This window comes from Nymphaea colorata, chromosome 3 (genome assembly GCF_008831285.2).
Source record: "Nymphaea colorata isolate Beijing-Zhang1983 chromosome 3, ASM883128v2, whole genome shotgun sequence".
Taxonomy (NCBI): Eukaryota; Viridiplantae; Streptophyta; class Magnoliopsida; order Nymphaeales; family Nymphaeaceae; genus Nymphaea; species Nymphaea colorata.
This window is the reverse complement of record NC_045140.1, coordinates 10952537-11024625: the sequence shown is the minus strand read 5'-3', so window position 1 is coordinate 11024625 and position 72089 is coordinate 10952537. Positions and strand designations below refer to the sequence as shown.

The window sequence follows — 72089 nt, the reverse complement described above, 5'->3', positions numbered from 1 at the left end:
AAGATGGCAGCGACATTGTCATCAGAAGTTGGCAGCGAAGATGGTCGTGTAGTCCTGACTAAGACCAGCGAGGAGTTTAAAAATTTTATCTCCTCAAGACGCTGCTTTTGAACTTTTAAATCAATAGAGGGAGGCCTATACATAAGCAATTAATCAAACATCGTCTAAGTGTTCCAACGTACAAATTGAAGGACTTGCCATCACGGGTGAGCCTAGCAATTTCACTTTGAAGTTCATAAATTCTAGCTGTATTACTTTGCTCTCCATAAACTTTTTTTGATTGCATTCCAAAGTTCCTTGGCTGTTTCCATGAACATGAACCTTTTTTTTCAATTTGGGAATCCAAGGAGTTTAATAACCATGATATGACCATATCATTCGAAAGTGTTCCTTGGCATTTCACGCAGGACTTTCTTCCTTTACTCGTTCATGCAAGGAACGCAATATCGCCCTTTCCTTGTCTAAAGGAGTGGTGAGGTTGCAACATGTTTAAGAGCCAGTGGACTTACGGTGCATATGCTTGTAGATAAAAAAAAATACCATATAAAAAAGCAACCCTTTTAGCGTGAGCCAACTTACCACTCGGTTGCCTTATGCCACTTGAAGCAACCCCTCAGCTTTTAGCAGAACTTCATTGTTGGATAATTGTCCACATCAGCCTACAAAATTTGATTTATTTATACATTAACACTTCATTCTTACTTTTTTTTTAACATAAAGACTGCCCCTTGAAGTTTGAAATTTAACTAATAATGCTTTCTAGGAAAAACATTTGTAGCTCTGGCACGACATCGGAGCTAGAGGCACCCCCCATTACACAACGATATCATCTTCTTCTTCTTTGAAGAGTGAGATGCTCAAACGATGAACTTGTTCATACTGTACATATATACACTTAAGTTGGAATCTGATGGCATGTGTCGATCGATTTGCATGGTATCGGCACGTTGCCAAGGTCATCTGAGGGCTGATACAGCCTTTGGAAGGCACGCTTATTATCAGCCGATACAGCCTTGCATCTTCTGATATACTAATGAAAGCTCATGCAAAATTCTCTTTAATTTTTTAGTTCTTTTTTGAAAGCCAATACAGGCTGATAAGCAAGGTTCACACTTTGTATGTTGCACCTCAAAATTTTACTATTATTATTTTTAATGCACAATATATTTAATTATATAACTATGTTCAATCCATTAATCAAGAGTTATACCAATAACGACAAATTTTTATTAAAAATTAAAACGTCATTAATAACGACAAATTCTTGTTGAAAATCAGAACATCATCATAGATATGTTCAAACTGTTATTGAAGATGGGGAACAAATAAATGTTTTCGACTTCTTTCCCGTGAAATTGAATGGAGAAAAACTATGCTAGGGGAAAATTTACTAAAACTGTCTTTTCCCATCATTAAAATTTTGCTTTGTTAAATTTGTTTTCCTAATACTTCGTTTGCGTGCAAGAAGTTGCTCCCTTTTTCTCAAATCCAAGGATTCCTCTACCAAAACTTGGGGCTGCCAAAAAGTCGTTGATACCAATGTCTAATCTATATTATTTGTTTGCTGAACCACTAAGTGAATTCAATACCAATTTGGGTCGAACTAACCTATCTTCTATTCAATCTAAAGTTAATTGCAAATAATTGACAACAACAAAAAATAAAAAACGCTAACCGAAAATGAAACAATGAGAAAATTAGTAACAACTTTAACCTATAACAGGAGATATTTTGCAAAGGCCGAAGCCTCTCTTTTTATATATAGGGCTGCTTTGAGACTTGGGTGGAAAACAAGACACCTTGCCAACTAAAACAACTAAAAGGGTTGTGCATTCGCAGCTTACTGTCAAAAGGAATAGTGCTCACAGTACTGTCAAAATGAGTAGTGCTCACAGGAATCAAATTGACAACCAAACTTTTCTTAATCTGCTAATTCAACCAGCTATGCTATACTCCTCCAAAATTATCACTCCAAAATTATCACTTGGTGTAGAACTGTTGTATGAAACTGAAACAAGACAATTAACAATCAAATACGATGTTTTCTTTCAGTGCATCAAACATTGTTAACTTCATGGTGCAAAATAGAGTCATTATCTAGCTAGTTTTCAAAATTAAAACATTAAACTTTTTAGGAGATATACATCTCCGCAACAGGCAATTATTCAAGTAATTAAGCTGGTAAGTTTCAGCTGGTAACTAATGGAAAACATTCTGTCTGCACCACAAATTGGGACGTTCCATTAATTCAATCCTCACGTCATGGGTGGCAAGTCCCTCGAGGCATCAGATCCAGACTCCAGTGGTGAACTTTTCCAAGAAGGACAAGGTATGACAAGTTGGTCATAGCAGGGTTCATTTTGAATGACTACTTCCTGCAGATTTTCCAGCAATGGTACTTCAGATCCATTGAGGAACTGCACCACCTGCCGCATTCTTGGCCGAGCTTCCGGTGACATCTGAGAGCACAGGACTCCAAGGTTCAGTACCAGCTCTGCTTCTGCCTTGTCAAACTCCATTCCCAGCCACTCGTCCATGACGCACAATAAGTTTTCCTTCTTCCGGCAAATGTTCACCCAAGTCAAGAAAACAGCTTCATCACTTGGCCTCGTGGGTTCAACCGGCCTCCTTCCATAGGCCATCTCTAGGAGGAACACTTCGAAGCTGAAGACGTCGGAACTAGTCGTTGCCCTGCCGGTGATCGGAAGCTCCGGCGCCATGTAGCCCAGTGTGCCCACGACATTTGTTGTTTGTGGATTAGTCCCATGATCATAGAGCCTAGCGAGCCCAAAGTCCCCTAATTTTCCATTCAGTTGAGCATCTAGCAACACATTGCTGGCCTTCACATCTCTGTAAACAACAACCTCCTCCCACCCTTCATGCAGATACAGAAGGCCTGAAGCGATTCCCTTTATGATCCTGAACCTTTCTTCCCAGTTGAGGTTCCTCTTCTTCGTTCCGAACAGGAAAGTGTCGAGGCTTCCATTGGGCATGAAATCATACACGAGGAGCAGGTCGCCCTTTCTTCTGCACCAACCCTGCAACTGAACCAAGTTCCTGTGCCTCAACCTCCCCAGACTGGACACTTCTGAGACAAACTCTCTTAGTCCCTGACCTCTGTCATGGGAGACTTTCTTGACTGCAACTTCCGTCCCATTGCTCGGCAGCACACCCTTGTAAACGCTGCCGAATCCTCCCCTGCCTAAAATTTCCTTCTCGTTGAACCCCTTTGTGGCCTTGAAAATCTCTCTGTAAGACAGCCTATGTGGGTCGTCCCGTTCCCAATCTTCAACTCTCTCAGAGGTCAGCTTCTTCTTCCTATATACACTAGAAATGAAATGCTTCCAATCATCATAAGAAACAACAGCGTAAAGGCGATGGAATAAACTGAAATCCTAGTAGATGTTGTCGTCTTCTTCCTGATCCGTGGGAGATTGGAGAGATCCAGTTCCTGTGCTTTACCATTGATGGCGAAGCTCCAAGCTAAGATATAGTGCTCGCTGACGAATCTTGATGTGCCGAAAGTGAAACCAACGTACATCAGATCAAGAAGAATAGGAAATAAATCAACGGAATATGATATGAGAGGCCTAACTGGCTTGGAGGAATAGGGCACAGGAGCGATGGTTACGTTGATAAGCTTTTCACTTCCATCGTAGTCGATCCATGCCTTGATGAGGCTCCCTGACTTCAGATCAATTGATTCGTTCTTGGCACCGTCTGTGGAGTAAGCAGCAGTTTGGGAAGTATTGGAGATGACGCCATTGATGTCAACACCAACATGGTTGCCATTGATGTCCTTTAACCATGTCCCCAAAGATGTGTCGAATTCTACTGCAAATACATGGTTGGAGAAGTCGCCATTGGTGGAGTTCTTCACGAGGCCCAGGTAGTCGCCACCGGTGGTGTTGGAGAGCATGGAAGGTGTGACAGCAAACGCTAAGCCATTGCCACCATAGAATTTGATTTCGGAGACGATGGCAAAGACAAATTGAGTGTTAAAAGATGAAGTTGTGTTGGCAGAAGTTGGGGGATGCTTGAATTGCAGAGGAACATGGTAAAATGCATGGCCCATACCCCACAATGCGGGGTGACCATCAGTGAGGCGCAGAGCACCAGACGAAGTGATAGTGGCTTCATCCGTTAGGGTCAGATTGACTTCATCAAAGCCATCTTCATAGATGAAGCTGCTGGTAGTTGAAGATGTAGAGTTGGAGAGGGGAACAAGAAGAAGAAGAAAAAGACAGAAAACATGAAAGGTTTTCTATGGTAGCAGAGCCATTTCTGAGCATGACATGGAGAGGGTCTAACCTAGATCTTATAACTTCAACTGAATTAGACTTTATAGTGCTTATGCTTGTAGAAGAGCTCTTCTTCCGTTGAAAGATATGTCTTCAAATATCACTTGGGTAGGAGATCGTTTGCAGGGAAGAGGTATATATGGACTGGCCAGGATTGGGATCATTAATGGTAACTTGTAGAAGTAACGGGCTAAGACGATGTGGCTCAAGAGTTTCCCACTGGAGCCATGACAGTTAGACTCTCGAGTCAACGTGGGTGTCTCTGTGGACATGGTTACTTAGAAAGTAACGCCAGTATCCTGTGTCCAAGAGTAACAATCCATGACTTGTTGATAGCTTTTAGTCACAGGCTTTTGAGGCCAGACAATGTGAATTGAGTTCAAACTGACGGACCTTCCTTGTGAAGAAGGTTGCTCTTTTAAATTAAAGATAGGTTATTTTCTATCGAGTATACATGTGTATAAAGAGACCTTGGTCCTCCATACTCATGAAAATCAAAGAGACCTTGGTCCTCGATACTCATGAAAAGCAAAAACCGACTAACTTGCCGGCATCTACATTATCGTGAACCTTCTTACCTACTTTGACTTTATTTAACAAAATGTCAGAAATGTAGGAAAGGTAGTTAGCTACAAAACGGAAAAATACGTTTAATAGAATATGTAAAGGAGAGAAAATCCTCTGCCTATATAGATGCTCTGGCATAGACAATGCATTGAGCTGTATAGCTGAGAGGTCGGTGCATCCATATGGCTGGAAAAATTCATGTCCTAAAGTATATATTACACAGTAGTTTTCTATCAAAATGACACAGTAAAGTGCTGCCGAGATATATAGGGTGCAGCCCTTGTCTTTGTTTAGGATAATGACACACTTTTCCAAGAGTTAATTTGTTGGTCGCATGCTCATGCTGTTTAGACAAATGATCATTCATTTTCAGGGCAGTTGGTACGAGTTCGATCGTCCATGAAAGAAACTGTTACCTTGGGAAGGTGGAATCGTTAAAACATGTGATATCTTGAAAGAAATTGGAAAAAGTTTGAGTTCCAAGTCAAAAAGAAAATATTTCCTTTGACTCTTCTTCAATAGATAGTAAAGGTGCACCCTTTACATAGAGTACTCGTCGACAGGGGCATGAGCGATGATTTTTAGTGTAGCATTGGTTTACGGTGATTTTTAGCAATGATGTATGGTGGTTTTAAAGCTTCAAATTATTTGTTCATTATTTTCTACAAGCAGGATCATACATGTCTCACCTCATTTGCCAACTCTATATGTGGTTGGTACTCCTTTATAAAGAAAAGAGAGAGAAGAAGAAAGAGAACAAAATTTACGTGGTTTGGTTCAGGAGAACCTACGTTTACACAGGAAAAGATTCTTGCAGTTTTTCTTATTCTTGTCCCATGTCCATCCATACAATATATAAGGCAGTATGACACTGCAGAAATCATCGTGTAACTGATAAGAGATTTTGGGATATAATGATTTGATCAGTTTCTCCCTTTTTCTTTTCAATTTTAGAAACGTAGGCCAGATCAGGATCATTGTGAACTTTCTTTTTCTCTCCTCTTCCTAACGTTTCATTTTGAGAAACGTAGGCCAGATTATGATATTTCTTTTTCTCTTCTCCTCCTAGCATTTCAGTTTGAGAAATGTGGGCCATATCAGGATCATTATGAATGACGCTTGATAGCTGATTGTTGGAATTTGGTTTGCACATTCCATTTGTTGAAGCCATAACTGAATGACATTGCATAGGAGAATCCGTTTGGAGCTGAGTGTGATGTTGCACTTTCAATTTGCTGTTTTCATTTAATGAGACGCTGCACTTTCCTTGCAGCTGTTGATGCCACTCACTTGAATTGAGCGTTGCAGCATTTCAATGAAACTTTCCATTTTGGCTGGATCTGTCATGATTGTCGTTGGCCAGTTTAGAATGATTGGAATGATTTGCCTTAATACTCCCCCTCAAACGTAACCAGCTGATGATGTTGAGTTTGTCTCGTAAGCCAAAAAGTCGATCTTTCCCCAAGGATTTAGTCAATATGTCGGCAATTTGGCCATAAGAATTGACGTATCTAGTGGTCTGTCGTCCTGAAGTGGTCATTTCCCGCACATAGTGAAAATCAATTTGAATATGTTTTGACCGATTGTGGAAAAAAAAATTTTTTGCTAGATAAAGTGCCTTGATATTATCACAATGAAGGATAGGCACTTTTGCAATTTTAATGCCAATATCTCATAGGATTTGAAGGAGCCAAGTTAATTCTATAGTTGTAGATGCCATAGAGCGGTATTCAGCCTCGGTGCTGGATCGAGCAATGGTGGATTGCTTCTTTGCACTCTATAAAATACAGTTAGCTCCTAAAAAAGTATAGTACCTTGTCATGGATCTTCAGGTGAGATGGCATCCAGCCCAATCTACATCGGAGAAGGCATATAGATCCACGGTGCTTTGAGAGAGGATATGAATGCCATTGTCTGTAGTTCCTTTGATATATCGGTGAATACACTTGGCAATTTGAAAATGAGCTTGAGTTGGATTTTGTATAAATTGGTTGATAAAATTCACTTCAAAAGTTATCTCAGGTCAAGTGATTGTCAAGTATTGTAATGCCCCAACTATAGCACGATAAAGAGTTGGATATGAAAAAGGTGAAGTATCTAGAAGATCTAGCTTGGCTGCCATAAGGGTGTTCATAGGTTTACAATCAAGTGTTTGAGCTCTCTTCAAAATGTCCTGAGCATATTTTGTTTGAGTGAGAAAGAGACCATCGCGGGTATGCAAGACTTCGATCCCAAGAAAATAACTTAGTTACCCCATATCTTTTACCGGAAATTCGACTTCAAGCTTGGAGATAAAATGCTGATTAAGCTAGAATGAGCTGCCTGTAAGAACCATATCATCAACGTAAATTAAAAGAATAAGACAATGATCATTTTCATGAAATGTGAACATGGATGGGTCTGAATAGCAGCTCCAAAAACCATAAGTGAAAAGAAAATCACTTAGCCAATGAAACCAAGCTCTAGACTTTTGCTTTAGTCCATATAGTGTTTTTCGATGACAACAAACATGATGCGGTAGAAGAGGATCTTCAAACCCTGGTCGTTGAGACATATAGACTGCTTCATGAAGCGATCCGTGTAGGAAGGCATTTTTGATATCTAATTGTTTGATGTTCCAATTGAAAATGGTAGCAATGGAAAGTACAAGTCGTATAGTAGTTGGTCAAATGACGGGAGAGAAAGCCTCTTGGTAATCGACCCCTTCTACTTGAGTGAAACCCCAGGCAACCAGGCGTTAACCGATCAAGACTTCCATCTGCTTTGAGTTTAGATACGATGTTCATGTAAGGTTCTCTTGGAACTAAATCCCATGTATTATTAGATCTCAACGCAGTCATTTCTTCTTCCATGGTCGCTCTCCACCCATCATGCTTTAGAGCTTATTGTACTCCTTTGGGCTCTTTGGGAATACTGGAATAAATGGTATGAATGTTGGCATACTTAGGATTAGGTCTGTGAATGCCCGCCATAGCTCTAGTTATCATCGTTCGGTTTCCCAGAGACGTTGATCTAGCCATAGCTCTTGTTACTATGGTTTGTGTTCCCATAGAGGTTGATGGAAGATTGGTGACACTTGTAGTTTCTGAACAATGTAAGCTTGGTGGAGAGTTTGGCGTTGGATCAGGTGGATCGGCTGGATCAATATCGAGAGATCTAACATGTGGCATGCTTTGTTGGAGATCATCATAGAGATTTAGACGTGGATCTAGTGTAGGGCTGAAACGATGTTTGAGGTGATCGGAAGTTGGCATGGTTCCATCACTTGAAGTCTCGATATCAACAAAAGATATAAAATCACTATCCATGACGTCGTCCTTGTAGAGAGGATACAGATTTTTGGAAGGAAACGAGTTTTCATAAAAAACAACATGCCTGGATATGTATAGACATCTAGAATTTGGTTCGAAGCATTTGTAACTTTTATGGAATGTGCTATATCCAATAAATACACATGGAACATATTTAGGGTCAAATTTGTTCCAAGCATATCCTCTCAAATAAGGGAACCACCTGCTGCCAAAGAAGATGTGGATGCTGGAATAATCAGGAATCCTTTTAAACAATATAGAGAAAGGTGACTGCAAAGACAATGTTGAGGTCGGAAGTCCGTTCAAGAGAAAAACAGCTGCTGACAAAGTGTTAGTCCAAAAACTCTTAGGTGCATTTGAGTGAAAGAGCAACCTTAGACCCAATTTAGTGATAGAGCGATGCTTGCGCTTTGCTTTGCCATTTTTGCTGGGTGTCTTGGGGCATGAATGTTGCTCTTTAATTCCAAGATTGTTGAGACATGATATGAAGCGAGAGCTTGTATATTCGCCACCTTCATCACTTTGGACAATTTTTATTTTCCTATCAAATTGGCACTCAACCATTTTATGAAACTGAACAAAGGTATCAAAAAAATCAGATTTGTGACTTAGTTGGTAAAACCATGTGAAACGGCTATTCTCATCGACAAGTATAGCATTAAATCGATATTGTTCTCGAGATAAAATGGGTGCTGGTCCCCATAGGTCACTGTAAATTTTTCCAGTGGCAAGGAAGCAATATCATCTTTCTCGATAAAAAGTAGTTTGCAAGATTTTTCCATTTGACAACTATCACAAACTGAGAGAGAACCATTGGTAAAATATCAATATATTTCTGGTTTTTTAGAAAAGAGAGAACACTAGATTGAGGATGTCCTAAACGTGCATGCCAAAACTCTTCTGTCACCCACTGGAAACATGATGAAAAGAAAGCCTTATGATCTCTGCCATTGTTCACTATATAGAGCCTGCCTTGTTTAGTCCCTATTGCCATGATTCTGCCCATCCTCCTACCCTTTAGAATGCATCGACCAGAGGTGAATTCAAAATTATATGGAAAATCGTTAGTCAATTTGCTAACAGAAATGAGATCTTTAGTGAGGCATGGAACATAGAGGACATCCTTAAGAGAAAGATTTGGAGAAATATCGGCTTGTCCAATGTGCATGATTGGAATACGTTGCCTGTTCCCAACAACAACTGTATCAGAGCCAAAATAAGGAGTAATGTTCTTAAGTTTACCTGTGTCTCCTGTCATATGTGTTCTAGCTCTAGTATTGACCAGCCAGCTAGAATCTTGAGAATCATTAATAGTGAGAGTTGCAAGGGCTTGAGTGGCATCTTCCGATTGGAATGAATGATTAAACTGATTGTAATACTTCATCGCAAGAGTGATTCTTTTTGTTGCAAATTTGACATATGATACCTTTGGAAGAATTGGAAGAGTTGGCTGCGCCATCAAATTTTGGCGGTTGAGGAGGATTTGCGTTGTATCCTGTTTGAGAAGGATTTGAATTGTAACCTCCTCTATGAGGGGGATTAAAGTTGTATCCCCCTCCACGTCCCCCTCTATTATATTGTCCTCTCCCTCACGAGATGTGGTAAGTGCCCCGAGATCTGTTTTACCCTTCACGTTGAGCATAGAAGGCAACTTGAGGCGAGATATAGGAATTGAGAAATTTGTTTCTCACTTCTAAACTTTGCAACAGAGAGGCCAATTCTTTATAAGAGGGTAATGGTGGCTTGAGCATAACCATAACGAAGGGCTCGTGGCCTTTCCCTAATCCTTGGAGGAGCCAAAAGGCTTTTTCTTTGTCTCCAACGTATTTTCCTATAGCAGCCAAGTCATCATATAGGGCTTTGAACTTAGTGACATAGACTTCAAGGGCGTCGTTACCCTTTTTACATGTTGTAAGCATGTGAGTGAGATGAAATCCCCGCTCTTGGGATTCCTGGGCAAAAGCATCAACAAGAGTGGACCAAATCTCTTGAGAAGAGTTAAGTCCAACAACTAAACCAAGGACGTTTTCAGACAACGTACCAATAATCCATCCTTTTATGAGACGATCAGATCCATGCCATGATTCAAACTTGGGATTGAAAATCAGCTGTTGCGGATCAGCGGGTCGATAATATGGTTTGGTGGAGCAGGGGTCCAACCAGTTAGAAAGCCCTCCATGTCTTGACTTTCAATGAAGGATAAAATTTGTCTTTTCCATAATAAAAAATTGTTGGGTGTCAGCTTCAGAGAAACAAAATTGGACACGTTCAGATTCAGTGGATAAGGATAGAACGAGCTGATAGATGAGGCTGCTGAAGAAGAAGGGGCCAGATACCATAAAGAAAAGAGAGAGAAGAAGAAAGAGAACAAAATTTATGTGGTTTGGTTCAAAAGAACCTACATCCACACAGGAAAAGATTCTTACCGTTTTTCTTATTCTTGTCCCATGTCCATCCATACAGTATATAAGGCAGTATATGAAACTACCGAAATCATGGTGTAACTGATGAGAGATTTTGGGATATAATGATTTGATCAGCTTCTCCCTTTTCCTTAACGTTTCAATTTTAGAAACGTAGGCCAGATCAGGATCATTGCGAACTTTCTTTTTCTCTCTTCCTAACGTTTCATTTTGAAAAACGTAGGCCAGATTATGATATTTCTTTTTCTCTTCCCCTCCTAGCGTTTTAGTTTGAGAAATGTGGGCCACATCAGGATCATTACGAATATGGCGTGATAGCTGATCGTTAGAATTTGATTTGCACTTTCCATTTGTTGAAGCCATAACTGAATGATGTTGCATAGAAGAATTCGTTTGGAGCTGAGTGTGACGTTGCACTTTCCATTTGCTGTTTTCATTCGAATGAGACGTTGCACTTTCCTTGCAGCTGTTGATGCCATAACTGATTTCACTTGAATTGGGCATTGCAGCATTTTAATGAAACTTTCCGTTTTGGCTGTCATGATTGTCGTTGTCCAGTTTAGAATGATTGGAATAATTTTCCTTAATACTTTATTCTATATTATTTTCGTTGTACACACTACCCAACTGCATTAACGTCTGCCTGATTGAATAGAAGGACTGCTCTTCTTAACGAGTCCAACCATTTGGGACCCTAAAAAAGATATGAACAAAAAGACAAACAATTACAATTCCAAGTGCACAGTGACAAATTGAAGCACAAGCGAAGAGATAAATGACTGGACGACTACATATGATGCTTATTAGCTTAAAGCTACACATGTCTTCCCTCAAACATATCCTGAAAAAGGAAAGAGAAGAAGGCTGCAGTCTAAGCTGCTTCCATATTTATCAGGTGCAGATTTGGTCGTTCTAGACTGGAGATTGACTTTGTGTTACTGTAGCACTTCCGAGAGGTATCAGTACTTTTCTCTGTCTGTGAACTGGAACAGAACCTAGAAATATGTCTGTCTGAAGATGAATATGCTACAGCTAGCTGGTCATGGTCAATGTCATCTTCAATTATCAGCTTCTCTAACCCTCCCTTTCCCTCCAACCAAACAGGGCGTAAAGGAACTTCATGCAGTGGCACGTCTCCATTAAGTAGCTGCACCACCTGCCGCATGTTCGGCCGATCTTCTGGTTTCAGCTGTGAGCACAAAACTCCCAGCTTCAGCACAAGCTCTGCCTCTGCCTTCACATACCTCATTTCCAGCCTCTAATCCATCACACTGACCAAGTCCCCCCATTTCCAGCACATGAACACCCAACTCATTAGAAGAAATTCATCACTTGGCAACTGGCCTCCTTCCACAGGCCACCTCAAGAAGGAAAGCCCCAAAGCTGAACACATCTGAGCTTGTCGTCGCCTTTCCAGTGATCAACAGCTCCGGCGCCATGTAGCCCAATGCGCCCACTATGTGGGTCGTTTCTGGATCAGTCCCATGCTCATACAGCCTAGCTAGCCCAAAATCTCCTAACTTTCTATTCAATTGAGCATCTAGCAGGACATTGCTTGCTTTCACATCTCTGTGAACAACAACCTGCTCCCATCCTTCATGCAGATGCAGAAGGCCTGAAGCAATTCCTTTAAGTATCTTGAACCTTTCTTCCCAGCTGAGGTTCCTTTCCTTTTTGCCAAACAGGAAAGTATCAAGACTGCCGTTTGGCATGAATTCATACACAAGCAGAAGCTCTTCCTTCCTTCTGACCAACCCTGCAACTGAACCAAGTTCCTGTGTCTCAACCTCCCCATGCTGGACACCTCTGAAACAAACTCCTGCAGTCCCTGTTTGCCATTGTGTGATACTCTCTTGGCAGCAACTTGCATTCTGCTGCTGGGTAGTACTCCATTGTAAACACTACCAAAACCTCCTCTGCCCAATACTTCCTTCTCAGAGAATCCGTTGGTTGCCTTGAAGATCTCCCTGTAAGGCAGCCTGTGTGGGTAATCCTGCTCCCACACTTCAATTGTATCAGGAATCTTTCTCGTCCAGAAGACCAGGTATGAAATGATACCAAGCATTGTTAAAATAAGAGGAATAGGAACGATGGTGAGGAGCAAGAAATGGTATTTCTCATTGTCTTTCTATGAATCATTTACAAGGTATATATAGAGGCAATTGGATAAGAATTAAGAAACGATCATATCCCTGATTTCTGCTCGTACAAGATCATCATTCCTAATTCGTTGTGATTTCTCAATCTTCAACGTCTAACAACTCATCCTCTTGATTTGGGCGATCTCTGATTCCTTGATTTTGGGCAATCTCTGATTCCTTGATTTTGGGCGATCTTCTTCGACTGTTACAGGAAGTAACGTTCAACACTCCCCCTCAAGTTGGTGCTCCAGGATCGATGAGACCCAACTTGCATCTGAATTTTACAAACGAGTCTTTTCCCAATGCCTTAGTAAAAATGTCTGCAGTTTGATTTTCAGTGTCAATTTGCTTAGTACAAATCTCCTTTCTTTGGATCTTCTCTCGAATGACATGGCAGTCGATTTCAATATGTTTCGTTCTTTCGTGAAACACCGGATTTGCAGATATGTGTATTGCTGCTTGATTGTCACAATGTAATTCCATTGGTTGATGAAGAATAATTCCAAAATCATTAAGAATGTACTTTATCCAAGTAATCTCACAAGAAGTCAAAGCCATTGCTCTATATTCGGCTTCTGCTGAAGACCTTGAAACAGTTGTTTGTTTCTTAACTTTCCAAGATATTGGACTTTCTCCAATGAAAATGCAAAAACCTGAAGTGGATCTCCTTGTCATTGGGCAAGATGCCCAATCTGAATCACAAAAGGCTTTGACTATCATGTCACTATGGGATGATAAGAAGACCCCATAACTTGCTGTAGATTTGATGTAGCGAAGGATCCTGAAAGCTGCCTCTAAGTGTGTTGTTCTTGGTTGCGACATGAACTGACTCAACATGTGAAAACTGTGCATAATATCAGGTCGTGTAATGGTTAGATAGACCAAACGACCAATTATTTTCCTGAAAAAGGTGGGATATTGTAATAGTTGTCCTTTTTCATCATCCAACTTTAAATGTTGCTCCATGGGTGTTTCACTAGGTTTGGCACCACTATATCCTGCTTCATGTAAGATATCCAGTGTGTACTTCTTTTGGGATAAAAAAATCCCTTTCTTGGATCGGGCTACTTCAATACCCAAGAAATATTTTAAATCTCCCAAATTCTTCAATTGAAATTTGTTATTGAGGATGACTTTCAGTTTCTCAATGGCATCACGATTGTCTCCCGCAATTATTATATCATCAACATACACAATGATGAAAATACTGCCTTGTTTATTGATATTGAAGAACATGGAATAATCAGCCTTAGATTGAGAGAAGCCAAGGTGTTTGAGAGTCTCTGATAGTTTAAAAAACCAGTTGCGAGATGACTGTTTGAGACCATATAAAGATTTGTTTAGCCGACACACCTTGTTCTCCCCCTGTCGAGTAAACCCGGGAGGTAGTGTGATATAGACTTCTTCATGTAGATCACCATGGAGGAAGGCATTGTTAACATCAATTTGAGAAAGACTCCAACCTTTGATGGCTGCAACTGATAAAAGACATCGAATAGTGGTGATTTTAGCAACCGGAGAAAATGTCTCTGTGTAATCAATGCCTTCGGTTTGAGTATACCCTTTAGCAACGAGTCGAGCCTTATAACGTTCAATAGTACCATTGGCATGATACTTGATTTTATAGACCCATCGGCAGCCAATAGGGTGTTTGCCTGGTGGGAGAGAAACAATATCCCAAGTTGAGTTGGCTTCTAGTGCCCGAATTTCAGCTGCCATAGCGTCTCTCCATTCTTGATGTTGCATTGCCTCTTGGAAAGTGGACGGCTCATGGTGATTGAGAATAGATGTAAGGAAAGCTTGATAAGTAGGAGAAAACTTGTCTAAATGAAGGTAGTGACACAGGGGGTACCTCATTCCTTTAGGTTGCATATGTGCCGACGTCGATGCAGAAGATGTGGGCTGGGTGATGGAATGACATTGATATTCCTTAAAGTGTGAAGGTGGAACACGCCGTCTAGTTGATCGCCGCAATTGAGTGTCAGAGGAATCAATGTGGGGGGTAACAGTATCAACGATGTTAGGTTGATGGTGGTCTGATGGTGGTGCTGGTGGTGAGGGTGTAGGTGATTGAGGTGGAGGAGGTTGTGGTGGGCTGGTTGGGGAAGGTTGGGGTACATATTCAAGTGATTCTTGAGATGGTAGAGGTATAACAACTTCACTATCTTGGACTTGGTGGTTTTGAAAAGGAAATGTATTTTCTATAAACTTAACATCTCGACTAGTGAAAATTTCATTGGTGTCAAGATCATAGAGTTTATAGGCTTGTTGACCATAAGGGTATCCAACAAAGACACACTTACGTGATCATGAATCAAATTTATAAGTTTTGCCAATGTTATATGCATAACACAGGCAACCAAAAACACGAATGTGATTATATTTGGGAGTTTGTCCATAAAGAACTTCATAAGGGGTTTTTTTTTGTAAAGGATGAGTAGGCAAATGATTGAGTAAATAAGCAGCAGTTAAAACACATTCCCCTCAAAATTTTATAGGCAAGCATGCTTGAAAACGAAGGGCACGAGCAATATTTAAAATATCTTTGTGTTTGCGTTCAACCACTCCATTTTGTTGAGGAGTGGCGACACAAGAATGTTGACGCTCGATGCCTTTATGATGTAAAAAATTTTTCATATTTGCAGAAAAAAATTCAGCTCCATTATCACTTCGGATTTTTTTAATGGAGGTAAGAAATTGATTTTCTACTAAATTGATAAATTTTTGAATATAAAAGAATGCCTTAGATTTATACCGCATGAGAAAAACCCATGTGCAACGTGAGAAATCATCCACAACAGTGAGGAAATAATGAGCGCCAGATAGTGAAGGTGTGTTGTAACCTCCCCAAATATCACAATGAATCAATTGAAATATGCTAGTGGTGGATATTGAACTATTAGGAAAAGGTAAACGAGTTTGTTTGGCAAGATAACATATGGAGCAATGCTCATTAACATGAGAGGAATCAATGAAACTAAACAAGGACTTTAAGCGAGCAAATGAAGGGTGACCGAGTCTAACATGCCATAGAACAGATTGGTTTGGTGAGGCAGCGGCGGCGCGCGGTTCTTCATCCTTAAGGATATATAAGCCATTCTGCATTCTACCCTTCCCAATCGTCTTCATCGAGCGTCGGTCCTGAATGGTACAAGAATGAGTATCAAAGATAACTTGACAATTGTTTTGAGCAACCAACTGGGACACCGATAAAAGGTTACAAGAAAAGATGGGAACATATAAGACATGATGTAACTTAATAGAAGAATTTAAATACAACTGACCAACATGGGTAACTGGAGTGGTAGAACCATTAGGGAGCTTAACGGGATTAGATTGAGCTAAAGAAGGGGAAATGAGGTTAGACAAGCAATTAGTAATATGGTGTGTAGCTCCGGTATCAATTATCCATACTTGAGAGGAAGCTAAGCAAACAATGGGTGACTCTAACATACCTGCCAGGTTGACCTTGGGTGTTTTGGAATTTATGAATTCCATAAACTGATGGTATAGTTCTGGTGTGAGGGGAGGCGACTGCTCTTGAGACTTTGTGGATGGAGGAATTGACAATGCATCATTGGTAGAATGAAGGTTTGCTTGAGGCTGCTGTCGTTGGCCATTAGAAGTGCTCTTCTTGAGAAAACTGTGAAGGAGGTAGCAGCGAGCCTTAATATGCCCAAGTCGTCCACAGTGTTCACATTGAGGTCTGGTTCGACTCTTAAAGCGGTTGTTGTCATGATTCTGTTTCTTCACAATAGCTGCTGAAATGTTGTCAGATTGTAGGGGAACGTGAAGATCACGTTGGCATTCCTCTTGAACCAGTAGGGCGTAAGCTTTGGACGTGTTGGGGACAGGATCCATGAGTAAGATCTGGCTACGAATCGCTCCATAGCTCTCATTCAGCCCCATCAAGAACTGAATTAATCTGTCATGTTCTTGAATGTCATGTGCTTTCCTCATGGCTCCACATTCACAGGTGGGAAGAGTGACAAGCGAATCATACTCATCCCAACGGCCCTTGATTTGAGTGTAATACGCACTAATGAAAGATTGTCCCTGCTTACAGTTAATAATCTGTTGTTGGTTTTGATAAAGACGTGGAGCATTTGACCGGAAGAATCTAGCCTTTAATTCATGCCAAACATCTGCAGCGTTTGTGGCATAAACGACTGTTGAAGTTAGGGACTTGTGAAGAGAATTCAGCAGCCAAGAAAGTACCATGTTGTTGGATCTCTCCCAAGAAACAATGAGAGAGTGGGAACCTGTGGGTTTCGGAATAGAACCATCAACAAAACCCATCTTATTTTTGGCTAAAAGGGCCATGGTCATGGCTCTTCTCCACGTTTCATAATTATCTCCAGTGAGCTGTTGAGATACAAGACACGTACCAGGGTTGTCCGAATGATGAAGAAAGAATGGACTATCTTCTTGAGTGGTTGATGACATGGAATTACTTGACGTTCCATGAAGATCTGCCATAATGTGGCACAAATTAATTAACTGGATGCTTGTACGACCCCTTCACAAGTCTCTAGTGAGAGGACACCGCAGGGAGTAGACGCCCCAAATTTCACAAGGATTGGAGCTTTCCTTGTAAATTGCGCCCTGATTTTGTCAAGTTTGCTCAGGCGAGATTAGGGGTGCAGGGTCGGTGCACACCCACCACCGGAAGAATAAGGTTTAAAGAAAGACAAAAGCGAAGAGGGCGCTTGTGCCGTTTGTTCGCGAGAGTAGGGGCGATGCAGGAGAGAGCGCTGGAGCCGGCGATGCAGGAGCAGACGCTCGAGCGAGTGCTTGAGCAGGCGATGCAGGGACCGGCGTTCGAGCGGGCGATGCAGAATGCGGTGATCGAGCGGTAAGAGGGCTCAGGAGCGCTCGGGCGTACGAGCGGGCGATGCAGAAGAGGCGTCCGAGCGGCAGAGGGATCTAGCGAACGCTCGATAGAGATGCTCGGACATTCTGCTCGGGCGATGCAGAGAAGCAGAGACGCTCGAGCGGCAGAAGGCTCGGGCGATGCAGAGAAGCAAGGGCCCCAGAAACCCTCAAACTTCTGGATGCAACAACACCGTTTCCTATAGACGGTTAGTGACTGTCGGCCTTTCCCTTCCCCCGCGCAGGACTTGCAGCACAGCAATGCAGATGCAGAAACACTCGAACGGGTGATTTCTCTACAGTAGGTGATTTCGATGCAGAGAAGCAGACGTTCGAGCGGACGGTATGTTTTGGGTTCTATCGGCCGATGCAATAACACTCGAACAGAGAAGACGCTCGAGTGAGGACAAGGGCTGCCCTTAGAAAAAGGGGAAGACGACCAGCATCCAAAATCACAGAACCTGGCTCTGATACCATGTTAAAATAAGAGGAATAGGAACGATGGTGAGGAGCAAGAAATGGTATTTCTCATTGTCTTTCTATGAATCATTTACAAGGTATATATAGAGGCAATTAGATAAGAATTAAGAAACGATCATATCCCTGATTTCTGCTCGTACAAGATCATCATTCCTAATTCGTTGTGATTTCTCAATCTTCAACGTCTAACAACTCATCCTCTTGATTTGGGCGATCTCTGATTCCTTGATTTTGGGCAATCTCTGATTCCTTGATTTTGGGCGATCTTCTTCGACTGTTACAGGAAGTAACGTTCAACAAGCATAATGAAAAACAGTGCTGTGAAGGCAGTAGTATAAGGCAGGAAACTAGCAGACTTCCATATTGGTACTTCTTTCTTGGAGATCTTGGGGAGGTTTGAGAGGTCCAGATCCTGGGATTTTCCATTGATTGTGAAGCTCCATGCCAAAATGTAGTGACCGCTCGCAGAGTTCGAGGTGCCGGAAGTGAAACCAACGTACATGACGTCAAGAAGAACAGGGTATAGATCAACAAAGTATGATATAAGAGGCCTGATTGGCTTGGAGGCAAATGGGATCGGAGCTAGGGTTAAGTTAAGCAACTTTTCATTTGCATTGTAGTCTACCCATGCTTGGATCATCTTCCCCGACTTCAGATCAATCGTTTCATTCTCACCATCGTCTGTCAAATAAGCAGCAGTTTGGGAGGTGTCGGATATTACTCCATTGATGTCGACGCCCACATGGTTGTCGCTAATGTCCCTCGACCATGTCCCCAAAACCGTGTCGAATTCCACTGCAAATACATGATTTGAGAAGTTGCCATTGCTGGAGTTTCTCACAAGGCCTACATAGTCTCCACCAGTTGTGTTGGGCAGCATTGAAGGGGCGACAGCAAACGTGAAACCACTGCCTCTAAGCGTTTCAATTCCAGAGACGATGGCGAAGATGAATTGAGTGCTAAAAGATGCAGTGGTGTTCGAAGCATCTGAAGGATCCTTGAATTGCAGAGGATCGTGGTAGAACGCATGGCCCATGCTCCATAGACCGCGACGATTGGTCAATTGCAGAGCGCCAGACGAAGTGATCACAGATTCACCTGTTAAGGTCAGATTGACTGGACGAAAGCCATTGTCGTAGATGAAACTGTTGGTAGTCAAAGCATGAAACTTGGAGAGATGAAGCAGAAGAACAACCAAAAGAAGAGGAAGAGGAAGAGAAGCACACAGAAGGGCGTTTGGTGGTGACAGAGCCATGTCTGAGCTTGGCATGAGAGAAGATCCCACTGGAAAAGGCAATGTGGTTCAATGTCTTCGACATGAGAAGAGTGACGTCAATGGACGTCGAGCCCGTTGCCTACTCACACCAGGCGAGTTGAATGGCTGATTCTGATTTCAGAAGGAAGCAGTAGGTAGGTTTCTTCTTCTTCAACTTACCCGGGTAATACTTAAAGAACGAATAACTACCATTTTTAAGATGATAATCAGCTATTTTCAGTCAAAAGTTCTAAGCTGTCCCCATGCCATGAATCATAATGTCTTCATCTATATGCATGAAGTTATGTCCACCCAATGAAAAACCATTTTTTCTAAAACCAGTGTTCGACACCTATTCAGCTGAGTCAGTTGTAAATCTGCCATAATGTCATAGAATATTTTTAGAACAAACACATTTATTTACAAAAATAATAAAAATAAGAAATGTTGAACATATATTAAAAAAAAAGAAATTCAAGGCTGTGGAGTGGCACTGTTGAACTGGCTTCAGAAGCAAATTCAGTTGCCATCAATTCCATTCGAATCGCGTGATTCAGGCCGATTCTGATAGTACCGTTTAAAGCCCCTCTTATATTTTTATAAATTTAGACATTTTATGCCTTATTTTTTATTCGTGATTAGAGATGCGTATGTCCAAAGATTTTACCCAACAACTTATAGAATGTACTTGCTCCATTAGACGGAAAAAAACTTATATAATGTTATATATCAAATGGAAAGGACATCATAAATTTGAATCGTAAATATATGTATAGAAACCTTTGAGAAACGAGGTCTGAGTTTCATGAAGAGATTTGTCATTAGTTGGATATCTATTACTATAATGATCAACGAAAACCAACTGTGTAGAGATGCAAAGCCCATAGGTCACGGTTGACCTGTTTTTGGCCACCTACTCTTATATTTGACATTATTAAAGCCTTAAAGTTGGCCAACCACATGAATTACTTTAATCATATGCAATATCAATCATTAAAAACCCGACCACTTGAGTAAGAGACAAAAAACAGACATTAAAATTAATTATAAAAATGTTCTTTTTGTAATCTAACCATGTAGATATGATCTTAAGAGTGTTTTTGTCAGAAACATGTATTAAGTTGGTTGTTTTTGTCAGAAACATGTATTAAGTTGGTTGTTTTCTTTCTTAAATAATGTTTTTTAAATAATAAAAAATGAATGTCTATTATAGTATCAAAATATTGATAGTACAAAGATCAATTTATTTTACAAAAAATGACTTAAAACAAAACATGATTTTACATTAAATTAGTGTTTGCAAATGCATTCGAAGGTTCACATTTTGTTTAAAACACCTTTTAACATTAATTTAAGAGGTTTGGTTTTTATCCCTTACTTAAGTGGTCTGGCAGTGTCCAATCCCTCTCTCTCTCTCTCCCTATATATATCGATAGAGAGAAAGAGTTTGGTCACTACCAGACCACTTTAGTAAGGAATAAAAACCAAACCAATTAAAACTAAACATTGAAGTGTTTTTTGTTTTTGTTTTTTTTTCGCAATCTAACCTTATAGATGTGAGCTTAAAAGGATTTGATGTTGATTTGAGAGGAAACATGTATTAAGTTATCATTTTTTTTTCTTTAATAATATTATTTTAATAATAAAAAATAAATGGCTCATATGACACCGAAACTTTGATAGTAGAAAAATGAAATGTTTTACAAAAATAACTTGAGCTAAAACATAATTTAAAATAAATTAGTGTTTTTAGAAACATATTAAGATCACATTTTGTTTAAAATATTATTTATCATAAATTTATGAGGTTTGGTTTTTATTTCTTACCTAAGAGGTCTGGTATTTACCAATTACTTATATATACATATGATGGTCTGTTATTTACCAATTACTTACTTATATGTACATCTGGAAATTGGTAGAAACCAGGCCATTATGTAAAAGACAAAAATTAGACTGTGTAAATGTGATGTTTAAAGATTTTTTTTTTTCGCAATTAACCTTGTTGCTATGATCTTAAAAATAAATTGAAGGGCTGATGTTCATTGTCAACATTTACTTAAATCAATTAAATGGATAATATGTAATCATACTAAAATCAAATTTACAGATTCACATAAGATCTCACGTGTATATGTAATCAGGTTTAATCTTTATCAATATCAGTCGGCTATTGGATTTGGACTCAGACTCTGTTACGAAATGCATAACAAACTAAATTTGATTACAGGCATTTCATGGTTGAATTTTGATTCTAAAATTGAAATTGTAGAAACAAAATTACACTTCAAACTAGTAATTGGAATGAAAATTTAAGTTCTAATTTCCCTTTGTATTTGACTGTTTGGAATTTTTATTCCAGAATGAAAAATGATTAAATAAGAATTAAAATTAATTTTAGAATGAATGAATTAAGACTATCATGACATGTACTCTGAAGAAAAATAAAAAGATTCTAAAATTCTTGAATCATAATTCCACCCCTTATGGTAGAATTACAATTCCATATTTTTTATTCAAGGATGAGCCTATAATTCTTGAATCAATTTCTTTGTTTGATAGCATAATTCCTATTTCACCAAAACCAGAATTTTAGTTCTAGAATCCCACAATTCTGGCCTCATCAAAGACCCCCTTAATATTAGCTAAATGGATTCAAGATCATGAGGGTGATCACATAGATCCAACCAGTCAGCTAATTGATATGGCCACATATATCCACATAGAACATTTAAATGTCGCTTACCGCTTGGATGTCCTTTTTGCCGTTGATAAACGGATACCAAAATATGCTCAACCACAAGTTGTTGCAAAATATAAACAGAAAATATAGCGGCATGGGAAAATAAAGCTTCTAGTTTGATTTTCATGGCATAAAGGATGAAAAGGCAACTCGTGTGCATATATATATATATGAGAGAGAGAGAGAGACCTTTGTGGTGACTAAATAAACCGCGGTTGGTTGACAAGTTTTCCAAAATATTTTTAATTTGTGCTGCCCGAGCTTGTTCGTCCTTCATTCTTGAATTATTCATGAACATGACCTTTAAAAAAATTATGGGGACGTGTTTTTTCAAGATTAGGTGATCCATCTATGATTTTTAAATACATGGTTATTGGGAAACTTAACTGCTCATATGGCGCAGCTACTCTGGCAGTTAGCACCAAATCTTCTTTTGATTTATTTAATAACAAAGTTGATTGAATTATTCTTGGAGTGATGTGAAATCAGGAAGATAATTTTGGAACAAAAAAAATCTAAGAACCTGGCTATAAACGTTAAAAGAAAGAAAAGGTGCATACCCCAAGGGGCATAGTATAGTTTGTTAGGCATGGGGGGCCGACTGAGAGCTCTGTCATTAGATTAATTCCATGGGCATTGTTTATTGAGGTCAATGGAAAGAAGAATGACACCAAATTGAAGACACACTGCCTCTGCTAAGTCGAAGTTGGTTATATAAGTCGTCTCCATGTATGAAATTTCATGCACCATTTTAATAGTGACAGAAAATACCCATGATGAATACAAAAAGAAGCTTTTTGTAGGGACAAAAAAAGGAAACTACAAAAAGGAGATTTGAGGATTCGATAAAGGTAAAATTTTCAGTTCGTACATGCATCATTATCACCAATATACCCCTTTAAGCAATAAAAAAGTGTCTTCGTTTTTTTATCTCACTAATAGCGCTACCTCATTATCTCATACTATGCCTTTACTATTTTTTAATGGCTATGCCCACACCAGTCACAATGTGGCTATGCCATTGCCTAAGGCACACTACATGCAGTCATCTGCATCATGATGCCCTCCCCAAGAAAATGCTTAGGTGTCCATTATATGGAAATAAAGAACTTAAAATTAAAAAAATGAGCAATGACTTAAGTAATGAATGAGTTCATGCATTGGGAAACATGATGGAAAACCCATAAAAGGGCTCACGTTGTTTTTGTTAGGTTAATGCCCCACATAATTGACATAGCAAGTGGGCAAAGATGCAGTTCTTCTAGTGGTAAATCAGGTCATCGTTGCAGGGAAGCCTCCATTAGTTGGACGGATGCAGTTAGCAGTAGAACAAGCAAACTTCCTGACATGCAAGTGTTGCCCATTATGAGAGAGTGAGTTCTATGCACTACCCTGTGCAAACAACGAGCATACATAGGGGGTGGGCCCTACTATCTATATATGAAGTTCAGTTCTGACCTTTGTGACAGAGAATGTACAATGTGTATGTTTACTTCAATGCCCTAATATTGCACGAACAGAAAATGCATTCATAACATGTATTGCTTCTCGCAATGAAGGAGGATCTGTAAGAGAAAAGAAGGAGAGAGAGGTCCCTATTGAAGAGAGGTTGCAGGTGAAGAAAGCTTGGTCTTGAAGCAAAAATGCTTGGAATGTCATTAGAAAGAAAAGATAGTGAATTCATAATAATGTCATTGTGCTTTCTTGTTCGTTGGCGTTAAATGACAAAGGCAATGGCTTCTTGCAAGAATTTTTTTTATGAATGAACCTTCAATGAAATCGAACAAGCACTTGCAGAGGATCTAAAGGTGAAGAAAGTGCAAAAAAGAAAATATGTTGATGCAGAAAAGAAGAAAATGTTGATGCTTGTGTTTTGTGTCATATACTATGGCCTTCACGGTGCTTCATACAACCGATATTATGACATACAATATGGCCTTCACAGTGCACCTTATTGTTCATTAGTACATTGTCTTACATATAAGATATGATTGCATGAAGAGACAACTTGTGTGAGATCATCCACATGAGATAATGATTGTGCCTTAATCAATGTGTAAGATACGTATATGATGTAACATGTGCGAGATTGTGCAAGGTGATGACTGCTAGATTTTCGGCTGCAACCAAACTCAGCACCAATCGAATCGTAGTCAATTTAACAAATAGAGATAATATTTCAGTGTAATCAATACATCCTTTTTGCTAAAAACACTTCACCACTACCATTGTCTTGTACCTCTTGCTACCATCAGTTTCTTCTTTTATTCGATAGACTAATTTATTATGCGTAGCCCTTTCTCCAAATTGATTCCTCAGTTAGCACTCATGTTTGGTTCATGTGCAAGGAGTTCATTTCCTCATTCATTGTTGACTCCTAATTGACAAAATTTTTTTCCTGCATTGCTTCATACAAACATTTTGGTTCCTAGCATCAGTCAACAATAAATAATGCAAGGTAGGAGAATACCTTTGAGTTGGTTTTGGTGTCCTACTTGATCTCGTCAACTGTGCTTGAGGCGTTCTAGGATTTTGTTTCAATTGGTTGTTCTCAACATTTTTGAAGTTATTTCTGACTATATTCTCTTCAAAAACCTCTTCCAATTCAACATACTCTTTACTTGCTTCTTGATTTTTTTGTCCTTTCCAGAGCAAGATTGTCCCTATCTTTGTAAGTGTTGTTTCGTTGAAAATTACATTTTTTTGTCTGATGATTTTCCTTTTTTTCATCATCCTAGAAGCGATAATAAAATTCATCATTGCCATAAACAATGAAATAACATTTCTTCAACTTTACATCTAACTTATCTCTATCATTAGAGTCAACATGCACATAAGAAACACAAACAAAACTTCTTAAGTGTGAAACATTTACCTCATTTCCTATCTAGGCTTCTTTAGGTATTCTGTAATTCAAGGGAACAGAGGGTCATTGATTGATCAGATAGGGCAGAGTACTAATGGTGTCAGTCTAGAAGCACTTGGGCAGACCAAAATGCAATCTCTTGCACCTGACCCTTTTTGCATTCAAGGTTATATTCATGTGTTCAACAACCCATTTTGTTATGTTTTTTTTTTAATTGTTTTCACCATCTGAATTCCATTGTTTGCAAAAATGTCCTTGAACTCATTGTCATCATATTGACATCCATTTTTTGATCGTAGACATTTCATTTTCTTGTCAATTTGATCTTCAACTTCAGCTTTCCATCTTTTAAAAGTATCGAAGACATCAGATTTAGTTTTTTCAAAAAATAAATCCATACCTTTTGGGTGTAGTCATCAGTGAATGTGACATAATAGAGAGATTCTCCAAGAGAACATCAATGAATGTAACATAATAGAGTGATCCTCTAAGTAAACAAACAGGGGCTGGTGCCCAAACATCTGTGTACACTAACTTCAACTTCTCCTCCTTCAGTGGTCACCCGACTTTGGAGGAACTAACCCTTTTTTGCTTCCCAAAGGTACAGTATTCACAAAGCCCAACTTCTACAAATTTTAAATCAGACAATTTGTTCTTTGCTGCCATAATTTTCATCCTTTTTTATATTCATATGTACAAGTATGTAATGTTATAGCAATGAGTTGTCATTGCATTTTGTTACAACCATTGTGTCTTTAATATCTACAATCATATATAGAGTATCTAGTTTGTTGCATCATGCTAGAACCATTGTACTTTTGATTATCTTCCAACATCCTACAATAAACATAGTGACATACTCCTCATCGTCAAGCTGACTTATAGAAATTAGATTTCTCCTTAGACCCAAAACATGTCTAACTTTCAGTTTTAACGCATGCTCATTCTGTATTTGTATATGGACATCACCCTTCCCTACAATATCTAGTGGTTCTTCATTTGCAAGATAGACATTTCTAAAATTGCTTGCAAAAGTAATTTTGCATACTTTCCTTACATGAAGTAGAGTGAAAAGATAAACCAAAATCTAAAATCCAAGATTCAATAGAGCTATGCAGACTCAAGACTAGGGCATCATGTATGTCCTCTGTGGCAACATTTGCACATTCCTCTTCTTGCTTTTGGTTTTTTTTTTCAGTAATCTGAAATCATTTTTCGGTGACCCGGATGTCCACAGTTCCAGCATCCTTCTTCTCGAGGTTTGAATGGACTCGTTCCTTTCGATTTAGGTCTGCCTTTTCTTGATTGTGTTGGTTCGTCATTCCCCTACCTTGAATATTCAGGGCAACAGAAAAAGTCTCTCATGCTTCTCTTATATGAATATTTTTGCTCAAAGTCAGGTCTAGAATATCGATAAATTTTAACATGTTAGACCCACTAGAACTACCCACTACAGTTATAGTCGCATCCCAATTTCAAGGCAGCGATGACAAAAGAATGAAGGCTTGAACTTCATCATTAAATTTATTGTCCATAGAACTCAATTGAGACATGATCACATTAAACTCATTTATATAATCAGCAACTGAAGCACCTTCAGTCATCTTCAAATGAAATAAACGATGCATAAGATAAACCTTATTATAAGCAGAGGGTTTTTCATACATATCTTATAGCGCCTTCATCAAGCCGCGGTGGTCTTCTCATCGACGACATTGAAAGTGACAGTTCTTGGCCAGTGTCAAGTGAATGACTCCAAGCGCCTGTCTATTTATCAACTGCCAATCATTCTGCAACATCGTCGCCAGCTTCACTAAGATGAGTCACAACTACAATACATGCTATTGGCAATGGCTCTTATCGTAGCCAATAGCCTTAATGCCATTGCCAATGAGATTATTGGGAAAGACTCTTGCCCTAGCAGATAACTAAAGGCTGCCCTTGCCCTTTTCAGCATAGGGAAAAGTCTTATGTTAGGATAAGGGTTGTTCCCAATAATATCATTGGCAATAGTTTCTTTGGTTATTGGCAATGATGGACGCGGTTGCAAAAGGAAGTTCTTTTAGTAGTGATTTCTTCACCGCTATATATATATATGTGCTGCTTATATAGCAGGTAAACCTGATTTTTTTCATTTGAAACTATGATGATTTCAAATAGATAATCTAGATTGGTTCAAACAAAACAAACCAAAAACATTGATTATTGAAACCAATACTAATGTATGTAATGCAACTTGGTAGAGGTTAGGTAAGTCGTCATATTTAAAAAAAAGTCAAATACAATTTACAAGACTAAGAAAGTGGTATCTGGAAAAAACGTGGAAAGCCTAAGATTGGGAATATGAGTACATCCACAATGTTATTCTGCTCCATTAACAAGCACAATTTACAAGACTAAGAAAGTGTATTTTGTTCTCTTCTCAATTAACAAGCACACTAGTTGTCGAAGCTAAACTCGGATGTCCAACCTGTTGGTTCCAAAATTTTGATCAACAAGACACTGAAATGCAGCCTGGCTCTGCTTTTAGGATTTCTGTTTACAAGTTGCAGTCGACTTATTTGTCGGCTTGTCTACTACTATTGTTGCTCGGGGCTGAGGTTTCTGTTCACAAGTTGCAGTCAGCATACTTAACAGTTTGTCTAGTGTGTCCATCCATTTGAAATGTTCTCTCACTTCCTTCGCACTCACCTAAACAAAGACAAAAACTAATTTCAGCATGAAGTTGAAAAGCAGATATACAGCACAGGTCCTACAGAAGTCTTTAATGGTATATAATCATCTTCCCACTTGCAAGCTTACCCATAGTCTTTCATAGAGGTGCTTCTCTGGCCAAGTATCATGCAATTTGCTCACTTCTAGAGGGGCGGTTACATCTCCATGACTTCTAAAGCTGAGTTTGACATTGAGTTACTGGTATCCAAAAGGAGAATAAGCGAAAAGCCATATATCACAATAAACCATGGAACCAAAGAAACATCACTTAAGAAAATCAATTATAAAATCAGATTTTACTGTTTTTTTTTTGTTAGACGTGGGTGTATCTTTCCCTCTATGGGTCACTGTTAACATGGGTTTATCGGAGGAGGAGGTGTTGGGCGAAGGCGACAGAGAAAGAAGGCCGTGGAGAGTCCGCTGTAGCCGGCAGAGGTTGGTGGTGGGAAGTGGATGGCGGCGGCTGGCTTCCATTGTCCAGTTCCATATTGACTCTTTTCGATATTGGGGTTAGGGTTAAGAAGGTTAGGGTATTCAAAAACTTAAAAAAAGGGAAAAAATGAAGAAAAGGAAAGCTCGGCCCAACCCACCCAAAAGCCCGGTCCAGCCCGCCCGGCGCTTTAATAATCGGGCCGGGCCGGGCCTCGGCCTTTGATTTATGCCCGAGGCCCGATAATGCATGGGCCCGGCCCGGCCCGTTTCTAAATGGGCCGGGCCTCGGGCTGGCCCGTTTCCTATACCGGGCTTTGGTTTTCACATTTTTACCAGGCCGGCCCGACCCGATGCCCAGCCTAAAGGGCAAGATAAATTTGCTCGTTGTACATCTCCTTCAAAGTATCTCATACATCTTTTGTTGTTTCCTTGTATAGAAATAAGCTAGAGATGTGAGGTTCTATCGAATTTATAAGCCAAGCCATTACCATGTCATTCTCAAATTCTCAATCTTCATGATGAGGATCATCCTTTGCTGGAGGCATGATTTTTCCACTGATATATATCCCACTTTAGATCGCCCACTCAGCAAAAGATGGGCAGCTTTAGCCCAATTGAGATCATTGGTGTCGTTGAGAAGAATAGAGATGATCTTAAGTATCCCATGACTTTGATCGTTTCCTCCTTTCAAACTGCTAGAGCTGCTGCTGCTTGATTGTTGAGGGTATCGGCCATGATCAAAAAAATTGAATGCCCGCTACTTCCGAGAATGAGAAAAACAGTTCTATATCAAAGAAGGAGAAGCGGTGGTGGAGGAGAGCAGGGGAAGCAGTTGGCCAGCGATCTTCGACACAGCTACTTCACACTTCGGGTGCAGTTTCTAAGCTCCAATAGAACAAGACAGAAGTTAGAACAAGACAGAAGTTACTGCTGGACACCAGAATAATTGCAGAGAGTTCCTAGGTTAAGAAGTGTCACCAGATTGACAATTGAACCACAGGAGATGATAGATTTTGGGGGTGACGATCACTGGTAAGCGCCGGCGGATGCGTTCACTTTCAGCAGCAGCACCTGTTCACAGCGCCTGGGAATGTTCGACCACAGGTTCTGTAGCTGGAAATTCAGCTCAAAAGCCACACCAAATCCGAATCCAGTTAAGGAGATATTCAGTATGAGTCTGTAGTTAGAATTCGTCATCGGATTGATAGACTTAACCCAATCTGTGGAAGAATTGGGGATGCAATCGAGGCTCCGCCTCGCCGGTGAACACATTCAGCTCTCGAAGGAGGCAATACTTTTGAATTTGGGCATTCTTTCCTGGAAGCTCAAATTGATCTGAATCTTCGTTAGTAACTCCTCCAAGAACTCAGGTTTCAGGCCGAAACCTGCTCGATAGTCAATTCCACTGGTTTGAAGGACGTCAACTCATTTCTCTGCCGCCTTTTGCCCTCGACATAATTGTTGTTTTTCCCAATTGAATACAGAATTGATCAATACGAAACACAGGAAACTAAATAACAAAGGAATTTGAGGGAACAAGTCACCAGATTGCAGAAAATCCCAATTCCGGTTGGAGATTGGGGGCGCAGTCGCCGTGATGGCAAAATTTTCACCGGTAACTCTCTATTTTCTGGCAGCAGCTCAATCATCCTCTATTCTCGCACAAATCAGCTCTAGTGCTCATGTAAGCCTTTCTCTGATACCATGTTAAAAAACGTATATGACAAAAATAAGGGATACAAAGAAGAAACAAAGTATAACAATGATTTATGTGGTTCCGCTTATTAGCCTACATCCACGAGAGAGAAAAAGGGGTTTTCTTTTTCTTCATTTTATGTGTTTTTTTACAGCAAGGATACAACTCCTTATATAGATTTGAATACACTAGATTAAGATGGAAACAGTTTTATGAGAGATTTTAAGAGAATCCTCTAGCAGATATCGATAGGCTTGATTGATTCCAATAATCTTGGTGAGGAAAATTCATCAGATCTGTATCTATCTTCTCCCAAAGATAACGGATTCTTCATTATCTTTTTATGGAAGTTGAGAGATCACCTCCTTATCTCTATGCCACGAACATCCTTTTCTCATTTTTGGACTCACATACTATTCGACCATTTCAAATATCTTCCAGCGATCCACTGGAAGAGGATCGAGTCATTCCACCACAACGCGAGATGACCTGAGAGCTGAATCTACATCACAACCTTCTCCTCCTCCTTAATCTTCATCTTCTGACCAGGGCTCCACCAGCACCTAGGACCCCAGCATCCACTCTCTTTTCTGCAAGACGACTCTCAGAGCCTTTTCAGAGTCGACAAAAATCATGAACTGCCCATTGCCAATCACAAAGAACCTAGGGTTCCTTATTTGCCTCTCATTTCTTCAAGCACGTACTAGTCAAGCCCTGGCCATGAGCTTCCACCCAGCATACCAGTAATAGCCGAGAAGCAGAAAGGACATACCAGCAAACAACAAGCTTCTAGGTGGAGCGTTACAACTAGCCCTTCCTCCCTAACCTGCACAGTCGCTTCTGGCAGGTCTGCCAGGTTCGGTTTCTCCTGCATGGAGACGATGTCCACCCACGAAGCATCGGTTCCCAAAATCATCATCGTCCTCTGCTCCTTTTCCTCTGTTTCAATATGCTTTGAAGCTTCTATAGGTTTCAGATGCTCCCACAGGTCCTCCTCAGGGCATGCCCTGGGGATCACCAGGGGACTCCCTAGAAGACATCGTGTGAATCCTAAACCCCTACGGTTTATCTCAGGCTCTCTTACCAAGCATTCATTAGAAGCCAGGTACATGTGTCACCAACGATTCATTTCATCAAAAACCCTGTTTTTGAATGCTAAGGGCATCCAGCTAGCCTTGGGCAAAACGGGGCAGTCTTCAAGGGACAATGTCAACACGAACCAACCACAAAAGCCTGAAGCTCAAAACTCGCACAACCATTGTCCCAATGAACGTGCTTTATTTCAAAAAAAAAAAAACGACAAAAATATTAAAAATAAGTCAGCCATAATAAACGGGAAAATGACATGCTTTTTGCAAAATGTCAAAATAAAAAAAACACGCATTATTGGCGTTTTATTCATCCGTATTGCCTTTTTTCATAGTTTTTTATGGTTTTTTCCTTTTTTTGCATTGTTCACTTTTTTATATTTTTAATTACCAGAATTTTATTTCCATATTTTTTAGATTTTATTTTTAATTATTTTCGCTTTTTAAAAGTTTGCCGAAATTTTTTTGAAAAAAATAATTTTTTGTCTTGGTATATTTGAGCACGCCGTTTTGCACCCGAAAACAATATTTTTGACACCGTATACAATAAGACGTAAGAATAAGTGCCTAACAAACTCACATGGAAACGTTGCAGGATAAATCAATTGATGTGATGCTGCAAGCTCATGGCTAAGTGATCGATCCCTTGAATATCCAATAACCTGTGAACCGACCATTTTTCACTCATAGTTGGGCATTCGGCGTTAAAAAAAAAAAAAAGCAATCAACAAATAAATAGGAAAATAGAGCTTTTTCCATAATAAAACTATATTTCATTAAACAAAAATAATGGTTTTAGATAATGTATTATCCGAACATGTATTGCAAAAACACAATATTCTTCTTATTGGCACCTAAATAAATGGGAACATCCTAAAAGCGAACTTTCCGTTTCTTTTACTGCATTTACTAGTCTTAGGTCATCGTTTAGCCTTAAATAAAAAATATGGAGACTTGTGTGGCTGATCAAATCAAGCCAAGTTGGGCACAGTTATGGCCCAGTCCTTGTAAGTTTTGACTGCAAAAGAGTTTTGCTAGTAGGCTGACCGGGTGCTGGTCTGAATCAAACCGAGTCAATGGATTGATTTGCATAGCTTTAAAACACCATGAAGAACTAGTGTAGACTAGCTTGGTCAATATCATCGAATGATATGTAACATGACTTTATAAAGGTTGGGTGGATTTTCTAAATCGACTTTCTCCGTTGAGTTGTGTATATCCATTGTCATAGATCTAACGCAATGAGAGAGAGAGAGCCGATAAAATGAAAAATATATAACAAAATTTAGGGACAAGACGTCTCCTAGATACAAAAGCAATCTGCAAAAACAAAAGCAAAAGACGAAATATACAATACAATGCACAGTGAGAAGAAAGGTGTGAATAGAGAAGAAAGAAGGAGCGGCACCGTCACCTAGCCGCAGACGGACCGCGGTGCCTTAACCGACTGGCAAACTGGACATCCTTCTGCATAAGACGAGCCACACAAACTGACGAAGAGAAGGTGTCCTTGAAGACCCTGTTGTTGCGCTCCTCCCAAATGCGCCACCAAGCTGAAATGAGCAACGACCTCCAAACACGACCCCAGGAAGCAGACAGGTGAGGGGAAGGACAAAAGAGAAACATAAGACGAATGGATGGTGGGTTTGGAAGACTACTAACAAGAGAGAGCCAGGTAAAAGTTAGGACACTAAAGAAGAAAGGGCAAGAGGTAAAAAGGTGAACCCGAGACTCAGCAGAGGGAACACTGGTTAGCCAAACTGATGCCGAGGCGCTGTAAGTGGTCAAAAGTGTTGATGTGGCCAGTAAGAAAAAGCCAGACGAAAGCAATGGCACGAGAAGAGAGGGTAGGAGACCAAAGGGATCGGGGTGGGAGTGACGCTACTGAAGGACCAAAGGAGGTCAGGTAGCAAAAAGAAAAAGTGAACTCGCGGGTAGGTGAGAGAGGCCAGGAAGGGGATGTGGACGAAGAGAGGTCAGCAAGGCGGAGGAAAAGAAGAAGGGCAGAAAACATGTCTTTTCAAAAGTGAGAGGGAGATGGGTGAGAGATGGAACAATTCCAAACGCTAGGGGAAGGCATGTCGAATTTGGAACAAATGAATTGGGTGATGAGAGAATGCTCAGTTGCCAGACGCCACCACCAAGAACACAGAGAAGACTCACATGCCCGACTAAGGTTGGTAACCCCAGCCCCCCCAAGAAGACGCGGAAAGACAACCACATCCCAATGCGCAAGGCGATCCGAAGGTCGATCCCCATTCCAGATAAACTTACGAATAATCTTATCAAACCTACTAAGGACAGCCACAGGAGGCCGATAGACGGCCAGATATATATATATATATATATATATATATATATATATATTAACAACTATTAAATAATCATGAGATTAAAATAGTTGTTAAACTCTCTCACTCCCACTCTCTCCCTATCAAATGCGACCGATGATTGAGAACAATCCATTTTCCAAGGGGGTACGTATCGGTAAGAAAAACAATGTTTTCTTAGAATACATGCTCTTATAATGTTCTGTTTCAACAACACCGGGATATGATTTCATAATCATAATAATTATGTTTGTTAGATCTAGGAACAACATCCATAATTAAACTATATCTCATGAAACCAAAAATACTTGTTTTAGCTCACGTATTTTAGGAATATGTATTGCAAAAACACAATATCCTTCCTTCTTTTAGTGCATCTACTAGTCTTAGGTCATCGTTTAGCCTTAAATAAAATTTATGGAGTCTGGTGTGGCTGATTACTAAACATGGAAGTTTTGAGTTTACATGGATTTACCTCCAAGAAGCAATCCACATCAAGTGGTTTGGATTTGAAGTGATCTTCACCATGTGGACAGCGAAGAAAAATCTCCTGCAAACTTAGCGGTCTGTATTGACGAATTGGTCACCAAATCTGATTGCGGACCCACATCTAATGTATTTTACAGTCACATATTTAATCCATTTGCATATGAATACTTATAGATTTCAAAATCAGAAAAAGTCGAAGACAATTTATTATTTGAACCTGTCAAAATGAGTTGATAGCTTCCGATTTCTTCAAAGCAGGTACGACCCTTCGTCATGAAATTTCCAAGTCAAGTCAGATGATAGTTACCCATGATCTGAGAGAGTAAATACATATCCTGTTGACGCCCCGCCCTGTTCACATTAATGATTCAAAGAAAGCAACGAAGGCCTCTGGTCCACTAGAAAAGGAAAATGCGTCAAGAATACCAAAATCAGACGTCTCTTCTGATCTCGCTATCGGTGAAAAGAACAAAAGAGATCAGTTGAGATGCATACCTTATACACTTGAACATTTCAAAAGCAATCCCACCATGATCCTCTTTTCTGTTCCTAGGGCTGCAATGACAAATATTGTTGCCAATGTTATGGAAATATCATCACTTTATCAGAACAAAGGCTGGTTCAGATATATGTTGTGCGTGTGAATCTCTTTTATAGAAAAGAGAGAGAGGGAGAGAGAGAGAGAGAGAGAGGTGTTGGTAATTCATGCTTAAACTGGTGGAAAACATGGATTGAACTCAATCTATTCGCCGAACAGTTGCCACTTCGAATGAAGTGAGATGGCAAGGCGGGGAGATTTGCACATGCCATAGTTCGTGATTAAGAGAAAAACATTTCACTTACGTTGTCCTTCAAATTATGGCAAGTTTCTTTTTATTTGTTTGCTTGTTTATTTTCTAATCCACTCGCCACTTCTGCAACTTTAGGCCAAGAAAATATTTGTGAAATCCTTGGACCCTTCCACCTTCTGACGACTTCGAGGCCAAACATGTGTTTGAAAAATCAGACTCTCTGATGTGACTCCACTTGAAAGAGGGACCTGCCCTTTCTGAACTCATGTCAAGAACAGGATAAATTAAGCACTATTTTTTGTGAAGTGAAACCAGCCTTTTCGCATTTGCGCTTGTCATATCCACGATTCATTTTGGAAAGAAGTCCTGCCATGCTTGTCTGGAAGCTCAATTTGGGATATAAAATCCCTACCCTTGGCGAACATGTCTAAGACCATGACTCTCCCTCTTTTTCTGCAGAAATTGGAAAAGGGGAAAGGCAAACGAAGGAAAAGGAACATTTGGATATCTTGTCTGCTAACATATAAAAATTGGCCTTACTGGATTTCTTGTATGCGAGTCCACGATCAACATGTTTTAGTCTTGCCAACAGTTTTGTTTGGATAATAATATCGGAATGCTAAATGTTGCTGCTAGTTCACGATCACTATATGAGAATGCGCCTTATGTACTCTGAAGTACACTAATGAGGACATTTCATTCAATGAATGACGCATGTTTTGTGAAGTATATACAGACACCATGAAGCAAACTCAGCTCCACGTTCATTCTGCAGATTATATACCAACTCAATGAAGCAAACGCGGCCCCTCTCAGGGCCATAAGTTGGAATTATACATATTCAACGGGGAAACTATTAAAACTGCACAATGTTTCTGTTGTTTAAAGTAAGTAAGCAATCAAGGCAACAAAGTCACATACTGCTCTGCAAAAAGCGGCTACGGCTCAAATTTTGTTAACTTGTTAGCTCGAACAGTGAAGAAATGATTGTCAGTTCGATCAAAGCGAGCTCAGCGACAACCTGTCAGAAGAAGGGTATGCGAGGACTACCTGTTCAAAGCTCCTACAATCAGACTCCATGACTAGATTTTCAACTACAAAGTCCTCCATGGATGCATCCCGTTTGAGAAACTGAACCACCTGCATCATGCTAGGCCTAGCCTCAGGTGCAGCCTGAGAGCAGAGGATGCCAAGCTTGAGTACCAATTCTGCCTCTTCCCTTACATAATTCATACCAAGCCGCTCATCCACTGCATGAAGTATCCTTCCCCTCCTCCAGCACATGAGCACCCAGTCTACCACCATGACTTCTTCCTCAGATTTCTTATAGTCCATGGGCCGCCTTCCACACGCCACCTCAAGAAGCAATGCGCCAAAGGAGAAGACGTCGGCACTCGTCGTGGCCTTGCCCGTCTGCGAGAGCTCAGGTGCCATGTAACCCAGTGTGCCTACAACACGAGTCGTTTGGGGGTTGCTTCCATGGTCATAGAACTTTGCGAGGCCAAAATCACTGAGCTTGCCATTCATGTCAGCGTCCAATAATACATTGCTTGCCTTTATGTCTCTGTGCACAACCACCTGCTCCCACCCTTCATGCAGATACAGCAGGCCAGAAGCAATTCCCTTGAGAATCTTGAACCTTTCTTTCCAGGAAAGGAGTACCTTTTGCTGGTTGAAAAGAAAGGTATCTAGGCTTCCATTAACCATGAAATCATACACCAGCAGCAGGTCCTCTCCACGCCTGCACCAACCCTGCAGCTGGACTAAGTTCCTATGTCTCATCCTCCCCAAGCTTGATATCTCTGCTACAAACTCTCTCATCCCCTGTGTGGCACCATTTGTCACCTTCTTGACTGCAACCTCCAAGCCGCTGCTGGGCAGAACTCCTTTGTAAACACTGCCAAAACCTCCCCTGCCCAACAGCTCCTTCTCCCTAAAACCTTTGGTTGCTCTATAAAGTTCCTTGTAGGGAAATCTGTGAGGGTAATCCAGTTCCCATTCTTCAACCGACTCTGAATAAAGCCTCCACCTTCTGTACAGTAGATAGGAAGCAATGGCTATGGTGGTGACAAGGAAGAGTGCTAAGGTTGAAGTATATGGCAGGAGTCTAGAGGTTTTCCCAGTCGGTTTAATCTTTGGATACCGGGGAAGTTTTGACAAGTCCAGAGGTGGAGCTTCTCCATTGATTGCAAAGCTCCATGCTAGGATATAGTGTTCACTGATTAGCAACTTGGTGCTGGAAGAGAATCCTACGTACATGAATTCTTGCAGAAGAGGAGATAAATTTAGAGGGTAAGATATCAGGGGGCGGTGAGGCCTTAGAGGGTGGGACAGAGGAGCTATGGTTATGTTGATCAAGCCTGAAACGCCATCGTAGTCGATCCATGCCTGCAAGCTTTCACCACTTTGCAGATTAATCGTTTGATTCGTCGACTCATCCGTGTAGTAAGCCGCAGGCTCAGTGAAGTTGGAGGTCACACTGTTGATGTCGACGCCCACGTGGTTACCGTCGGGATCGTTCGCTGACGATCCCGACAGAGTGTCGAATTCAACTGCAAATATGTGATTGGAGGGTTTGCCGTCGGTGGATTTGTTGACGAGGCCCATGAAGTTGCCAGCTACAGCTGTGGGCAGATCGGAGGAGGGCGCCACAGTGAACGCAAAGCCGCAACATCCGGAATTCTGCATCTCCGAAACAATGGCAAAGATGAACCGACTACTGAAGGAGAAAGTTCTGTTAACAAGTGACGGGTCCCTGAAACGCAGAGGCATAGGGTAGAAAGCATGGCCGGTGTAGCCACTAGACAGGATGTTCGAGTTGTTGGTTAGGCGCAGAGCACCAGGGCCTGTGACTATAGCAGACCCCGTTAAGGTCAGGTTGGAACCACGGAAGTCATTAAAGACAAAGGGGCTTCCACCCGAAGTTGCAGAGACGAAAAGGTGAGACAGAAGGAGATGAAGGATAATAAAAATGGTGCTAGGAAATGGAGATCTGCCTGTCTCTGCCATGAGTTCAGAGATTTTAAGTAGCAGAAGACGGTTGTTTGGTTATTGATCGTACGAGGACCACTGGTGCTACTCTCCACTTTTATGGTCGAGGTGAGCGAAACTGTCCACGAAAAATTGTGCGTTGAGGTGTCAGTGACAAAAATACCCCTTATTTGAACTGTGAAAGGGTTAAAAAGTATAAAATATACACTATTTTATAACAAATTGCAGCTGAAAGTGAGATCGCAACACACCTAAATCCGATACCGCTTTAACTCGAGATAAAGCAAAGAAATGAGAAGAAATGAATGGACCTTAAGTCTTCTCGGATGCAAAGAAGGACTGCAGGTTACTGAAGTATGAGGACTGCAGGTCCCTGCAGTAAAGTAAAACTACATCAGCCTTCTGGGCCACAAGGTGTGATTTCACCAGCTTTTGACTCCTTCTACGCTGTCTTATTAAGAGAGGGAAGGTCTAGTGTCCTTGCCCTAAAATGCGGTTATGTGGAGTGTTCCTCTGTGTCTGGGAGTCTATATGCTTTGTTTTGCATTGTGCTTCCTTTACTTATGTTGAGTCATTTGCTTATGCATGTTTACTTGTAAGGGAGTACCCTCCCACCGGTTTAAGTGTCAAGTATTGGGATTTCTTGTTTTGAGTGGTCAACATGGGAATCCTGTAAGAGGCCTCGACCGTCCTACATAAGTAAAGTCGAGATCATTCTCCTTATTTATCTTTCTCGTGATGTACTAATTTTCCAAGCGAATACATTGCGAGATTTCTTTATTCACAAGCATTCTTTATACACTTGTTTTCTCAAACTACTTTTGCGCCCCGTTCGGTGGTTTGAAGGCATGGGCAATCAGGTTCTTGCCGCGCCGCACGTGCCGAAGTTGTCAGCTCGTGACAACTGGTATCAGAGCCATGTTCGGCAATCTGGGAAAGCGGTTGGATAGTCGGTGTACAACTACACGCCGACGATCGTTGATCGAAAGAGACCTCCAACGATCGCTGATCGAAGAGGAAAAGCCCTGACGACTCAATATAATCTGCGAAGTGCCAAGAGCAAGGGGGTAGCCCATTCTGACGAGATGGGTACATCCCAGGGTCAGGAAGACCTGACCGAGATGGTGAACAAGCTGGTTACCGATGTAACTACTCATGAAGAAGCGTTGGGTAATGCAGCTGAGTCCTTCGGGGAAATGAAGGACGAGATGAAGATACTACGGGGACAAATGGCCGACCTAGTGGCCATGAATCGGGCACTGACTGGCACATTGACTGCGTTACAGGCTGAAGTCAAGAAACTTCAGGTAAAGAACCGCACACTACAGCGACAAATCTCTGTAGGTGGAGGTGACGATCGGCCAGCGAGGGTCGACGTTCAGAGACCAGCTAAATACAATGGAACTCGGGATAGTCGAGTGATCGACAACTTTTTATTCAAAGTGGAGTATTACCTGGACTTGCAAGGCGTTATGGGGGACGACCTTCAAGTCAAGACTGCGGCTATATTGCTAGAAGGCGACGCTGTGGCATGGTGGAGAAGGAAAAGGCTCGACATTCAAAAGGGGATCTGCACAATAGACACTTTCGATGATTTTCAGCGAGAGTTGAGAACTTACTTCATGCCCCCGAATGCGACACGCCATGCCTATCGGATGGTTGGTGAATTGAAACATACCGGATCCTTACGAGATTATGTGAGGGTCTATCAAAGGCTGATGTTAGATGTGCCAGATATGCAAGAACAAGATAAATTGAACTGGTTTATTTTGGGACTTCAGTCGTGGGCACAATCCGAAGTGGAAAGGAGTAATCCGGAGACCTTGGAGGATGCTTATGTGGTAGCAGAACGTTTGGCTGATACTCAGCGCAAGAGCTACACTAACGCCTTCAAGCCGTCGAGGAAGCCTGACCATGGAGGAAAGAAAGATGATCGAAGGGAACAAAAAGATGAACCATCAACCCAGCGCCAAGTCGAAAGAAGAACTTTCTTTCACAGAAACGACAACTCTCAGAATAGAGTGTTGAAATGTTGGTTTTGTGATGGCAATCACTTAAGAAGGCAATGTCCAAAACGTGGAAACAGGGACACTCAAGCAAGCTCTTCAAGGCAATCTGCTAATGCGGTACAAGGTGAAGAAGGGGAATGACCAAAGATGGGTGTACTTCAACTTCTGAACACCATAAAAAGGGAGGAAAAAGTGAAGGTGACAGCAACACCTTCTAACGATCTCATGTACTTGGAAATCCTGGTAAATGGAAGGTCTACCCTGGCTATGGTAGACACGGGAGTCACACATAACTTTGTCTCAGTTGAGGAGGTGAGGAGACTAGGCCTAACCCTTGAGAGGGGAGAGTTACGCATGAAGGCGGTGAACTCAGAGGCCAAACCCATCGACGGAGTGGCCCGAGATGCGGTTGTGAAGATTGAGAGTTGGTCAGGAAGGGCCAACTTCTCGGTGGTCCCGATGGATGATTTCCGGATGATCCTAGGCATGGAGCTCCTCAGTACTGCGAAAATTGTCCCAATGCCGCACCTACGCAGTATCAGTATCATGGATGAGAAGTCCCCTTATATGGTTCCAGTAACATCGATAAAGAGGGATAAGGGTAAAGCCGCAATGATATCTGCCCTTCAGTTGAAGAAAGGCCTCAAGCACGGTAAAGAGACGTACTTGGTGGCAATCAGGGAAGTGACTAATGACTCCCCTAGTTTGGTCCCAGAGGCGCTTGCGCCTGTCTTAGCGGAATTCGCAGGAACAATGCCTGCGGAGCTCCCTAGATGGCTGCCACCTCGACGTGAGGTGGATCATGCCATCGAACTCCTTCCTGGTGCCAAACCCCCAGCAATGGCACCATATCGAATGACCCCTGCAGAATTAAGAGAACTTCGGCGACAGTTGGACGAGATGCTAGCTGGATCAGACCCTCCAAAGCTCCTTTTGGTGCACCAGTGTTATTCCAAGCGAAGCATGACGGCTCCAAAAGGCTATGTGTGGATTATCGAGCGTTGAACAAGGTAACGGTGAATAACAAGTACCCCTTACCTTTGATTGCAGACCTGTTTGATCAACTAGGCAAAGCTCAAGTGTTTTCTAAGTTAGACCTCAGATCAGGATATTGACAAGTTCGGATTGTTGATGGCGACGAGCCAAAGACCACTTGCGTCACTCGTTACGGTGCCTTTGAATTCTTGGTAATGCCGTTCGGGTTGACGAATGCCCCAGCCACTTTTTCGACTCTAATGAATAAGATATTCTATCCGTACTTAGATAAGTTCGTGGTAGTCTATCTTGATGACATTGTAGTGTACAGCAGCTCCATGAGGGACCATGTGGAACACTTGCGAACAGTGTTCAAGGTATTGGAGGAAAACGAACTCTATGTGAAGCGCGAGAAGTGACTATTCGGCCAATCGAAAATCAGTTTTCTCGGTCACATTGTGGGAAAAGGTCAGCTGCGAATGGACGCAGAAAAGGTGAGGGCAATTCGAGATTGGAAACCGCCAACCAATGTACCGGAACTACGCTCTTTTCTTGGTTTGGCGAATTACTATCGACGATTCATTGAGGTGTATTCTTTGATAACTGCGCCTCTCACTGATTTGTTGAAGAAAAACCGAACTTGGGCTGGGGAAGAGCTCGAAGAAGATGCATTCGACAAGTTGAAGAGGGCCCTGACGCAGGAGCCTGTGCTCAGGTTGCCCGACCACACAAGGAAATTTGAAGTCCACACGGATGCATCAGATTTTGCCATTGGTGGAGTTTTGATGCAGGAAGGTCATCCAGTTGCCTAAGAGAGTCGGAAGCTGAAAGACGCGGAGCGACGGTACTCCGTGCATGAAAGGGAAATGACGGCCATTATTCATTGTCTTCGCACATGGAGGCATTACTTATTGGGGTCCCAATTCGTGGTAAAGACTGATAATGTAGCTACATGCTACTTCCAGACTCAAAAGAAGTTGGGTCTGAAGCAAGCTCGATGGCAGGAATTCCTTGCAGAATTCGATTTTGCCTTGGAATACAAGGCAGAGAAGACAAACGTCGTAGCCGATGCACTGAGTCGGAAGGCAGAGTTGGCAGCTACTCGGACAACATCATCCGAAGCGCAACTCGATGGTGCTCTTTTCGGGCGGATTCGAGAAGGCATGAAGCAGGACCCAGTGGCCAAGCACTTGGTCAAAACAACGGAGGCGAGAAAGACGCGACGATTTTGGCTACAAGATGGACTTTTGATGGCAAATGGCGGACGAGTGTTCGTGCCTAGATGGGGCAATCTCCGACGAGAGTTGCTGAAGGAGTGTCATGACTCGTTATGGGCTGGCCATCCTGGCCAGGAGCGGACACTGACACTGCTCGAACGTGGCTACTACTGGCCACAGATGCGCGACGACGTTGAAGCATATGTGAAAACATGCTTGTCAGCAGGACAAGGGAACAAACCAGAAGCCTGCCGGTCTCCTGGAGCCTCTTCCTATTCCAGAACGTCCATGGGAATGTCTCTCCATGGACTTCATCGTCAGCTTACCCAAAGTTCACGGCTTCAGCTCCATCCTTGTGGTTGTGGATAGATTTTCAAAGTATGCCACCTTCATCCCAACCTATAAAGAATGTCCCGCGGAAAAGACGGCTGAGTTGTTCGTGAAGCATATTGTCAAGCATTGGGGCGTGCCGAAAAGCATTGTCAGTGATCGGGACGCTCGCTTCATAGGGAAATTTTGGCGCGAAGTATTTCGTTTGTTGGGTTTGGAATTATTATTCTCAACAAGTTTCCACCCTCAAACGGACGGCCAAACTGAACGAATCAACGGATTGTTGAAACAATACCTTCGACACTATGTTAGTGCGAATCAAAAGGATTGGGTGAAATGGTTGGATGTAGCTCAATTTTGTTACAATTTGCAGAAGAGCGAGTCTTCTGGACATAGTCCATTCGAAATAACCACTGGACAACAACCGTTGATGCCGCATACCATTGCAGCCCAAGAAAAGGGAAGACCCACTTTTGCCTACCAGTTCGTTCGCGATTGGCAGGACCATACGGAAATAGCTAAGGCGTTCTTACACAAGGCCGCCAAAAAGATGAAAAAGTTTACAGATCGGAATCGAAGGCCAATGGAATTCCGAGTGAGTGATCAAGTCCTCGTAAAGCTCTATCCTAATCGCACGGGCATTTTTCGTGGTCGACACAGGTCATTGATCCGCAAGTATGAGGGACCCTTCACAGTGCTGAAGAGAATCGGAAAGCTAGCCTACAAGCTAGACTTGCCGCCAGACTTTAAGGTGCATTCAGTGTTCCATGTTTGTAACCTGAAGCCCTTCTATGTCGATGAGGAAGACTCCGAGTGAAGCGTTCCCGAACGAGACCCGATCCTGCAGCGAGCCCCGCCGACCAAGCGAGCGGCGGACCGTCGGATGGAAGAGATTCTTCGGCACAAGACAAACTATTTGGGGGAGCCGAAGAAGTACCAAGTGAAGTGGATAGGCGAACACAACCCCACCTGGGAGTATGCATTCCGCATGAAGCAGCGCTACCCGCTGGAAGTCAAGGCCTATCATGAAACTGCTGGCGCCGAGGACGGCGCATAACTTGAAGGGGGGAGCCTGTTCCCCTGTGTCTGGGAGTCTGTACAGTCCTTTGCTTTGTTTTGCATTGTGCTTCCTTTGCTTATGTTGAGTCATTTGCTTATGCATGTTTACTTGTAAGGGAGTACCCTCCCACCGGTCTAAGTGTCAAGTATTGGGATTTCTTGTTTTGGGTGGTCGACATGGGAATCCTGTAAAAGGCCTCGGCCATCCTACATAAGTAAAGTCGAGATCATTCTCCTTACTTATCTTTCTCGTGATGTACTAATTTTCCAAGCGAATACATTGCGAGATTTCTTTATTCACAAGCATTCTTTATACACTTGTTTTCTCAAACTACTTTTGCGCCCCGTTCGGTGGTTTGAAGGCTTGCGGCAATAAGGTTCTTGCCGCGCCGCACGGGCCGAAGTTGTCAGCCCGTGACATGGAGGGTCCCCAACAATAAATGGTGAAATCAGGTCCCACTGTCCTTAGAGTAAAGTAGAAACAACTTCTTAAAAATTCGATTTTGAACCTATAGTGTTGCTTCAAAGAGCATACCATAACTTGTTGGGATAGAGATTTCTAAAGAGGTAGGTCTCTAGTTTTTTTTTGGGTGCTATATCTCTTTGTGTTAAGTAGTGGAGCACAATATATAAGTTAAAGGATACACTATCGCCATCATTGACAATAATGCAACCCATGACCCGAAAGTTATGGGACCCTTTAATTTTATGCGGTGGATTATTAACCTCTGGCTTACCCGAAATCTAATCTAGATTTAATTTGGTGAATCAAACGATTCATATATTTAATTGGTAAAGGTTTGTGCTCATATTTGTTTCATTAAAAAGTGCATCTATATATATATATATGCATGTTAAAAATAAAAAACTCTTCTAATATTTGAAGATAGTGAAAAAGGCACTCCTTATAAGCTAGTGAACTGAATCCGCTGATTCATGCCAAAAAGGATGGACAAAGGGTTGTTTAGAGTTTGCTCATCTGAGATCGAGCTTGTTCCATAAAATGTAGCGGAAGCCGAATCATAAGCTAACTCATATTTCTCCTTGCGTTCCAACTGGCTCATTTCTTGTAGGTGGTGCGATCTTCATAGACTTTTGCACCCCTTTCCCCCTCTTTATTCGCCTGGCTGCAAAGCGATTTCATCTCAACCTCCAACAATGTGCCAAGTTTTTTCTTAATGTTAAAAATGATCACGTTAGCATATTATATCCTATTGTGGCGTGTTCACTGTCCTCGGGACATGTCACGGATTGATAAAGGAACCACTCTCATGGCCGGCTTCCAAAAATGTGTCTTTACCAGTTAGTTCTAGGTTGACCAACATTAATGGATCCTTTCCTTTGATTTCAGAAGTCAAAAACCAGTTGAATGCTGCACGGTACTTCTTCATTCCTCCTTGAAAAGACTTGTTTATTTCGATTCTTATAATATTGGCCAAATAGGTCCTTCACTCCCTTGAAACTTGGCATAGTTGGTCGGCCCAGTGGCTCATGTGAGCCTAGCTGTTGGTTCAATTTCTATGTAGCATGAACTTTTTTCACAAATTGAACCTGCATAGGCCGCAAGGGTGGCGTCAATAGCCTCGAGGTTCTATGTCAAACCAAGTCACAAGCAAAAAGGGAAAGGTCAAGTCACATTATGTGTAAGGCCTTCGGTTTTTAGCTAAAAGGGTCGTTTGTCTATGATAAGAAAAGGTTATGCAAGACTTGCTGTTTTATAAGAAATAAAATGCATTCGAGGCCCGACTGAAATGATCCTACGCAATATGTATAAAAAAAATAAAAAATCTTTACAACCAGATTCCTCAAATTGTTTCCGAACTCTTAGCTTGGATATGATCCATTTTGCATTTTAAATTCAGACTAGGGAAGTCAACTGATTGGGTTTGAATCAAATGTGATTTTAACCCTGTCCACTTTTAGAATGTTCATATGTTCGGATCCAAATACAAATTCAAATATGAATGAAGAAAAGTTAAAATGAGATATGAATTTGAATTCACAATGTAAATCTAATCCCAAATGATTTTTAAATTCACATCTGAATCCAAATTTGACTTCTAAACTGAATCCAAACTACACTATATATGTTAAGGACCGACTTCAAAATAAATGGATATTACATATATGATATTTATTTAAAATTAAATTTGATCTAATTCCAACTCTAAATCTTTTCAGATATTTACTTAAATTCAAATCTGAATCTAAATCCAATAGAATGTCATTTCTTTAAATCTATATTCAATCTATTGTTTTAGCCAGTTTTCTCCTTATCCTTTTTCTTTTTTGGAAGAAGTTTGGTTAGATCCAACTCAGGTTAATTTATTGACATCCTTAGTAATTGAGACCCAGTAGTTAGGCCTGTCTGTACCCCGATCCATTGTGTGACAATAATGATGAAAGGGTTGACAATAACTTTCAAGCACAAAAGATGCCTTGTTGCTGGACAAACGCCAACCACAAAGTTTAACAAAGTGACAGCTTCGTTCCACATACGTTGTAGGGTTCTCTATTAAACACCTTCCCCAACCCCCTTCCTTCTACCTACCTTTGCCTGCTGTTCTAAAGACATCATTCTCGTCAGAACATTAAAGTGAGAAGAGAAAGAGACAGATTGTGTATATATATATATATACATATATACATATATATATATACATATATATATATATATTGCTAGACATTTAGGGTAATGACGAAGCTGGCTCTTGGCACTGGCCTGTGATGTTGTCACGTGGTATCAAGACGCTTAAGGATTCAATAATAGAATCGGGATGAAGAGCCGCCGAATTAGCTTAAAATTTAAAAGTCACAACTGCCCCACCATCTTCAATGTGCGGTAAAATGACATCAAATGCCGTGCATTAGGAAAATTCCAAAACTGATCTCCATTAATGGGGGGGCTACCCAAAGGGCTACCCAAAAGTCGTATAGTTTCGCAACGTCCAAGCATGTTATTATTTAAGCTTAGAGAGAGAGCAAACACATGCACGATGCCGAAGAAGTCTGTAGGCACCTCCCGAAGCACTGAAGATGTGTTCGATTACCGCCATCGAGCTCTCTCAAAGTTTATCAACACAATCACAAGAACAAAATATAATTTTAGGAATAGCAAGAAACCGTTCCTAAAAAGTATAGGCGAGATTCCGAAAAGAAGTTAGGAACATCTGGGCGACAGTTCTTGAAGCATTCTTAAAGGTGGTGTTCCTAATTACTTTTAATAATGGTCATGACCGTTCCTAATGAAAGATCCACTAAGATTAGCGATCAATATATGTTCCTAAAAGTTTAAATGCTAATTGCATTTGAAAACATGTAGAGGAATAATCACCTTCGTCTGTTCCTAATACCATATATATTACTACTTCAGGAACAATAACCCCGCTGGTTCCTATATTTATACACAAATGCACACATACACAATAGTTAAACAAAAACTATGAAATTTACTAATTGATAATATATCCTTTACATAATTGAGAAATAAATCAATATACTCCTTCCTGTTTCACAACTTCCCACCTGCAAACCAAAATAAAATTCATAATTAAAATGTTAAAATATTATGCTTACAATGAAATAAAACAACACTAGAGCTAGATTGAGAGAGATGATGAAGAACCGTATGCCTAGTGCCAACGGCATGCAGTCTTGTAGACTTCCATTGGAGTCAAAATGCACCCAAACTCGGCTAACATTAACCTATAACATGTTGAAAAGGTTATCCCAAAAAATGAGAAAAAAAAAACCTGTGGCCATTGGTTGACTGGTGCTTGAGACTTAGGTAGCCATGCCAAATTGATGCGCCTATGCAGCAAATTCTAGTATCACCACCTTCAATAACAACCACCTTTTCACCTTTAGTAGATATATATTGACATCACACATATTGCTGATTAGAAGCCTCTTGGTGTACATGAAGGAACTCCATTGCAAAATTTATTCCCTTAATTCCTCTCTCGGGAATAAAAGCTCCATGTGGGAGAAAAAATATGGATGTCAAACATTAGTGAGCATGAACCATAGAGGCCTTCATACAGATCAAGATGAATATGTTTAATATTTGAACAGTTAACCTAGAGCGTCAAATGTGAATTAAGAAGAAAATAAGGAATACAAACTAGTCATGTTATGGCTCTGCTCTCTGTCAAACAAGTTTAGATGGCTCCTTTTTAGTTTTTGGTTTTTGGTACCACGTGTGCAATCCTTTTGAACGAATTTCTGTTGGGAAACATAATAAGGATTAATCAAGTCTCCAGCAGGCTTTATCACTAAGTCTTTCAGCTCCTTTCTCTACATATCTCTAAGTAAAGACTCAATTCCAAAAAAGTGCTACTGTCATTGAAATGCAAAACACGTCAACACCACCACAATCAAAAGGAAGTGGCATTGCCTAATACTGTTAGTTTTAGCACTTCTATATCAAAATTCAACCACCAAATGCTTCCTATATTCAATAATTGTTGTAGTGCGAGCTGCTTCACCAGATTGTTCTCCCCCACCCCCTCCCCCACCCCACCATGAAAGGGGTCTCATTGGCATCCAGTTATGGCGTGCAAAGTATCCAAGTCTATTAGATTTGAGCCTACTCTAGGTTCAATGGCCAACAGTGGATATGTTGGGATGGGAACGCTGCATTCTCCTCTAACAAGCAAGGCATCTGCAAAAATGTAACAAGCAAGTTATCAATACATTATAAAAAGATGTATTTGATAAGCCAAGTTGTCAATACATTATAAAACTATAAAATTGTCATTGTGCCTATACTGAGAAGCCATAATGGCAGTACTATGGCTAAGAAAGAGGCCTTCTTTTTCTGTTTTTTAGAGATAGGCCTCAGAGTATATACACAGTAGGGACGGTCATTGTCCTCTGTTTGCATGCTCTCTGTCCAACAAAGATTGCTGGCATGTGTTTATAACACTCGCAACAAAAAGTACCAACACAACCTGGTAATTACAATAGGGAAAACCATGTTGTAGCATTTCCTATTCACAGTGTATCACATTTTGAATACCTTGAGAAGAACAACAATAATATGTCAATTCATTCAACATTTTGAATACCTTTGACCTTGAACAATTTTATAGACCTGAATTACATCAACCAAAAGTTGTCACAATTATTGACAAAAGACACCACTTTACATAAGAGAAAATGCTTTGGACAATTTTACCTCAATTGGTAAACTATTTGATCTCTATTGGTCTCCAATTTTCGACAAGGCTAATTTGTATGTTGGATAGTAAAACCGTATGTCTCTTTATTATCTCTCAAGGCCTTCTTGATCACTCCCTAAGCTCTTTCCATTTTGATGACTATGCCTCCATCTGATTAATAACCAAAAGAAAAAAAGAATTTGGTACAGTTAGAATATCTCTGAGCTTCAACATTGTTTTGCTAGAAGTGACAAATAACAAACTTGATGAAAAATCTCAGCTTAGACCTGCACAGCTTCAATCTTTGTTTCATCACCTTTTCTTGTTCAAAAATTGAGACCTTCTTTGAGAACACCGTCATGTATATTTTGCCTAATTTACAACTAAAAAGAATTATATGCACAATACAAGTAGGCGAAAATGACGGACACTAGACAATAAAGTTTGCCTAGTGAATAGGAATTGCCTTAAATTAACACAACAAACAATAGAAATTTCACATTATATGAAACATAAAATGTTACATTGCTTGTGTGAAATGATTATGACGACTCACTTGCATTATAAGACTGGAAATCATCCCAAAACCTATGTCCAAGTTTTGATATAATTACCGATGCTAAGGAGTATCAGAATGGACATCAAGAAGTCAATACTTCATTTATATACAGTGATTTTTGTATTCTCTTCTGGTGCTTTGGGTATCAACAAATAGACACTTCTAATGATGTGTAAACAATGTGCCTACAACCTGGGAAAAAAAAATATCAATCCAATAATAAACAAACCAAAAGATACCATTTTCATTTATTATTAACTTTTCATATACTTCAATGAGATCTTTATTTACTTAATTCAACAATTATTTACTCAAGGATTATTTTCCTATTGTTGAATCCCAAATTCTTGAACAAAGCCACATGAACATGGGTGTAATTACATACTCAAGAAGCAAATATTTTCAGGACTTAAGTTATAAAGAATCATGATTCCTGTACATATCCACATGGATATATGGTATTCTTGCATTCATATGGGGAAGTTTGTGCATCAGCTCAGCTTGCAGGACTTAAAAAGAGATAATAAATAAATCATGATGCAATCACAAATAGGCAGCTCTGAATAAGTATTTATGTACTCAATTGATCAACAATGTCACAAGGAAGAAAAGTTATCCACAACTGCATAACTTCTTCCCAGTTGGTTAGGAAGGGGTGCAGCCATGTCGAGTGCATGTTCATTCTTGCTCAGAACATGGATAATTTCCTATGTGCAGAATTATTTGTGCTTCAAGGTCCTTAGAAGAAAACCTAATAATCCAGCCTAATAATCCAAAATCAGTTTAAACAAACAAATAACTTCCAAGTCCCCAAGTTTTTTGTTTTTTGAAATTTGTAATCAACCAAAATTACATGGAAAATTGGCAAAAACTCAAAATATTGGTTTCACGCTTTAAGAGGGGCAGAAATTTAGACCTTTGAAAAGCCGCAAGGTGGCCACTATCATCAAATACAATGCATTTAGACACAACATCCACATATTCTTGAAAGATGTATGAAGTTTCTGCCTTGACAACATGGCAGGTATAATAGAAGGAAAAAAATGTGCCAAAATTATATGACTAGAACTTTACTATTATATAACAGAACAAACTTCACAAGCTACTTTATGCTTGTTAGAGCTTGTACAAGCAGCCGAGTGTTTGCATATAAAAAAAAATATGGTTATTTTTCTTTTTAATCACTTTCAACAAAGAAAAACTTGGAAAAACTTAATATTCTTCACAATTTTTTCTTTATTTTTTCTTTCATTGCATTGTATAGAAATGGGAAACGTCTTTTTGCTTCGTGAGGTTACCTTGAAATGTTGGGCATGTGGCTGTGTAAGAATCATGGATAGGGCATCTTGACTACCTTTGTTAAAGCTGGTCATTCAATTATAGTTGATTCAGCTGAAGGCGATCTTGCTTTTTCATTCATGAGATTAGCTGCTTTATATTACATCGTTTCTAGATGTTCACATCATATCTCTCATAAAACTTAGGTATGGGACAATATTATATTCATTTTTTATGAGTACAATGAATCTAACAAATCGTTCAATTAGGCCTCCACTCAACTTGTTGCTGGGAGTTCAGAAGAATGCTCTAAGAATACAAATTGCATCATGCACCTGCACGACAAATGAAACAACTAGAAACACTGTGTTAGAACGCTTCATAAAGAAAAATGGATTCAAGAGATTTATATATATATATATATATATATATATATATATATATATATATATATATATAGAGAGAGAGAGAGAGAGAGAGAGAGTATGCATTGGACATTGCAAATCCAACCATGAGTTGGACAGTGGAGTACAAGAGAGGTACACAACACAAAAAGACCAAAAACAATGCAAGTGGAGGCCAGACTTGCATGACCTACCAGCCTAGGAAACCTCGGGAAATTTAAAACCGATCTGTAGCATGACCCATGCAAAACAATACTAAATCACCGATACGACTTATGAAAAATACGAAAGGATGCGTCACTACAACATACATGACTCATAGTGAACCACCCGACCCTCTAGGAGGCTACCTATGGAAATGGTCCATGTGAATACTCAACATTGAAAAATGATCTGGGGCTTGCGGGTTCTAGTTGACCATTTAGATAGAGGAGAACAAGTGGTGTGTTGCCTCCTCCTTGCCTTCCCTTGCTTGACCGGCTTACCAACCCCCAGCGCCATGGACGCAAATCATGCAAGCAAATCTTCTTCAAGGCCATGAACCTCTGGAACAGGAAGGTCCGCGTCAAGCAACTGGAGAAACTCATCAATGGGGCAAGAAAAAGGGTCCTCGAGCTCTGGACAGCTGATAAGGGTTGTCGAGCCTATGGCTGGGGATGGTTTCAGGTGGAGGCAGGGAAGGATATCAAGGGAGGGGGAGAGGGAATAGTGAAGAGGGTGAGGATCAGGTTCAGGTAAAGGAGGAGAATCCAGAACATTGGGAGGCTCAAAGGACGAGTGAAGAGGTTGGGTATTTGGAGGAAGAGAAGGGGTGTAACTACATGGAGAAGTGAATGGAAAGTGAAGGATGCTACGCGTGAAACTTGAAGAAACAGCCATCCACAAAGCAAATGGTTGGACCAACAAGCATTGCAGTCGCAAACCAAACTTCACATCGCCAACATTTAGAACTACGCATGACAACGGAGGTTTGAACTACTTTGAAGGAATGGACGCCTGCATTGGGACCCCAGTCCAACTCCTGATTTCGAAGACCATCAACAATGGACACCATTTCAGCATTGAGCTGAGAGGCCACATGACCAGCAGCCGCCAAAACGTCATCAAGAAAAAAGAAGGTTGTGAAAGGTTCCACAAAGATTGTATGACGATCCGAGCAGTACTCACAAGGAACTCACGACCACTAGATGAAGGATGATCATGCTCCCATGCTCTCGCATGAAAAAAAAGAATACCTATAGGTGAAAAAACATCAGGAAGCTTCTCCCTACCGCACCCAAAGCATGTCGACCTCCTTCTGAAGTTCATCGTTGCATAGGAAACACAGCATCAACCTCCCTTCCTGGAACGTCACAAGCACATCTTGTCCTGGATAGAAGCAAATGACGATTGCCAAGGCTGGAAAGAAGGTGACTGCTCAAACGAAGGAAGGCGAGAGAGGGGGGGTGGGGGGGGAGTGGGGGGGGGAGAGAGAGTATTTACTCGTTTTAGCCAAAAATTTTGCTTTAGCATTATGATGGGAAAATGAAATTGCTCGATCTATGTTTTTAGGAGACCAGATGGAGAAGATACTCCAGGTTGTTCAATCCCTACTCTAGCAGCAGACAATGGCAAGACCTATGTTTCACCTAAGAAAAATGGCAATTGTCGACTCCAGCAAGCTGTGAGTGAGAGACCACCAAGATTAACCGAGTGATCAATGATTGGAGAAAGAGAACCTGAAATTGAGAGAGTCCAAGAGATAGAGAGATGGGGATGTGTAGATTATTAATGATCAGGAGTGGGGGGAGAGGGGAGAGGAGAAAGTCGAGGGAGAAATTGATAGAGGTGGAAGGGCAGACTGAGAAATCATGGGAGGGGGAAGTGGCAATGAATCAATGACACTATATATATTCTAGATAGTGATGAAGAATGGTCCCCAAACCTGTTTGGGGACCCATTCCTACATCTATTTATTGTAGTGAATGAACAAGTACTTCCCTTCCCCAAATCTTCATTCTATGTTTCACATTGTCGCCCAAACCTATTGTCACCGAGGTACGGGTACGGGTGCTGGTACGGGTACGGGAAAACGGGTACGGATACGGCATTTTTTCAAATCTTGGTACGCGGTACGGTAATAATATTATTTTTTTAATTTAAAAAATTGCAAAAAAACATATTTCTCTACGTACAATCTAGTAAAGAAAGCATAATAACATGAGATATAACAACAACAATCATCTAGAAAGTGCATTGGATATCTGTTTTAAGAAAGAAAAACCAATTCAAGGTAAAAATCACCCATCACATTAAGATAGTAGCGTTTTAGTTTTAGAAGACTGACTCGCTCAAGGTAATTCAGATATGATGTATCTGCAACTTCTATAACGTTTTCTATTTACAAAATCCCAATGTTCATATTATAAATGAACAAGACAACTACTTAACAATTACACTGCACACTTTCCAAGCCGTATTATATACATCCTTTAGAGCAAAGAACAAGAGACTCCAATAAGGAGTTGGGAGAAGCACTCACGGAGCAGTACGAAGGCCACAAGAAAACTCTCTCAAACCCGACCACTAATTTGATTTGTTTCTAACAAAAGAGGCAACAAGAAAAATAGACGAAACAGTGAAGAACCCCAAAACAACTCAGCTTCTCTCGAGTCAGACCAACCCATGCTTCATGGCTTCCAGTACGCCCAAAACAACAAAAATCATCATCATCAAACAAATGGAAACAGACAAGAATTTTAACCGATTGACCGAATACTCTTAGGGATTCATCACCTCCGTCGTCGTCCACCGATCCATTCGTCGCCTCCGTCGCCGTCGCCGTCCGCCGGTCGCCCGTCACCATCCACTGGTCGTCTGTCACCATCCACCGGTTGTTCATGACCAAATGAAGAAACTCAAAGGCGGACATGGAGAAGACGAGCGATTTGGGGTTTTAGGTTTTCGTTTTTTTTCTTTTGATATGGTTTGGATCTGGTTTCAACCCGAAACCAGATCCAAACGTACCACCATGTACCGACGTACCGGTACCGGTACATGGGTGGATCTGGCGAACCACGGTGACATAGGCCCAAACCCTATGATATTTGGAAGAATAAGGAGGTTAACATAGCTGGGATGAAATCACATGAAGAGTGTGTTTAGGGTGACATGCCATGGACAATAGTGTGCAAATGGCAATGAAAATTGAATGTGTAGATGAGAATATAGTAGTGGAGGAGGAAGGGACAAAGATGAGAAGAAAAGGGAGGAAGTAGCGCATGACAAGGGATGCAAAGTGGAGGCCTTCAGGAAAGAAGAAAAACCTGATAAGAATTTGGACGGATGGATCAAGAAGATACTTGTCACTTTAAGCAATCCATCATTGAAAAGAATAAGGGAAGAAGAGATAGATTGTGCCTTCTTTGGGAGAGAGGTAGTCGAAGTACAGGAGGGAGAGGAAGAAGTTCAACAAGAGTAAGAAATACCAAAGGAAGAGGTACATGAAGAAGATGAAGAAGCGGTAGAGTGGGGAGCCTCTCTCCATGCACCGGAGGATGAGGAAGAGGCCGTTGAAGCAATTCTAAAAACGTGCTGTGTATGAAGCCCCTTTCCAAGTCAGGTTCAGATCCTTGTGATGGAGGCCTGCACGCGAGAATCACCTTGCCAGTTTTGCTGTAACAGAAATGTCTAAAAAGAGTATATATAGTGTACAAATGTGTAGAATCTTGTGGGTATTTCTGTACTTTTCTAAATCTCGTATTTCCACCGTTGATCTGTATCAGAGTTGTATATATAAGGCCACCATTCGAGTAATGGAGATTAGGGCTTTTTCAATCAGCCTTTGCTCTGTCCAGGATTCCTGAGCGCATACTCTGTTTTTACCATTTTTCAAGTTTCTCTCACATGGTATCAGAGCCATGTCTGCACATGGACCTGCATCTGATCATGGCACAGTGGACAGCGTAAATCCCTTTTTTCTTCACCACTCTGACAATCCAGGAGCAGTGCTGGTCTCCCAAGTTCTCACAGGCGACAACTACATGACATGGAGTCGTGCTATGACTATGGCCTTATCTACGAAAAACGAGCTCTCGTTTGTCGATGGCAGTCTGCCTCAACCGAACTTGAACTCACCAGACTTTATTTCGTGGAGAAGATGCAACCACATGGTTTTATCCTGGCTGCTCAACTCCATCTCAAAGGAGCTTGCTGATAGTGTAATCTATGCCTCTACTGCTCATGAGGTATGGAACGATCTCAAAGATCGATTCACACAGAGTATAGCACCTTGCAAATATCAGATTAAAGTGTCTATTAGTCGTCTTTCTCAAGAAAATATGTCTATAGCTGCTTATTATACCAAGTTAAAAGCATTATGGGATGAGTTATCTTCCTATGACGTGTTACTAGAGTGCTCTTGTGGTGCTCCAAAATTGACTGCAGCAAAGCAGCAAGAGGATCGAGTGATCCAGTTTCTGATGGGTCTTAACGACTCATACAATGCCATTAGGGGGCAAATCCTATTGCTTGACCCCCTGCCATCTGTAGCCAAGATCTTTTCGTTGGTTCTTCAAGAGGAAAAACAACGAGAAGCCAGAGTTCAGTCCAACTTGATTGAGCACGTTGGGTTGACTGCATACGGTGGAGAAGCAAGAAATATCAAAAACCGTAATATGAAGAGGTCACAGCAATATTATTGTACTTATTGTCAAAGAGCAGGTCACTCGAGGGAGAGATGTTTCAAGCTAAATGGATACCCACCCAATTTCAAGGGAGGAAAACAAAGAGCTGGTAGTGCTAACACCGCAGATGGAAATAAGGAGCAATCTAATGCCTCAGTGTCCGTTGTTTCGCCTAATCCAAGCAAGAATCAAGCTCCGACTTTAACTATGGATGAATACAATAAGTTAAAACAACTTCTTAGAGATCAAACTGCTCTTGCCCCACAGCCGTTCAATGGTCAATCTCACTTTGCAGGTATGATATATTCACAATCAGGCACTTGGATCATTGACAGTGGTGCTTCTGACCACCTGTCATCATCACTTGATTTTCCGTCCAATGTCATGCTCTTACAGTCACCATACCCCATAAAACTACCAAATGGAACTGTGGTACATGCCACACACTTTGGTGAAGCCCCTCTACTGCCTTCTCTGTTATTAAAAAATGTTTACTATGTTCCAAATTTTCAGTTCAATCTTGTATCAGTAAGTAAACTTGTTTCACTTACTAATTGTCAAGTCATCTTTGGTTCCAATGGTTGCTCATTGCAGTACCTGAATTCCAGGATGATGACTGGACTGGGTAATTTGGGAGATGGCCTGTTCATGTGTAAGATCTCCGATCCCTCACATGAATTGTTGGCATTGAACTCTAGTCTCAAGCAATCAGACATATGGCAACTTAGACTTGGGCATCCATCACAAGCTAAGAACTATTTATTTTCTCAGCATGAATCTAGCATTAAAATGTCAACATTTTATTGTGATGTATGCAAACTAGCAAAACAGTGTAGACTAACTTTTAATGAAAGTGTCTCTTGTTCAAATCATCCATTTGAGTTGTTACATTGTGATATTTGGGGGCCATATTCCCAAGCCTCATTTTCTGGAGCACACTATTTTATTACCTTAGTTGATGACTATACTAGAGTAGTGTGGGTTTACTTGATGCGATTTAAGCATGAAATTGCTCATCTATTAAAAGATTTTATCAACATGATTGAAAGACAATATAAAGCTGAGTTAAAATTGTTAGAACTGATAATGGAGTCGAATTTTTTCCAAAAGAGATGAATGATTTTTTCCATGAAAAAGGTATTGTTCATCAACACACATGTGTTTATACACCACAACAAAATGGTGTAGTTGAGAGAAAACATCGTCATATTTTAGATGTGGCTCGAGCTCTTAAATTTCAATCTGGTTTACCTTTGCATTTTTGGGACGAGTGTGTATTGACTACTGTGTATTTAATCAAGCGAACCCCAACAAGTGCCTTACAAAACAAAACTCCTTATGAAAAATTACTTAAAAAGAAACCCGCGTATTTTCATCTATGTGCCTTTGGTTGTTTATGTTTTGCAAAAGAACCAAATCTCAAATCTAAATTTGACCAAAGATCACACATGTGCGTTTTTTTGGGCTATGCTTTTAGTCAAAAAGCATATAAGGTGTATAATCTTGAAACTGGAAAATTTTCTGCTAGTAGAGATGTATTTTTTAATGAAACAGAGTTCCCATTTAAATCAATAAGAACTAGCCCACAAACTTCAGTTATTCCGTAGCCAATTAATGAGACTCATGCTGCTGAAAGTAGATACTCTTATGCAAGTGATGAAGTTCAGGTGAACCCCTTGACTGCAGAAAATCATGATTCATTGAGCCATGAACCTATTGAAAATTTGACAACAACAACAAACAACTCTGAAACAGAACCAAATTTCATTGAAACCTCTGAGCCTCTTGCTAAAACAGTTGGCCCGACAGCTAGACTTCAGCCAAATATGCTCAGAAGATCAACCCGCAAGCCTAGACCTTCCGTTCTATTAAAAGAGTATTACTGTGGATTGGCCACTCAAGATGGACCCATCCTTTCATCTACTGGAAAGAAGTCCTCATCCAGGTATCCTCTTTCACAAGTCCTCTCTTTTTCAGCTTTCTCTTCAGCTCATAAGGCATACTTGTTAAACATTTCACATCTTCTAGAACCCACATCATATAGTCAAGCTGAGCTTGATCCAAATTGGAGAATGGCGATGCAAACTGAAATTGAAGCATTAGAAGCTAATAAAACTTGGGATCTAGTTGAACCTCCAAATGGTATTAAACCCATAGGCTGCAAGTGGGTTTACCGCATCAAATACAAAGCAAATGGTGAAGTTGAAAGATTCAAGGCATGGTTAGTCAATCTCTCCTAGTTGGAGAAGGGTTGTTCTCGATGAGTTTTAAATATATCATTATGCCAAAATCATTCATCACCTTAAAGGGTTTGCATCTACTCCACAGAAAGTCCCACCGCTCACTTGTGTATGCTAAAGTGGTGGTCTGCATACAATCTTCTATTGTTGATCAAGGTAGCAGCATTAGTGGTGGCTTTGGAGAAGAACACGAGTCTGGATATGATATAAGGGCATCTCCAAATCAGATCCAATCTCAAATGATAGAAAGAACTGGTTTGGACCTAGATTTGGATTTCTATACCCGAGAATCAAACAATACTGGTTTGGAACTAGATTCAGATTCCTCGCCTCCAATTTACCCACAACGTAGATTCCATCTATTGATGGGAGGAAGACGAAACAACTGGTTCCCTACCTCCTCCATACGAATGCAGGTAGGCTCCAGTGGGGACCCTTGATGACGGATCTAGTTTGCCATCCAGAAACGGAGCTCCAGTGGGAACCCCTTACAATGCGGCCTCAACTGAATCATGGCTCCATGTTCCCCTAAAACTCTCAATGCTCTCCTCCAACCAGCTTCCCAACCCTGAGCTGTTGTGCACACTCATTCACCTCTTCTGATGACTCTTGTTCTAGAAAGCTCTATCATCCTACTTTGGCGACTCCTCTGCAACAGACTGTAAAGAGTCATCACCGACTCATTCACCTCTTCTGACGACTCTTGTTCTAGAAAGCTCTATCATCCTACTCTGGCAACTCCTCTGCAACAGACTGTAAAGAGTCATCACCGACTCTCTTGAAAAGTCGTGAACCTCCTCTAAGTCAGTGACTAATGATAAACACATAAAAATAATAAAAAGAAATTAGAAAGTGGTGAAACCTTTACCACCGAATTGTCCTCCCTATAAATAGAAGTGACTGGCCATTTTGTAATGCATCAAAAAAATCAAGAAAGTGTTGAGTGTGTGCTCTCTTTGTAAGCTAGTGTGTGAGGATTGAGTGATTAAGTGCAAGGGCATTAAGTGCAAAGGGCGTGGAAGCGCTTGGGTATGAAAGTTAACTATGTGAGCTTAGGTGAGTTTCCTTGAGTCTTCTTTTGTAATGTTCATTTTGATGAATAAAGTAGTTTACATTTTGAGATTATCAACTGTTGTCCTTTAGCTCATTTAGTGAGCTATTTTCGTTTGGTTATTAAGTTCTTGTTAAGTATACATTGTCAAGCTTATCTACTGACATTTTGTAGCAGTGATTCTTTCGACCAGCTTATCCAAGCCTAAATACGTTCAGTTATTGTCCTTCCAGTCTCTCTCTCTCTCTCTCCCTCCCTCCCACTCTCACTGTACTCTGGCAGCATCCTTCTAAAGTTTTGAGCTGAGATATTCATGTTATGATATGGTTGATTTACTTGCTCTGAGGCATGGTCTTAGTCCTTTTTTCATGTTCTTGTTTCTTGTTGCAATGGTGATTGGAGTAGCCCTTTTTAATTTTTTTCATGACTAGATTGCCTATATAAGAGGTTTTGTAAAACAATTATAACGTGAAGGTTTTCTCTAAACTTGAGCTTTTGAGTTCTTTTACAAGCCACAAGTGCTATGTTCAATTTAATTCAGATTTTTGAGCAACATGTTTTTTTTTCAGCCACAATGGCTATAATCTGGTCTTTTATGATTTTATCTATTGAATTTGACAGAAAAGACTAGATGGGAAGGTATTTTGTGCAGGTATTGATTTGCTTACTGTTTACTCACGTCTTTGCCTTTGGGACACATTAGACTACTTACATAAGAGCAAACGTTCTTCCTAAACCTGGTTCATGTTCAATAGTGACCTAAAACACAATCAGTCAAGTGGGGATCATCTTCACTATTACGTTGTGATCATACTAGTAAATAGCTCTTTGTGGATGCAATATCCAACTTAAACTGTGTACATACAGCTCAAGCAAGTGGACTAACTTGTGACCATGAAATGGAAAGTGCGAAAGAAGGCAACTCACATAGCATCAACATTACGGTTTTTATTTCAAAGAAAGGTTAAAGGTGATTGCATGACCAATTGAGGCCAATGAATGACTATATATGCTTGATCATGTTTTTCATTGCACAGTCCCCAATTTATTACATGGAATGACTACAATTGTGCATACAAATGTTAGTCAAATGGTCATAGAGCTTATACCTTAAGTTTCCAGTCAAATCTGTTGCTTGGAAAATATATAGTGTTTGTATGCCCAATTGAGGTCATTGAAGAGTGATCGAACGTATGACATTGTTTTTCAGCACCTTTTCCTTTGGGGATGCCCAATCTACTTATGATGCATAGCCTCGCAGAACACCTACATTATATTTATCATTTCGAAAAAAGGCCAAGGGCGAGTACATGCCAAATTGAGGCTGATGAAGATGATTGCATGTTGTTTACTTGTAAAAATTTTCAATTGTATATGTAGACCATATAAATGAGATGTCACTACCTGTATTTGCCTCTGTTTTCCTTGTGCAGGATTGCGAGAGATGGAACCTAGCCTGTCAATATTAGGTATGACCATTCCTACCGCCTTTATCAAGAGTAATCAGACCGAGGACTAGAGTAAAATGTTTCATTTTCTAAGTGTAAATGTTGTTCAAATCCTATGAAAGTAGACTTGCCTTAATTTTGTAATTGTGCATATTCTAAAGTCTAAATATATTTCAAAAATGGACTGATGAATAAGAAGAAATTATTTGATGCTTGTTCATGTTTGGATCAACGTATCTCAATGAAATCATATTCAAATTCTAAAATGATGCATGAAGAACTAGGTCATATGGACTTGGAGGACGGTCTCTATTTGGGGCAGTTAAGGGATTTGGGCCTATTAGGAGTAAGATTGGATCCAATCACAAAACTTGTTACCATGTTCTTAGAGTTTATATAATTCTTGTGTTAAATTGAGATAGAAAATGTCATAGATGTTTAAAATATCATATCATGCGACGAAAAATCAAAATTCATGATCCCAACTTCAAAGTCAGAAATCCAATAAATTTGATCTTGTATCTGTCATTTGATCTTCTAAAATCCAAATTTTGAGAGAACATACCCAATCATGGTGATTACATCATTCAAATTTCTTGCTTTGTGTCCAATTGTATGGCTATTTGCCTAAGGTTTATAATTTGAAGCTCACTGTGTAAATTTTGATTCAAAACTCAAGATCTAAGATCCAGGAACCAAACTCTAAGGTTTGAGATCCATAATTTGAGATTTATGATCCAAAATCCCTGATCCAATATTTAGAATGCAAGACCATAATCCAATACTCGAGATCCAAAATCAAATGTCATGGAATTGTGTTTAGTATCATGACTTAGATCACAATATGAATCCAATGCCTTGAATTGAAATCTAAGATCTGAAAAGGCAAGGGTAGGTCCATTAAGAGGGTGGGTTCAGTCTCACCTAAACTGGGCTTGAACCTACTTGGAACGGTTTTGTGTTTGATCCTAGTCAAAGCATATGATTTATGGTATGATCTTCAATCATCTTGCTTATGTAAATAAGAGCAGGTTTAGTGTAATCACCCCAAATTTTTTCAAAATGATATGCTCTTTCATTAAAACACAAACCCAATTTGTGGATCTAAATTAGTCCAAAGCCACAGTTCAGATCCAAATCAAGTGTTTCAAACCTGAAATTCGACTCGCGTTCGAAACGACAAAATTTGAGCGTCGCACGAGCACAGACCTTCCCTTTGTTTTAAGGTCTAATTCTCCTGCCAAAACTTTATATAAAAACCTCCATTATCTTCCTTCTTGGGCATGAGCTAGCCCTCGGAGAAACTTTACTGCATTCTCACTTCAAAACTTAGAGTTTTTTCCTTAGCTCTCTTCCTCCATTTCCCTCTTCTTCTTTCCATTTCTCTCTTTTTCTCCAATTTGAAACATGATTCATCAAGCTACAACTCTTCAAGGGAGCACAAAAAATCTCTTGAGGCATCCTCCTCCTCATCTTGGAGCTTCATTTAAGGGGATCTAGGATCATTCCAAGCTAAGGTGTTCATTTTTTCAAAATGCATTCTCATGAGAGGTATGCAATCATCATCCTTCTCTTTTCTTTCCATTGTTTCTTCCTTTCTTCATCTCTCTATGGTCATATAAGATAGCCGTTAAATCTCTATTTCAGAGTCAAGAAGCTATTCTTAAGTGCATCGGGAGCATGAAAATGTGAAGTAATCTTTCATTTTATGATTAAATCATGTTTTTTTTTTCAATATAGTCTTGTTTTTGTTACTTTATTTTCTCTCCTCTTATCTCCCCATGGCCATTTGAGATAGCCTTTAAATATCTATTTTAGAGTCAATAAGTTATTCTTAAGTGCACTGGGAGCATGAGAGAATGAGAACCTTTCATTTCATGGTTGAATGATGTTCTTTCTTTTATTGAATGTAGCATTGTTTTGGTTTCTTTATTTTCTCCATTTTTTATCTCCTCATGGTCATACAAGATAGCCCTAAAATCTCTATTTTAGAGTCAAGAAGTTGTTCTTAATTGCACTGGGAGCATGAGAAGATGAAATGATATTTCATTTTATGTTTGAATCATGTTATCTTATTTCTTGAATATAGTCTTGCTTTACTTCTCCTATTTTCTCTCTTCCTCATTTCCCCATGGTCATATGAGATAGCTCTCAATCTCTATTCTAGAGTCAAGAGGCTACGCTCGAGCGCACTAGAAGGATGAGAAGATGAAATGATATTTCATTTCATAATGCTCTCTCTCTTTTCTTGAATATTGCTTACAGAATATCCATGCATAGTTGTTCTATTTTTCATCTATATGTGAATGCACGGCGAGAATGAGGGTAGGGTTTGGACTCTTTGTAACAAACAGTGGAAGAAATATATTCCTTGTAACAAACCAAATAATAACATTCTATGTGTTAACACCCCAAATTTTTCCACATCAAACTTGAAGCAATATCAAAATTTTACACAAAAAAAAAATGTGTAAAATGCAATTGCAAAGCCAATTTCGAATGTAAAGAACAATTTACATTCAAATCATGAATTTAACCCGTGACATGAATCCCAATGCAGGATTACAAGGCCAAACTATGTCCAAATTAGGATTTGACATCCAAATCCAATTACAAATGACATTTCAAATCCATATCCAATTGTGAAATTCAAATTTTGACTTAAATTGGAAAATTGGATGTAATTTAGTCTAAATTGCTATGTGGGACCCATGTGTGGACTCCACCTAGCCCGTGTGGTCAAGAGCCCCCTAGGGGTCATGCGCCCCCCCCCCCCATTTAAAAAAAAATATTTTCTCTCAATTAAATGAAAGAATCATTTTCAAGGATAAATGAATGATTTGATAACTAAAAACCTAGGAAAAGAGAAATATTTATGCATCTCTCTATTCTTTAATTAGGTTCTCTTTAAAGATGGGTCAATCATCGAAAAGCAATAACTAGGCTAGTCAAACCCACTTAATTCAAGTTGGTTTGACCCTATTGCACCCAAATCTCAGATAGGCTCAGTCAACATGAGCTCAGCCTGGCCAAAAAGGTAGGTCTGTCTCACGATCCAATTAATGGACGAAAATAGACTTTGACCAAATAAAGCTCACTTTGACTAAGCTCGGTCAAAGTACAATTTAGCTCAATTAAGAGCTTTCTTAGATCAAATTCATCAAATTACCTCAAACAAAGTCAAACTACTCGTAAATGAGCTTTGACTTTGGTCAATTGGTCGAAATTTACCAATCTGGACAATTTTGCCCTTCTATGATCAAATTGAGATTATATTATAGAGCATAAAATTGGTTTATGAAAGGCAAATATACATTTAGATTTATCAAATGTATAAATTAAATATCAAATTAAAATTCAATTTTTCAAACTAAAGTTTAATTCAATTGAAATCCATCTTCAATCAAGTTTTGGATGAAAATATCATTTTCAAACCAAATTTAATAAAATTTTCAAATTTTATTCAAATTTAAATTGAATTATAATAATTCAATGACATTTGGAGCTTAGTTACTAGGTTTTAACCTAACATGCTCGATTTCAAACAAAGAAAAAAAAATTGCACAAAATAAGGCAAAACCGTGTGCAAGGCCATTTTCGTCCAAAATTTTGATCAAAGTTCGTGAGCTAGGTCTGAACCAAGGTTGACCAAACCTAAACCAGCCCACCTAGCTCGTGTAAAAATGGATAAGAGTGATTAAATATAGTCATTAAAAACTCATTTAATCTATTTTCTATCTCCCTAAGCTTTGATTAATCTTCCAAGGAAAATTAAAGAAGGTGGTTGAACCCACCTTCTCCTCTATATAAGCCTCCCATTGGCCACCAGGGGGGGACGAAATTTTTGAGTATTTCACCAAGTCGCTGCAGCCAATGAGCTAGCAGGGAGAAGAAAGAAGATTCGTCCAAGCTCTATTCTATTATATTTTTAAGTAAACCCTTAGGATTTTAATGGAGAGAAGCTCTTTCTTTTCCAATGCAAATTCCGGCAAGCGAACTATTCTTATTCTAGCTTTGCTAAGCTCGAATCCAAGCTTGGATTCATAAGCTTGATTTAGAAAACAAGTTAAGAAGAAGATCAAGTATCAAGACCAACCGCATGGTAGGTGATTTTAACTCATTTCTCATATACTTTAGCTTCTTGTTGGTTCATTTTAATTTCAGCAATTCGTGGGATGAGTTTATTTTTATTTATTTTATAGTTAGGAATGATGTCCAGCTAGGGAAAACCTACGATTGAATGTACATATTAATGCATAATACATGCATGAGTCGGCTTTTCTAAAAAGACTAACCCATGTATCAAATTTTGAAAAGGGCATCAAGGCCACGTCCCTTTCAAAACAACAAGCTTAAAAATCATTTTGAACTCCTTACTATGAGAGAATCCCATGGTGAGAGAATAATTTTGCTGCAACATATGTGATGAAAATGTCTATGAGGGATGGATACATTCTTATGAATGTGATCCACCCTTGCATGGTAAAATTATGGATGAATTAGCTTGAAGTCATTTGGGTTCATGTCTTTCAATTTAATCGATCAAGGGTGGTAGAGGAGATTAGAAACAACTTTTCAATCTTCCTACATAAAAGAACACAACCATGAATCGTCATAATTCACGAGTTATGCGGTCCCTTGATTAAATTCCATTTTGAAGAGTAAGATACGTGTGTATATACACACACACACACATGTGCAATCTCTTGTTAAAAATCATTTTCTCCTTTTAAAATCAGGTTGGAACACTTTTCCAAACTGGTTTTTAAGAAGGATGATCATTTTGTTGATTTTCATAGTGCAAGACTATGAAATCATTTTCATTTCATTTTAAAATTTAGTTAATTTCAACAATCCATATGTAAAATGTATGCAAGTTGCTGAAATTTGACCATGCTTTATAGGAATTAGCTTAAGAATGTCAAATTTTATATATTTGAGATGCCAATTTTCAGCCACAAAGTGGCTATATTTTGAAGAACAATAAAAATGATATATCCCTACCTAATCGGCTCTCTAAAAGCCTTTTCGAAATTTCTAATTTCATTCACCAATTTTCAGACTTTCATTTGATTGATTGAGTCTCAAGAACACTTCAAAAATTCTAATCTTTGTATCACTTAAAGAACAAGATCAAAAGTGTTTTAATAGTCCAAAAAAATGAATGGATCTTGTAGTACAAGAATATGAAATTTTGTTTGATTTTGGAGAGAAAGAAAGGTTCTTAGAACTTCATGACATGAGTGAGAATTTGTGGCACATGATTTTTGCCAACTTGATGCTTAGTTCATATGGAGTAAAATTGAATTTCATCATTTTATCCATTTAAATTAGAATAACATCTAATTTTTATGACAATTTTATGGAAAAAGGATGATATTTACATTTACTTTATATTTTAAAGTTTGATTTCATCATCATTTGCTTAATTCTTAATTGTTTTGAGTTTCCCATCCATGACTCAAGCTTATGGACTACATCTCTAATTCATATGTTTAACAATATAATAAGCATATTTAGAGAAAGACCTACATTTTAATTAAAATCAATCTTCATGCATAGATTGTATGACGTGTGATTGCAATGAATGGACTTGAGGAATTATGAGAGAGTGAAGAATGTATGTTTCACATGAATGAATCTTGAGAGATTATGAGAGAGAGAATGATGAAAGGTTCCTATAGTTTCCCTTCTTATTTCATGCATTCACTTTCACCCAAGGCTCGTTTGATGGGTCGGAAATCCACTGTTCACCGAGAAAAAAATTTCAAAAATTCAAAATTTTTCCATCCTACCAAACGCAGGAAAATATTTTCAACCGTTGAGGTCGATTCTGGAAATTTTTTTCCGGGAAAAAATTTCCAGCTGAGAGACGGAAATTTTTTTCTGGAAATTTATTTTTGCCCGTTAGGGCAAGCTTGCTCGGAGAGCGCCTCTTCCTTCTCTTCCTTCCTGCTGCCGCGAGTGAGCCGCAGCCCCTGCCTCTTCTTTCTCGTCGTCTCACACGCAGAACAACAATGCGCTGCAGTCCATTCTCCTCTCCCTCTCCGCAGCAAAGTTCGATGCCTCCACCCGAGCAGTGCAGCCACGACCCTCCCGTTCCTCTCTTTCTCGCAAGGTAGTGTGTGTGTGTGTGTCTCTCTCTCTCTCTCTCATTCTCTCTCCTGTTCCCCTCTCCAAGTAGGCCTCTCTCCCTCTCACTCTCACTTCTGTCGCCCTTTTCTACTGTGTGTGAATGACTTGGCCACATAGCGCGGCAGTTAGAGGCAGCAGCAAACGGGAGGGGAACTCTGTCTTGGGTGCCCCTGTCTCTCTCTCTGGCAAATGCCGGCTGCGCTCTCACTCTCTGGCCAGCCAAGATAAAGACGTGGGCCCTTCTGCTGCAACATGGACTGCCGGCGGGGAACCCCTCGCCTCACTTTCTGTTTTGTTTCTTTCAGTTTTGCATCATGTTCTTCTTGCGTTTCCTTTGGTCGTTAATCTAGATGTTTTTGACTGTTCATTCTGATTGCTTGGTTTTAGCCTACTTTTATTACATTTCTAATGAATGACCAAATTAGCTGTTGTTTTCTGTCTGTTTTTAATATGACCAGTGATGTTTCCATTTGGTTCTTAGATGGGTATGATGTTCACTGGATGAAACTTGAGTATCGTTAGATTTTTGGTATGGATTTAGGATCTCTTATTATTTGGCATCAATTAGATGTTTTGTTTTTCATTTGCTTTCTTTGATGTTGTGTGTAATTAATTAATTGAACATGTTTTGGTGGTTCTACTACCTGGTTCTTGCTTTCGAGTCTCAATGTATCGTACCTTTGTTCTGCAACAAGTAATAGCATGAATCAGTCCTTCCAAAGTGCTTGAGCAGCCCTTCTACCACAATTGAAGATCAGTTCTTTCAGATGCTTAGAAGAGATTTTATAGTTCACAGAATTGGAAAGATTTGCTTCTGATCCTCAAAAATGCCCACAATTAACACATTGAAACGACCTAATCCAAGAGGTGGTCTCTAAGTTTCGAGTGGTGATGACATAAGCACGATAGAAATCCAGAAAAGCACTCAAAACAATGTTGTATTATGCGTATTCCCACATTCTTTGTGCAATAATTGCACCTGTGCTAGTTTCTCTTGGCATAAATTGGTGGATCTGCACAATCCCAACTTTGGAATCCAAGAAATGCAGTGAGTTTAGTAAAGAACTGCATCAAAGTCTATAAAGAACAAAACTTTCAAGCCCTAAGCATTGCCAGCAAAAATTATAATCGGTTAAAGAGGATCTTAATTAATGAACACAATTTTTAAGCAACACGAATATCTGAAATGTCACAGCAAACCAAATTAAAGAGCTACCACCTAAAGGAATAATCACATCCACGGCAAGAGTTTTAAACAGCACCTGTTCATGGCTTGGTTGCTAGATCCTCCAGATGATATCCTGAAAAACCAGGCAGTAGATGATCTGAAAGATTGTTACAGGCACGTTCTAAGGAGAGATTTGACACAACCAAAATGAAGATGTCAATGATTGATACATATATATATATATATATATATATATATATATGTATATATATATATATATATGTATATATATATATATATATATATATAGGATTCTTCGGCGTTGAAGCTACGCTCGCTGCCCATAGGAAAACGGATCTGGTGGTGTTCTCCGGCAAGTTGACTGTTTGATATTGGTTCATATGTCTGGTAGTTTGACCTTACGTATAATTCTGCTCTAATCAAATCTGAAAAACTTTCGCCCAGATCTGCAGGTTTGAGATGCTTAATTATCAGTCTCTTCAACCGTTGACCCTGTGTAGAGGTAGGTGAATGGCGGGCTTTCGGGTCCTCTTTTTCAAGCGATGAATTGTTAACCTCTAGCCCACATGAAATTAGACTTACTAATCAACGTTACCCTTTGTCTGGTAAACCATTGTGCTTCATCTTTTCTCTTCTTTTTACCGCTGAAATAATGTATAGTTCTTTTTAATCTCCTTCCACTGGTCTTAGACCTTGAAATTTCCAAATTATGGAAACCATATGGTGTGGTGGCTGCAAAATCATTAGAGTGTGGGTGAACATGCAGTTAGATTTTGGTATGGATTTAGGATCTCTTATTCTTTGGCATCAATTAGATGTTTTGTTTTTCATTTGCTTTCTTTGATGTTGTGTGTAAATAATTAATTGAACATGTTTTGGTGGTTCTACTACTTGGTTCTTTCTTTCGAGTCTCAATGTATCGTACCTTTGTTCTGCAACAAGTAATAGCATGAATCAGTCCTTCCAAAGTGCTTGAGCAGCCCTTCTACCACCTAAGAGCAAGTCGAGTCCTGCCATCGCCTACTGGTAGGCAGCAACTTCAGTCTCTCTCTCTTTTTCTCTCTTGCCATCATCCAACCATGGTCCTGCCATCACCCAACAGCCGCGCGCCTCCCACCTTTGTGTAACCTCTCTCAATTTCTTGCTCGCTAGCTAGCTTATTCTTCTTGGGTTGGGAATTTTCTATTTGGTCGTTCAGCCATTTTGGGGCCATTTGGGGATTTTGGTGGTTCTACTTCTTGCTTCTTGCTTTTTTGTCTCACATTGTAATTCGATGCATTTGCCAAGTTTTAAATGCAGTTTAAAGACACTCAAACTCATGTGTAATTGTTCTTAGTAGTTGTAGATAGATGTAAGTCTCTACTGTTGCTGTCCTTGCTTTAATATGTGAGGTAATGCATGTCAATGTACATCTGTGCAAGCCCGTGCTCAAGAATTACAAAATCAAAGTGGAACTTGATGTTATAAATCTGAATGTATAAATCATTTCGATGTAACAAGTAAATATAGGTCAAGCATAATCCTTCTGACAGTCTGCATGGCATTGTGGTAATTGTATGTTTTAGAAAGCAGAGTACTACAAGATTCAACAGCTTTATTTTGATGCTGAGATTTCAATTCTTATTTCAAATTGAACAGAACTTGAATGACTTATCAGGACTATCTCCTTGAGAATGAGAATGAGACAGTTGATTGTGTCGAACTTTACTGCAGTTGTTTTTTTTCCGATCTTGCGGTTTGCATTTACTTGGTTTTTTTTTGTTATGGCGGATGCGTGTAGAGACACTGCATATGTACTTGCTTCTATATGGATACTCTACACATGCACCTGGCTTTGTATTGAATGTTGAAGCTCTTCTGAACACTGATGGGAATATGTATGTGGTTTGTTTGGTGTTGTAGACTTTATAGTGAAATTCTGATATATATCCAATGAATATGGTTTCTGTATTTATGAATTGTGTGTAGATGTTGATGCAAACATTTGAGAATGTTTGTATTTATAGTATCTTGATGCGTTGATATGTTCTTCAAAACTTACTGCAGTTATTTTTGTTCTTATAGGAAAAAGACTCACAATGGAGGGTTATTTATGTATTTGGTGTGATTATTTATCTAATTTTTGTAAATCTGGACAAATGTTTCCTTATTATCAAACTAAGAACTAATTTTCTGGAAATCTGGAAATATATTTCTGTACCATCAAACTCAGAAATATAGAATTGGAAATATATTTCTCAGTCATCACACACACACCAAAATTGGAATCGGAAAGATTTTTCTCATTCCATTTTTTCATTTCCTATATTTCCAGATATATATTTTCAGGCCATCAAACGGCCCCCCAAAGTCAATAGCATTATATGCACATTCTCAAGAAAATAAGTGATTCTAATTTGAGTTGCAAAAAGTGACCAAGTCATATTGTAACAAGAATTTGTAAACTTCAGTTAACTTCAAAAAAAAAATACAAGCAATGCATTCATAAGCTTGGCCAAAATCTGTTTAGAAAACAACACGTTTTCTAACAATTCGGAATCTATGTTTCATCAACACAAGTTCCTAAATATCTTAGTCCCAATCACATGATTTGGCAAAAAAAGAATTCAAAATCAATTTTGTTCATAAGACGGTCACAATTTCAACTCATGAATCATCTTGAGTTCACAACAAAGAACTCAAATTTAATCTTCAAAATCCCCAAGAATTGTGGATCTCAAATCAAATGACACCAAAACAAAGGTTTTTAAATCAACTTGAAAACCCTTCAATCTTCAAATTCATTTTCAAAACAAGTTCAAATCACATATTCAAAATGAATTTTGGTTCTCGAATCCAAAACTTCAATACATAAGCATATAAAATTTGCATTAATAACTCGTACATGATCTAAGTGATCCTCAGTTCTTGGTCCAATTACCCCTGTTAAAGCCGGTAGGAACGGTTAGACCTCGTACCGATAGGCGGTTCCCTTTCTCTCAAAATTTTTTTCTCAAATTTTTTTTCTCGAAACCCTCAATTTTAAAAAGAATTTTGCTGATTCTCATTTCGACCCCCTTTGAGAAAGGGGTGGGGTGCAAACAATATGTTCATATATAAATCATATTTTATAAAAGATTTTTGAAAGCAAATACCCTCCCTAATGTGGCTTCGGAGACTTAGCTTAGGCTCTTGCATGAGTCCAAGCTCCCCTTCGGCCTACATCAAACTTGAAGTCGGTTGTTTTAAGTCATTTCTTCATTTCTAATATCATGAAGACACGTATATATATATATGTTATATACATATATGTGCACATGATGATTCCTTCATCCGTCTCTCTCTCTACGTTTCCACATGTTATTTTATAAATTTTCATATACATATGAACGCATATATACATGTGTTCTATTTTCTCTCTCTAGAACCTTTTGTTTGTTTTTTCAAGATAGATGTCTTCTCCTACAAATTTCTTATATATATATATATATATTTTTTTCTTTTTCTTTTTCTTTTTTTTCATTCCCTTTCTATTTAAGTTAAGACTTCATTTTCAAATGCTCATACAAACATGTATACATACATGTAGAGAATATATATCTGTCCTATTTTGAAATCTTCCATCTAGTGATCTTTGAAGTCTCTTTTTTTCTCTCTCTTTCTTTGCATAAGAATATTATATTTATTCCATTCTTTTAGAACATTTTCTCATGATCTTTTACTTACCGACTTCATTAAGACAAAGAATCAAGTAATGAACCAATATTGGATTCATGCTTGATGGTCTACAACTCCAATTCCATTTTCAAAAAAATTTCCTTCTTATATACGATAGTTATCAAAACAAAAATCTTATATGTATGTTGTGGTAAGAATGTTTATAGATGAATGTTATGATATGAATGAATGATTTTTCTTTCTAATCATGTAGGATCAATGCATTTATGCATCTACGATCACTTAATTTCACTTATGATTACAAGCACATCTCCAAAAAAATTTAAGCAAGATGAGATTGAGCTCTAACTAGGTAATAATTGAATTAGAGCAGAATTTCAAACTTACTTAAAATCTTAAGAGAACACTAAAGTGACTTCAAAATGATTTCTCGAGCTTTCCAAATAATTTTTACAAAGATTTTTCAATTCTAGTTTTCCCTAAAATATTTCACATTCTCAAACTTTCAATATTTTTCTACATCGCATATGGAATGGAAAAGATGTTCAAGCCAAAGTGAAATGCATCAATAATAAACATAGCCCTTAGGTTGATTACTCCCGGTTAAGGCACAGGAAATGGTCAACCCTTGTACCTATAGGCGAGTCTATTTTTCTCATTTTCAAAATAGAAGCTGATTTTTCTGGAGCACTCCAAAACCAACCAAAAATTTTTGGGGATGCGAACATCTAGTTATATGGGATTTCCTTCATAGATAGTGGGCTCTAAGACCGATCTAGGCTAGGTCTTGGAGAATTGAACTAAGATTGGCTTGCATGACCTAAGGTCTTTGAAATAATTTAAATAAGCTGATTTTTGAAAACATTATGGAGAAAATATGACTTTGAAAGGGTTATTGTACGAGGTCTAAGCTAGATTCATGCTTTCACATGCCTAGTCTAATGCCATGGGGTATGCTACTAAGCTGACCCGGTCTTGTTTCAGACAAGGGGTGCATGTGGGTGAAAGGTGGTTCAATGCATATTAAAACTAAAGTGCAGAAACATGAAAGTATAAAAGAAAACTACAATCTATATGTATGATTTAAATAATAACTAATTAAGCAAAAACGTGAAATTGAAAGAAAGACAAAGAAGAGAGGGGCATATGGCATACCTGACCACTATGCCTACCCTAAAGACATTAACTCTAATCTAGAAAAAAAAAACATTAAATGACAAC

The 72089-nt window shown here is 39.6% G+C and overlaps 4 protein-coding genes across 9 annotated transcripts; all 4 read right to left on the bottom strand.

Annotated features, from left to right (window-relative positions):
- Positions 1-2255: 2255 nt before the first annotated feature.
- LOC116250307 (L-type lectin-domain containing receptor kinase S.4-like) lies at positions 2256-8176 on the bottom strand. Its single transcript, XM_031623941.1, has 4 exons — positions 7760-8176; positions 7135-7190; positions 3363-4190; positions 2256-3327 (listed from the first exon to the last, which is right to left on the bottom strand). The coding sequence occupies exons 1-4, from the start codon at positions 8174-8176 to the stop codon at positions 2256-2258; spliced, it is 2373 nt and encodes a 790-aa protein (XP_031479801.1).
- A 3754-nt stretch (positions 8177-11930) lies between these two features.
- LOC126409889 (L-type lectin-domain containing receptor kinase SIT2-like) lies at positions 11931-12667 on the bottom strand. The gene is made up of 2 exons (XM_050076632.1): positions 12390-12667; positions 11931-12300 (listed from the first exon to the last, which is right to left on the bottom strand). The coding sequence occupies exons 1-2, from the start codon at positions 12665-12667 to the stop codon at positions 11931-11933; spliced, it is 648 nt and encodes a 215-aa protein (XP_049932589.1).
- Positions 12668-18088: 5421 nt separating this feature from the next.
- LOC126409919 (L-type lectin-domain containing receptor kinase IV.1-like) lies at positions 18089-20371 on the bottom strand. Its single transcript, XM_050076826.1, has one exon. It carries the CDS (start codon positions 19363-19365, stop codon positions 18373-18375), a length of 993 nt encoding a protein of 330 aa, XP_049932783.1. The 5' UTR covers positions 19366-20371; the 3' UTR covers positions 18089-18372.
- Positions 20372-27191: 6820 nt separating this feature from the next.
- On the bottom strand, positions 27192-38051 carry LOC116250283 (L-type lectin-domain containing receptor kinase SIT2-like). Of its 6 annotated transcripts, none has more exons than XM_050076891.1 (8): positions 35551-38051; positions 34205-34264; positions 33927-34107; positions 33696-33830; positions 29085-29802; positions 28595-28986; positions 27762-27872; positions 27192-27650 (listed from the first exon to the last, which is right to left on the bottom strand). In XM_050076891.1, the coding sequence occupies exons 1-2, from the start codon at positions 37507-37509 to the stop codon at positions 34259-34261; spliced, it is 1965 nt and encodes a 654-aa protein (XP_049932848.1). In that variant the 5' UTR covers positions 37510-38051; the 3' UTR covers positions 27192-27650; positions 27762-27872; positions 28595-28986; positions 29085-29802; positions 33696-33830; positions 33927-34107; positions 34205-34258. The 6 variants fall into 6 exon arrangements, 5 of the variants coding, with proteins under 5 accessions (XP_049932848.1, XP_049932849.1, XP_049932845.1 ...); XM_050076892.1 differs by having other exon boundaries at positions 33927-34060; XM_050076888.1 differs by having other exon boundaries at positions 35422-38050.
- Between the last annotated feature and the right edge of the window lie 34038 nt (positions 38052-72089).

Coding starts and splice junctions, on each gene's coding strand:
- LOC116250307 (XM_031623941.1), bottom strand. CDS start 8,176: ATGGATAGTGATTTTATATCTTTTGTTGATATCGAGACTTCAAGTGAT. Junction 4,191..7,134: donor AGCTTGAAGTCGAATTTCCG/GTAAAAGATATG, acceptor TTCAACTACCAG/CAGCTTCATCTATGAAGATG. Junction 3,328..3,362: donor TCCATCGCCTTTACGCTGTT/GTTTCTTATGAT, acceptor TTTCATTTCTAG/TGTATATAGGAAGAAGAAGC.
- LOC126409889 (XM_050076632.1), bottom strand. CDS start 12,667: ATGCTTGGTATCATTTCATACCTGGTCTTCTGGACGAGAAAGATTCCT. Junction 12,301..12,389: donor GAGGTGTCCAGCATGGGGAG/GTTGAGACACAG, acceptor GCCAAACGGCAG/TCTTGATACTTTCCTGTTTG.
- LOC126409919 (XM_050076826.1), bottom strand. CDS start 19,365: ATGCCAAGCTCAGACATGGCTCTGTCACCACCAAACGCCCTTCTGTGT.
- LOC116250283 (XM_050076888.1), bottom strand. CDS start 37,509: ATGGCAGAGACAGGCAGATCTCCATTTCCTAGCACCATTTTTATTATC.